Source organism: Cervus canadensis, chromosome 29 (genome assembly GCF_019320065.1).
Source record: "Cervus canadensis isolate Bull #8, Minnesota chromosome 29, ASM1932006v1, whole genome shotgun sequence".
Taxonomy (NCBI): domain Eukaryota; kingdom Metazoa; phylum Chordata; class Mammalia; order Artiodactyla; family Cervidae; genus Cervus; species Cervus canadensis.
Genome location: NC_057414.1, coordinates 46210615 through 46279908, shown reverse-complemented (window position 1 = coordinate 46279908; position 69294 = coordinate 46210615). Strand labels below are relative to the sequence as shown.

The window sequence follows — 69294 nt, the reverse complement described above, 5'->3', positions numbered from 1 at the left end:
CCGGGGGCGTGGCACAGCCGTGCCCCCGGCCAGGGGCTCCGCAGCGGGGCCCTCCCGAGACCCTCTGGCCCCGGCGCTCTTGTGTGTGTTCGCTGAGCTCTTTTCAGCTCACACTTGCAAGGAGGCCGCCGACGCAGGTGGGCTGAGCTCCCCACATCAGGGTGCTGGGTGCAGTGTGGTGTTGGGGGGTGTCCCGGATGACCAGCGTGCTCTCGCCCCCCAGGGTCTGCCCACACACGACACGGAAGGCAAAGAGCTGAGCAAAGGGCAGGCCAAGAAGCTGAGGAAGCTCTTCGAGGCGCAGGAGAAGCTGCACTTGGAGTACCTGCAGCTGGCTCAGAACGGGGGCGCCCCGTGACCCCCGGGACCCCGCCCGCGCGCCCGCCTGTTTACAGCGGCCCTCGGCCCCGAGGGAAGCGCTCTGTCCGCAGAGGGCCGGGCCGCCCCCTGCTCTGAGTCAGTAATAAAGTCTTCCCAACCGGGCGCCGGGCTCTGTCTGCCGTCAGCCTGCACGGTCAGCGCGCCGGGCCGGCCGGGCTGCTGGGTCAGCAGGTCACGACTCGGGGGCTCGGACCGCTGAGTGGCTTCAGCCGAGGACCGTTCCCCCCCTCCCGCCCAGTACAGATGGCTATCAGCTAATCTCTGCTGTGTGGGCGCATTGGGAGGCATTTGAGCAGGAAAAAGACGGGCTCAAACTGGCAGGGCCTGCCGGCGCCGCACACAAAGCCTGCCCAGCCGGGCACTCAGGTCCTGCTAGCTCAGCTCGCAGCGCTGTCTCCACGGCGATCCTGCGGGCGGGCCGGCTCAGCACCACCGGGGTGAGAGGGGGGCTGCGGCGTCCCTGGTCCCCGCCCGGGAGCATGTCCTCCCCACCCCCGTTCACGCGTTTTCACTCCCAGAGGAGAATCCTCACTGAGCTCCAGGGCGTGTCTCCAGCCTTGGTCGAGGCGGGGCACCGGGGGGGCCAGGTGGGCTCTGCGAGGGCCTCGATGGGGTCCTCAGGGCCGGGCGGACAGGCTGAGGGTCGTCGTCCCGTTCTCTGTGGCAGTCAGGGTGCGGTGACCCGGCCCGCGGTTGGGGGGGTGTTGGCCATGCCCGGGGTGGGTGTGCTCACCCTGCACCTCTGTAGCCCGCCCACAGGAGCACTGCTCCCAGAGCAGGTGGGAGCACGCGCCGGCCGACACTGGCTGCACTTGGGGGCCCAGCCCCACAAGGAGCCCGAGAGGGACCCCACGGGTACAGGCTCTGGGTGTCGGCATCGCTGTGCGTACGAGGGCACTCCGCTTGTGTCCCACTGCGACCCCGTGGGCTGTAGCCCCCAACCGCCTCCGTCCGTGGGGTTCTCCAGGCAGGAACACCGGGGTGGGTTGCCATGCCCTCCACCCCAGGGACTGAAATGTTCAACTACAAAAAACATAAACCCCAGTAATAAAAACAGCCCCCAAACAGTGAAACAAGCCCAGGCCAGTTATCTGGTGCTGCCCAGCAAGCCGCCCCGCCCTCGGTGCTGACGTGGCGCTGACCTTATCGTTGAGTCTAGCCCCGCTGGTGGCTCTCGGTCAGGGCCCCCACCGGGTGCAGTCAGGGTGGGGTCTGCGCTCCGGAGCCGGGGTGCTGGGTGGGGGCCCCGTGGTCCACGGCCTCGGTGCTCCCCAGAGAGATAGGTACCACGTGCCCTTGGGTGTCTCAGGGACCCCCCATCACCCCCTGAGGGCGGGGGCACGGTGAGGGCGGGGAAGAGGGCGGCAGCCACGTAGGAACGCGCCCCTTTACCCGGTCGCAGCAGCTCCAGGGGTCGGGGGGGAACGCGCCCCTCTGCTGCACGGCGTCGGGGGTTGTCCGAGGCCAGAGCAGAGGAGTCACGTGGGACCCTGACACTGTGTCTCCACGCAGAGGGCTGCGTGCCTATCACCCCTGCTTCCCGGCCCTGCAGGCTGAGGGGCTGCCCTGGGAAGTGTGAGCACCGGGCCGGTTCCAGCTCTTGAGTGGCAGCCCCCTCCTGGGAGGAAGCGTTCCGGAAGGAAGGAAGGAAGTCACGGGGCAGACCAGAAATGGCACAGCGGTCGGGGGATCTCCAGGGCATTGGGCAGAGGGTCCCGCATGGCGAGATCAGGTGAGGTGACCTCCTCAAGAGCCCAGAGGTGCAGAGAGCGCATCTGGTGGGGCCGGGGGGTTGCTGACTAGAAAGGGCAGCAGGAGGGGTCATCACGGCGGCGCCCGCTCACCCATCGGCCACAGTGGTGGCTGCAGGAATCCACGTCCGGGGCCACGTGCCCCCAGGGCTGGTCTCCGGGTGCTGGTCTTGGGTGAGACGTAAGCATCAGGAAATCACGTGGAGGGCACAGGGTCTCTTCTGCTGCAGCTTCCTGGAACCTCTTACTATTTCAAAGTCAAAAGCCTCAGCAGCCTCCCCCGGCCCAGTGTGGGAAGACCTGGGCACTGAAAAAAAAGGGCTGTTGAAATCTGGCTTCCACACTTGCCTTGCCTTCAAGGCCAAAGAAGGCCAAGACGTAATACCTGTCACCGCTGGAGGGGACATCTGGTCCACAAGCTTGGTTTTCCTAAGTGGCAGGATTAGACGTCTCCGTTCCCTGTGGAAACTGCCCTTCAGGGCCCCCCATGGCCCCACTGAAAGGGGCAGCGGGCCGAGCTGATGGGACAGAGCGGATGGAACAGGGCAGTTGGACAGCCTCCGTTCCTGGGTCCCGGCCATCCGTTCCCGACTCAGGCCAGGGCCATTGGTGGGCTCTGAGCTGGAAGTTGGGAGCTGCCAGTTCTCACGGCGGTGAAGTGTCGTCTCACAGGTGGCTTGGAGGTGGCGGGGACCAGGAAGGGTGCACCTATCCAATGCCGAGCTCTGCCCATCACCACCACCCCCCCTGCCCCGTCTCTCAGGCTCCGCATCCCCCGAGAGGGACATGTGGGTCTGAGGGGTCCCCTGCGGGGGAGCCGGCCTCACCTGCACAGAGCGGTCTTTCCACTAAGAGCACAGAGCTAGTACCGAGTGAAGCTTCCAGACCCACGCCGCCCAGGCAGGCCTGGCTCGGACGCAGCTGAGGCTGCAGAGCGCGCCGCCTCCCGTTCCCGGGGTGAGGCCCCTGCCCCTGGTCGGGGTCCCTCCTGGAGGAGGCCATCCGCCTCAGGTCCTGCTCACAGGCTGCACTGGGGAGCCAGGCAGAGGCAGGCGGTGCCCACGGAGAGGCAGACGGACTCCTCCAGGAGGCGGGGCCCGAGAAACGCCACCACCTCCAGCGTGTGGACCTTGACGGTTCTGAACAAACCTGCCACAGAGATGTTCGGGGACATTCACGTGTGGGCCGGGCGTGGCATGACTAAGGAACTCTCAGTTCTGTTAGCGCGATTGTGCGGGCTGTGTCCTCGTGTCTTAGTTTAGGACAGCGCGGTGTGAGGTCTGTCACGGAGTCGAAACAGCGGATGAAGCCAATCAAGCACGTGCTTATGGTCACATCAGAGCGACCGGCGTCTGTCCCCTAGGTCATCCTCTCTACCTTCCTGTGTTCCAGACTTTTCATGATCCGATATTGTTTGTAACTTGCCGCCAGGGAACACTCTCATCTTTATTTTTATTTATTTATTTGCTTATTTTTTTTGGCTATGGCCACACAACATGCAGAGTCTTAGGTCCCTGACCAGGGACTGAACCCACGCCCCCTACGTTGGAAGCACAGTCTTCACCACTGGACCGCCAGGGAGGTCCTTCACCCTCTTGTCTTTAGTGGAGAACATGAGTCCTGCCCTGCAGCTGCGAAGGATCGGGTGGGGAGTGGGGGGCTGGCCCCGCCCAGGGTGCCTGCAGGGGGTGTGGGGGGCCCAGGAGGTTCGCCACCCCACCGCAGCCTGGTCAGCAGAGTCCTTGCTGTCCCCTTTGCATTTGGTCTTTGTACCCTCACAAGCCACTGCAGAACCTTCTGGAACAAGATGGGGTGAAAAACTTTTTTTTAACTTGGAAAATATCAATTCACCAGTAAAATTTTGTTTCCTTTGTGTGTGTGTATGAAGCCTCTTTCCAGCTTTAAGAGCCAGAATTGTCTTCCTGTGTGGGTGTGTGCTCAATTACTCAGTCATGTCTGACTGCGACCCGGTGGACCACAGCCCGCAGGCGCCTCTGTCCATAGGATGCTCCAGGCAAGAACACTGGAGTGGGTTGCCATGCCCTCCTCTAGGGGATCTTCCCAACCTAGGGATCCAACCCACGTGTCTTACATCTCTTGCATTGGCAGGTGGGTTCTTTACCACTAGCACCACCTGGGAAACCCAAAGTCTTCCTGCTTCTCCGCAAAGAGAAATTTTTCACGTTTTCATTATTAAAAAAAAAAAATTACAGAGTCACAGTTTAAAAATCAAATCTTGGGACTTCCCTGGTGGTTCAGGGGTTAAGAATCTGCCTTGCAATGCCAGGGGATGCGGGTTCGATCCCTGGCCGCGGAACCAGGAGCCCACATGCTGCAGGGCAGTTGAGACCAGGACAAAACTACAGACTGCACGCCACAACCGAGACCCGACACAGTCAGATGTTATTCTAAAAACTCAAATGATGCAGAAAACTACCAGAACAAAATAGCGACTGAGTGTCTTCTTAAGGCCATCTCTGAGTGAGCCTGTAACACTTTGGGGACAAGCTCCTGGCTCCTTCCCTCTAAGGGTGTATGTCTACAGATACACCCCATGTCGGGCACCCCTCTCTCTGCACAGAATAGACGGGGTGTTTTCTGATGTTAGTATACTGTGATTTTCCACTTCCTCTGTGTGTCCATGTGTCTGTGTCACGAGAGCATCGTGACCTGGGTGCCACCACCCTGGGGAGGCACGTGGGTGCTTCTGGGACCCAGGCTCCCTCTCTTCTACCAGCCCTGGGGGCTGTTCACTGAGCAGCGGCCCCCCTCAAGAGGCGAGGGCCAGGGTCCGCTCCAGGGCCAGGTTGCTTAGTTTAAATCCATCTGTGGCTGTAATGTGGGGAGCGGGGCAGAAAATGCAGAGTGCAGGCAGGTGAGGATGGCTGCCTGATCTCACAAGAGACGTGAAGAGACCTGGCGCAGTTTCCAAAGAGCCGCTGCAGACAAGGCCAGCTGTAGGGGGTTCCAGCTCCCGCTTCCGTTGGGGAATCTAAGACCCAGGGCCCGAGATCTGAGACATCAGACCCAGGCAGGGGGCTTGGGATGGCAAGGCTGGCATCACTCTGAGCCCGACATCTGCCTGTCACACCCACGGGCAGGCGGGGACACGGCGTGCCGCCTGGCCCAGCGAGCACCCCAGGGCACCGGCCTGGGCTCACCACCCAGTGGGACTTCCAGACGCTATCTTTAGTTGCCATGAGCCACCCTGAGCTATTTGCAGGTCCTGGAATGCGGCTGGGGTCATCAGAACAGACACTTGAGCAAAATGTTTTTACATACTAATACATTGCCTGCATTAAACTGTATTCCCTAGCATCACAGGATGGTAGCACTAAAAGGTTGTCTGAAAGCTCACTCACCTCTTTAGCAGATGAGGAAACTACTGTCCAAGAAGGTGAAAGTCTTTCTCAAGATCATAAATCCAGGACAGGGTGACTCTCTGGATGGTTCATGATTTACAAGGAACAGTGGTCCCAATGTCAGCAGGTAGGACAAAAGTTTGGGGCTTCCCTGGTGGTTCAAGAGGTAAAGAATCTGCCTGCGATGCAGGAGAACTGGGTTTCATCCCTGAGTTGGGAAGATCCCCTGGAGAAGGGAATGGCTACCCACTCTAGTATTCTTGCCTGGAGAATTCTATGGACAGAGGAGCCTCGCGGGCTGCAGTTCATAGGGTCACACAGAGTCAGACAAAACTGAGCGACTTAACACTTTCAGGGCAAAAGTTAACACTGGACAAGACTTGACATCACTCCTAACATGCAATATGGACACACAGCATCCCCACGAGTCCGACAGAACATTTTCATCTAAGAAGGAAACGCTGCTTTTTCTTCCATTAAATCCCAGATAGAGGTGTTGGCTTGGTTTTAAGGGGCGAAGTTGCACTGGGGAATGGGGAGACAGAATAAGAAACACCTTTGACTGAAGGGACTTACACACACACACACACACACCGCCCCCACCCCCCGGGTTGTGGGGCAGTAGCACTGTTACTGTCTTCGGCTGAACAAAGTGACTTGGATAGCCCACCTTTCTTTTAAACTTGTCTCTTAGTTGTGTGCTTTTTTTTTTTCATTTATTTTTATTAGTTGGAGGCTAATTACTTTACAATATTGTAGTGGTTTTTGCCATACATTGACATGAATCAGCCATGGATTTACATATGTTCCCCATCCCGATCCCCCCTCCCACCTCCCTCTCCACCCGAATCTTCTGGGTCTTCCCAGTGCTGTGTGCTTTTTTTTTAAAGGTTCTTTTTATGTGGACCATTTTTTTTTAATACTGAATTTTTATAATACTGCTTCTGTTTTATGTTTTGGTTTTTTGGCTGTGAGGCAGGTGGGAGCTTAGCTCCCCGACCAGGGATTGAACCTGCCCCCTCTGTGGTAGAAGACGAAGTTGTAATCACTGGACCACTGGAGAGGTCCTGTGATTTCCACTTTAATGTATTAATATCTCATACAAGTTGCATAGTCCTTGTTGGGCTTGATGATTTCTCTTATTGTCCCTGCTGTAGTTGATTCTGCTGATCATGTTATTAAGTCAACCTTAACTAAAAACAGCCACAGCAAAACCAGGATCAACAGAAACGCCACACCCTAGGCTGTATGTCTCGGGACTGTGCAAGAGTAATTGCAAAGAAGGAACTACTCATCAGACCTAAAATTTGGATAGCCATTTACACTTAACTGTATTCAGAGAGTATTGTATTTGTTCCAAGGTAGCTCAGAAACCTTCAAAAGTGCCCTTGAGGAAGTGGGAAAAACAATCTCATTGTAACAAGAGCATACACAGGGACTTCTCTGGTGGTGCAATGGATGAGTCCGCCTGCCAAGGCAGGGCACACGGTTCCAACTACTGAGGGAGTGTGCCCCAACGACTGAGCCGGAGCTCTAGGGCCCAGGAGCTGCAGCCGCTGAGCCTGCCCTAGAGCCTGTGCTCCATGGGAGGAGCCACCGCAGTGAGAATCCTTCACCCTGCAACGAAGAGTAGCCGCTGCTCACTGCAGCTACAGCAAGCCCACACACGGCAACAGAGACCCAGCACTACCACAAATAAATAACGTTTTACAAATTATATTAAAACAGGAATACATATACAGATGTGAAACAGGGAGGTAGGGGGTCTGGAGAACTGTGATGGTCCTTGCCGCTGGTAGTTGAAAATACAGAACTATCTGCAAGAATAAGGGCAAGAAAAGTCAGCACAGAGAACCCTTTAAATTCAGAGTCATGATTTACTTTCCAAATGGAATAGACTCAACTCCTAGCAGTTTTGCTTCTTAACTGACATGGCCTTGAGAAAGCCACTTCACCTCCTTCTATGGGTTTATCCGTTAACTCCTACAGACGCTGTGCCATGTTAATACATCTCTTTGCTTCAGTGGTGACGACAGCAAGTTAGGTGTCCATCCTAGCACCTAAAACTCTTTGGACTAAAGAGTCTCATTAAAAAAAAGTTTCATGTAAAATTATCCAGGGGCCCTAATGCAGAAGTAGTATTTGACTCCTTTAGACACAAATGCAGCAAAATGTGTATTAAGTTGCATCCTTTGTAATTCTTTTAATTTTTTGTTTTTCTATTTCAAAATAAAGTCCTTTGCTTAGCTTGTGAGCATAGTAATTAGATAATGTTTCAGATATCATTTTTGGAGCACAGGACTAAATAACAACTAACTGTATTAATAAAGGACTAATACGAGGGTAATGTTTTCCTAATACATTGCTTCCCAGGTGGCTCTGGTAAAGAATCCACCCGTCAATGTGGGAGACTTGGAGATCAGGGTTCCATCCCTGGGTTGAGAAGATCCCCTGGAGGAGGAAATGGCAACCCACTCCAGTACTCTTGCCTGAGAAATTTCATGGACAGAGGAGCCTGGTGGGCTACGGTCCGTGGGGTCACAAAGAGTCAGAGGCGACTGAGCACACACGCACGAATTGTGTTTCTGAACTTGAGTAGGGATATTTTTAACTGTTTGGTCATATGTCAAATAAAACTTTTTGTGCTTTTAAAAAGATTCCTGATAATACTCAATTCTTTCTCGTGAGCCCTACATATAATTTTGACTTTCTCAAAACGATCTTCATCTTCTTTTACTGGAAAATGTCAGTTCATCATTCCGTTAGGAATTAAACCCCTGCTTTGGGTTGATTTTATTTTTTAAAGACGATCTATGGAGACAGAGAAGGCCATGAGATGCAGCCACAGCCCGGAGCCTCCAGAAGCTGAAAGAGGCAGGAAGGATCCTCCCCGGGAGTCCCCTGGAGGGAACTGAGCCCTGTGACACCTGACCTGTGCAGCCCCCCACCCCCGACTCTGGCACACCCCTCTCCCCTCCCCAGTCTTGCCTTCCGGCCTCCAGAACAAGGTGGTTGTGTTCTGTAAGCCCCACCGTTTGTGTTCCTCTGTTGTGGCAGCCACAGGAAGTTGGGACAGCATTCTCAGTCCTGCTACCAACAGAAAGGCTTTGGACAAGGTCGTCCACCTTCCCACCAATTCACTAAAGTGACCTGGGGAAGGACAGGCTGCCTCACTGCAGCCAGTGGAGCAAGGACCAGGTCCAGTGGTCAGCCCACAGCCTGCTCAGCCAACTAGTGCTGATGGGGGGGTGGGGGGGGCACTCCATCAGCTCCCTGACACCTGCACCGACCCCCAACATCTGGGCAGGGCCAGACTCAGTGGCCTCGTGAATATGAGTCTTTATTAAACAGGAGGAGGAAGACCCCTAAACCTGAAAATTCTGGGGTTCTTTTCTGTTGCAGTTTATGCCTCCTCCCCCAGCTCTGCCCCATCCTTACCAAAAGCAAAGCAAGGTCACTGCAGAAAAGTCAGAAAAGCCAAGTCAGTCTTGGGATCCCATACCTGCTCCCAATACAGATGCAGGTCCCCGCGTTGGGGGTCACACCTGGGCACCCGCTAGCCACCCTGTGGTTACTGACTGTATGTCCTTAATAGTCCCTCCAACAGGAACCTCTAGATGGTTTCCAACTTTCCCCCCATAAAACTTGCTCAAAGTTAGAACCGTTTCAGGAGGAGCCTCATTCAAAAAAAGTAGTTTCAGAAGAAAGGGACAAAAAACGATCCCTCAACTGAAGAGAGCGCCCAGAAACACTCAGAAGCCGGGGCCTGTGGGATGTCGGTTTCCACCGAACTGTCATCTCATCTCACTCCAGCGCTTAAGTTCTCCTGGAAGTGTGTCGTGGGGAGGCCGGGGTCGGTACCCCAGCCCCAGCGGCGCAGCCCTTCCTCTGGTCGGGGGCGGGGCGGGGGGCGGTCAGCCAGGCCAGAACCAGTCTGAGACGCTGGGCACGCGGGCCTGGGCGTTGTCCTGGGAGAGCCCGTGAGTGTGCGGGGTAGGGTGGGGAAGGAAGAGGGGACTCCACGCTCCAAGTCCTCCAGGCAGGACGAACCTGGGGACCTGAGGGGGTAGGCCTGGGCTAGGGGATCGCGGATGTAGGCGGGGTCAGCGCGCGTTCCTGCGAGTTGAGCTCAACCCGGGGTACCAGGGGGCGAGGGAGGAATCCTATCCACTGCCCAGGGCCCCGGGGTGCTGGGGAGGGGAGAGGGGTGCGCCCGAGTCGGGGGTGGGGGCTGCACAGGTCAGGGATTGGGCGATTGGGGTGGAGAATGGACTGCGCAAGCGGGGGGGGGGCGGGGGCGAAAGGGATGGTGCCCGGGTTGCACAGACGACTGCGCAGCAGCGAGCGTTCTCCACGTGGGCCTCGCGCGCCCCTGCCCCTTAAAGAGGCGGAAGGAACGCGGGCGCGCGCCCCGGTGACGTCACACGCCCTTATTTGCATGAGCGCATGGGTCTAGGCGCCGCGTCCCCGGGACGGCCTCCGATTGGCCGTAGCTGGCGGCGCCGAATCCTAGCGGATTTGCTCCGCTCTGGTCCAATAGTAGCCCGCTTTGCTCGAGGAGGGCGGTAACAGCGAACTCGGCCAATGGGCGGCGGCGTTGTTAGCGGACACGGCGGCGCAGTCCCGGAGCGAGCGAAGCCCAGACGGCTGCCGCTACTGCCGCAGGAGGCGTGAGGTGCGGCGGCGAGGGCTCGGCCGGGTAACGCGTCTGTGGGGGCCGGCGGGGCCGGGGCCGGGGCCGGGACCGGGCTGGCGGCGGCCGCGCAGGGGGCCGTCTTGGGGAGCCGCGGCGCCAGGGGCGGGGCCGGGCCCAGAGCGTCCGGAGCGGGGAGCGGGCGGGCCGGAGCGGAGCCCGTGGGGAGGCGGGCGGGGCCCGGCAGGCGGCCGGGAGGCGCCGGCAGGTGTCCGCGCGGCCCGAGGGTCAGGAGCGCTTTGTTCCCGCGCGGCCCCCGCTAGCCCCCCCGCCCGCTGGCCCTGCGACGTCCGGGGGGAGGTTGAGGCCGCGGGCCGGGCCGCGAGTGCCCGGGGGGACGCGGAGCCGCCCGGGGCCTTTGTTTTCGGCCCCGGAGCCCTTCCCCGGGGCGCAGCGACCGCGATTCGCGGCAGCCGCGGATTCCGGGCCCGGGTTTGCTGGCGCGGCGGCACTTTGAGTGACCCTGGCGGTCGTCGGGGCCGGGCGGCGCCACGAACCGGACGGGCCGGCGCGGCCGCGTCATCCTGCAGGCGGAGAAGCGCGGCCGGCCGACGAGCCCGGCGCGTCCGGAGATGGTGAAGGCAGTCACAGCGGGGTGCCTGTTGGAACCTGACTGCCTGGCCACGTTTCCCTCCCTCCCCAGTCCGGTTTCCCGAATGCTTTCTGTGGGTCCCAGCAGAGGGCTGCCCAGTCGCGATCAGACTTCCCACCGTCCTCAGTGACTCCGAGTCTGGGTTCAGCATGAAGCCTTTTGGGCCCGAAGAAGGCGGGGGTCGTGTTCCTGGCCGGTCGTGCCGGTACCCTCCCTTGTCTGCGGGCCTATGGTTCATGTGGGACCCCCCCCCCCGCCCCTTACCTGTCCCTGTGGTTCAGTGATGAAGAACCCACCTGTCCGTGCAGCAGGCCCCGGCTCCATCCCCGGTCCGGAAGATCCCCTGGAGAAGGAAACGGGAACCTCCCTCCAGTATTCTCATCTGGGAAATCCCACGGTCAGGGGAGCCTGGTGGGCCACAGTCCACGGGGTCGCAAAGAGTCGAGCACAACCAGGGCCCTGAACAACGACAGCAACGCTGCGAAGTATTAGAATAGGCTCTTGAAAGTTCTCAGAATGAGTCGTTGAACGTAAAAGTTGTCTTTAAAATTGCTGTCTTGTTTTTAAAATAACTGTTCCTCTTAAGTGATAAATAGTTGTCCTACACACTAGGTCTCTTGGCCTATGTTGACTCATTTCAGAAGTCTAGTGACTTTTGAGATAAGCACTCTTCTTTTCCCCTGTAACCACTCAGGAAGCTTGAGGCCCTGAGAGGGTTAAGTAAAGTGGTGTGTGCAGGGTGACAGAACTTGGGTTAAAATGCAAGCAGTTTTTTTTTGTTTAAAAAAAAAAAAAAAATTTTTTTTTTTTAAATTTATTTAGGCCTACCATGCCTTCATTGCTGCACAAGGGCTTTCTCTAGTGAGGGGGGTGGGCGGGCTTCTCACTGCGCTGGCTTCTCTTGCTGTGGAGCTGGGGCTCTGGGCACACGCGCTTCGTTGTCGTGCTCCCCAGGCTCCAGAGCACAGGCTCAGTAGTTGTGGCACACTGGCTTAGTTGCTGCACGACATGTGGGATCTCCCCAGACCAGGGATTGAACCCGTGTCTCCTGCATTGGCAGGTGAATTCTTTACCAGTGAGCCACCTGGGAGCTTTGCCTAACATTACAGCTTCTCTGTAGAGAGGATGAACAGTTGTAATAAGTTGTTTTTATTATTGCCCTGAGCCTAACTGAAGTCTAGCTTTTGAGGATTTAAGCTGGTTGATTATTTCCAGCTCCAGATTTTGTGATTTCACAGAAGGCTAAGTGCTTTCCTTAGTAGAATCTGGAAATGATTACAGACAGTGATTAATGATAGCTAGGGGGATAAATAATATGCTAACATAAAAAAGACTTTCCAAGAAAGAAAGGTGGTGTTAGAGTAGGAATATATTTAAAAGATTGAGTGAGTGCTGAAGCAGAGGAAGGTGGCTTAAGCATTAGTGTTATCTGTTAGTGGTTAGCTTGTTGAGGCAGAGCTGCCGGAAGAAAGAAATGCTAGAAAATGAAATTTCTCAATTTATTAGCTGCTTTTTTTTAACTTGTTTTGTAACGGAAATTTTTTTCTTTCATCTTTTGAAGGTAAAGTATCCTATTCTGAGATTTGGAAGGATTGATTGAAGACTTGATCAATAAAAATACCATTGCAAGACTTAATTTCCTATAGAATTATAGTGACAAAGGGAGATCGTTTTATAGGTAAAATGTGACTGTTAGTAAGTTTATTTAGGAAAGCTTTCACTGGAAGTTTGAGGTCTCTTCTCATGGAATGATGAGAATAATTATTCTCAAAATAGTTATTTATAATTATATAAAATAATTTCAACACTGTAGTGCTGTCTTACACCTGTTACTACTTTGCAGTCTTTTTTTGACCCATGTTACTAATTCAGAATGTCTACTGTTATTTGTGCCTTTGTATTTCAAATTAACATCCAAATACTTTTGTGACTTTTGCATTATTTTTGAAAATACTGTATAGAATAGTGATTGGAGAAATTGAATTCTTTGCAATAGTTGATTTTATCACTTTTGGTTTGATAGGTTTAGTAAACTGAATTCTGGAAAGGATACTTAGGTTTTAGGATTGTTGCCCTCTAAAAGTGTACAGATACTGTAGTTTTGTGAATTGACCATTTAGATTATCAGACCCTTCTGTGATATTTTCTGTTGAGAAATTTTAATCTGAGATCATGATTTTATAGAAATTGAGGGCTTAGAGTTGGTATGTGTTCATCAGTGCATTACAGCCTGTGAATTCTTGCTTGACTCTTACTATTTCCATTAACCTGTCAGGGTTTTTACTAGCTTCTTAATATTGAAAGCCTTAATAATTCCATGTCTGCAACTTCTGGCCAACTAGGGTTGAAATTGAAATCCTTTCCTTTTTTTTTTTTTTTTGAGCAAGTAAATAGTCTCCTAGCTTCAGGAGGTGTGACTTCAAATGTAAATCCATACATGGGCTAATAGAATTCAAAATTACTTACATTCAGTTACTTTTCTTCCTTTTTGTTTATTGTCCACAGTTTTAAAATGGTTTAAGATTGTTTTGATTGTGTTGTAGTTTTTGAAAGTTTTGCCAGAGAACCAAGGGTGGGGTTTTTTTTTGTTTTTTTTATATGGATAGTGTCTGTGGGCCAGTGGGTGGTTTAAATTCCCAAAGCCCTAAAGGGCCATCAGCTATATGAAACAGGGAAGAACCGGTGCTCTGAGTGATGGCGTGTTTGAATAATAAGGCGGTGTTGAGGAGCTTGTTGGAGATTGGTCTGGTTCTGCTGTTTGGAGAGTGCTTACTTTTCTGTTTTTTTAAAGGAAGAGGCGTTTAGGCGGCCGGAGTGTTAGATGGTGCGGACGTAGTTACGGTTTAATATTAGGTTGGTGCAAAAGTAATTATGGTTTTCATTGTTGACTTTGCTGTTTGATATTGGAATATATTCTAAAATAAATGTGGAATGTTATACATCATTTTAATGTGCATTTCTTGCTTTTTGTTTTTTGCTAATGACTTGTGGTTTGTATTTAGGCTGTAGAAATATTAGATAAAAAGCAAATTCGAGAGTTTTTTTTTTAATTTGACTTCAAATGGGCTGTAAAGCAGCAGAGACAACTTGCAGCATCAACAACTAGGAAGTGCTAACGAGTACAGTGCATTGGTGGTTCAAGAAGTTTTGCAAAGGACACCAGAGCCTTGAAGATGAGGAGCGTAGTGGCCGGCCATTGAAAGTTGACGACTACAGTTGAGAGCATCGTCGAAGCTGTTCCTCCTGCAACTACATGAGAAGTTGCTGAAGAGCCCAGCGTTGAGCATACTGTAGTCGTTCGGCATTTGAAGCAAACTGGGAAGGTGAAAAAGCTTGTTAAATGGGTGCCTTGTGAGCTGATTGTAAATCAGAAAAATCGCAATTTTGATGTTTCGTCTTCTCATAGTGTAACAACAACACACATTTCTTGATCAGATTGTGATGTGGGATGAAAAGTGGATTTTATACAACTACTGGCGATGACCAGCTCAGTTGGTGAACTGAGAAGACGCTCCAGAGCACTTCCCGAAGCCGGACTTGTACAGAAAAAGGGCCTGGTCACTGGTCTGCTGATCCGCTACAGCTTTCTGAATCCAGAAAAAACCATTACATCTGAGCGGTATGCTCAGCAAATTGACGAGATGCACCAAAAACTGCAGTGCCTGCAGCTGGCGTTGGTCAACAGAATGGGCCCAATTCTTCTCCACAGCAGCTTCTCACTTCATGTGACACAGCCAACACTTAAGAAGTTGAACGACATGGGCTACGAAGTTTTGCCTCATCCACCGTATTCACCTGACCTCTCCAACTGACTTACACTTCTTCAAACATCTGGACAGCTTTTGGCAGGGAAAGCACTTGCACAGCCAGCAGGAGGCAGAAAATGCTTTCCAAGAGTTGATTAAATCCTGAACACAGATTTTTTTACTCTAGAGAAATAAACCAACTTATTTCTCATTGGCAAAAATGAGTTGGTTGTAATGGTTTTTATTTTGATTAATAAAGATGTGTTTGAGCCTAGTTATAATGATTTAAAATTCAGGATCCAAAACATCAATTACTTTTGTACCAACCTAATAAAAGGCTGATATGACTTATTTAGACTGCTCTACCACTGGGGTGATTTCAGAAGTAGAAAGTAGCTGGTGCAGGGTTACTGCAGGAAATCGCTCTCCTCCAGCATTGCTTAATTTGCACACTGTCTCCTGGTTCAGTGAACACTTGCCTTCCTAAACTGCACTTGTGATATATTTTTTCTTGAGCACTACCCTTACTAATGGGTAGTGAAGAATTTTGTGTTAGACTGTTAATGGAGTTTTCAAGAAGTAGTTTATGATGCCGTGTATTTGTTTTTGTTTGACAGCCTTTGGTTTTCTGCCCTCTTCTCTTCAGAGAAAGCAGGGCCACTTTACGTTGTTTGCCATTGAATTTTAAATTTCATGAGTATTTAGTAATAGGAGAGGCAGTGTATTTCTATAGGGGCAAAACTACAAAAGATCACTTCATGAACTCTGCCGTTTGATCTTGGCAGTTCACTGTGTAGCCTTAATTTTCCTCTTAAAATATACTCTGTCAGCTGTTACGAAAGGTGCTTCCATTCTGGATCTGTGGGACTTTTTTTTTTTTTTTTAATGAACGGTAAAGAATCTGCCTGCGATGTAGACCAGGGTTTGATCCCTGGATTGGGAAGTTCCTCTGGGGAAGGGAATGGCAGTCCACTCCAGTAATCTTGCCTGGAGAATTCCACGGGCAGAGAAGTCTGGTGTCCCTGGGGTCGCAAAGAGTCAGACATGACTGAGCGCGCGCACGCACACACGCACACGCACACACACACACACACACACACTGCATTTTATTCCCAAAAGCCTGTTCGAAAACAAGCTAAGATGATTTCTGTGTAATAGTTGTGTGGTGTGGTAGAAAGAGCGACTGTACAATTTAAACACGTGCACAGGTTTAAGAATGAAGTTGGGGATGTTCTAATCTAAAACGTTAGTAGTTGTTTATCCAGCTTCCCAGGTGGCTCAGTGGTAAAGAATCTGCCTGCCAATGCAAGAGATGTGGGTTTGATTCCTGGGTCAGGAAGATGCCCTGGAGAAGGAAATGGCAACACAACCCTCTCCAGTATCCTTGCTTGGGAAGTCTCATGGACAGAGGAACCTGGCAGGCCACAGTCCATGGCGTCGCAGGAGAGTTGGACCCCGACTTAGGCAGCAAACAGCAACAAGAAGCGGCGCTGTTTACCCAGTTACCGTGAAGTAGCTTTCCGTGCCTTGCATCTGTTCATCCGTGAATGCCATCTCTCTGCTGGGTAGTTCTAGGGTTCCAGGGCTGGGGTATTTTATTGCACTGAACAAAACCGATGAAAGACCTTGCCCTCACGTGTTTCCACAGTCGGAGACAGTTAAGTTAGATAGTGGTCAGTGCGTTTGAAAACAGGAGTAGAAAGAAGGAATAGGGACTTGGGTGTTTGCAGTTTGAAATAGAGGAGACAGTGTTACTGACAAGGTGACAAGACCTCGGATTAAGAAAACTTTTAAATGTTTGACTCATTCAGTTATATACAAAGAATTGCAGAGAAGAGAGAGGAGGAGGAAATTGGAGCTATAGCAATGAAGAACCACTGTGCCTCCAGTAAAAATAGACTGTTTTGGTTAAGGAAAGGAAACTTTCTTACTTTCTTTGTGAAAACTGAGGGCTTGATCTCCAGCAAACTTCTGAAGAGACAGTCTCCCCTTGTCTCGTGGACAGAGGTAACTTCCTGTGTGTCTTCAGAACCTGCCTAGGAGAGGCTTCGAGTGTGAAGGGTCGCTGATGTCGGGCTGCACATAGGCAGCTCGTGGGCAGGCCGTCCCTCGGCAGCGGGGAGTAATGCCCGGTCCTTGTCTTCTGCCTCGTCCTGTGCTGGACCCAGGGATGGCTGCGTTGAGCAGGTAGTTAGACCTCTGCCTTCGTGGAACTTAGTCTTCAGTGGGAAGGCAGACATGGGTCATTTGTCAGTTGCTGAGTCGTGTCCGGCTGTTTGCATCCCCATAGACTGCAGCTCGCCAGGCTCCCCTGTCCTTCACCATCTCCTGGAGTTTGCTCAAGTTCATGTCCCTTGAGTCAGTGATGCCATCTAACCATCTCATCCTCTGTCATCCTCTTCTCCTGCCCTCAATCTTTCCCAGCATCAGGGTCTCCCAGTGAGTTGGCTCTTTGCATCCGGTGACCAGAGAATTGGAGCTTCAGCGACATTGAATCATTTATCCATTCTTTTTCTAAAAAACATGCTAATAAAAAGCTTCAGATATATACAGAAGTTGTGGTTCCCCTATATATAACTAATATTTGGTGACATAAATTAACTACTTGCTAGTCTTGGTTCATCTGTAAACATGTACTATATATATGATTTTTTTTATATATATGATTTTTTAAATAATTTTTTGATCATGACAAAAGAAAAAGTGCATGTAAGATGGTCAGTCATTACACATGTTTGAAATCAGTTTGAACATAATTTTAAGACTACTTGTATGAGTTTAGGACCTGGACAATTTTTTTTTAAATGCTAAGAGATTACAAGTATATTGAAGAGTTTGTTGATTTACAAAGACATTTTCTATTGTTTCAGCTATTTACATAAGTGATCTGATTGTTTACTCGGGATGTGTTTTCACTTACCGGCTGGCATAGTGAATCCAACACAGTTAACTCCCGGAGCTCAGGAGTGCAGTGACAGAGACGCCCCTGATGAGGCTCGGTACCGGGCCGGGGTCTGTGGGTGGAGGCGTTGGGATGTCCTGGGGGTAGACCCTGATTCCTTCTTGGAATAGAATGGCTTCTCTGCCCTGGGCCAGAATGTGGCCTAGGAGTCCTGGAGGACTGCTCGGGCTCCACCTTAGGTGGATAGAGCGGGATCACCAGCCCTCAGACTTTCATGTGGGCCAAGTGATTGTGCTGTGGGGTTCATTTGACGGCCACCCTCATTTAATAAGAATTACAGACTCTGTTGAAATTCTAAAGTCTTACTGAAATATATGGATTACATTTAAGTTCATTTTAATCATTCAGTTATTTTATGGGAAGATATTGAAGACCTTTGACTTAAGATAGGTCATACATGTATAAACAGGTTTGGTTATGTGAAGGGCGACCATATTCCCCAGTTCACACCTTGTCTCTTGACAGTGGCCCAGTTTGAAATTACGGAATTACTCTCTATGGGCTAAATGTTTTCAGTTAAAAATTAAGAATTTAAAGTTATATTGAATAATTTGCAACCAAAATGTTTTCCCTTATGAAAAGTTTGTGGTAAAAAAATAAGTTTAATCCATAAATAGAATTGTGAGGTGTCTATAAATATAAATAGCAGAATATTCATTTGTGTAATCATGGAAATTTGCATGCCAATCCAGATTTAGAGTTAGAGGCTCAAGGTTTTTGTTTGACCCTGGAAGGGAAACTGAACTGCTATGTTTTTTTTTGAAATTTTAGAATATTCTATTGCCTGGTATTCCTTTCATATTTCAACTTAATTGCCTTTTAAAAGTAAGAGATCCTTTTGATGAGGTTTGGATCTGTGTTTTCATAAAATTAATATTAAACTAAGTATGCTAACATTTAATACAAATGGATGGTTATAGTTCTTAAACCTGCAAATTTGGTAATTCCTTATAACTTTCTATTTTGAGAAAGTTTTATTTAAACAGTGGTGCTGAAGCTTGACTGACTGAACTCCCGCATGTTTGTAATGTGTCCCTATACTAGGTTATTGTTTCTCAGATAAGGGTGGTCATGTTTACAAAGTACCCTGATTTGTAGGTTTTGTGGCAAGCGGTAAGTAGGGTCTAACAACATTTTGTAGTTGTAACAGTCGAGAGAGGCCTGGAGTAGATCACGTCCTGGGCCCTTCTGTGTTTCATCCCCTCTTCACTGCTCCCTCTCAGGTAGGCCCTGCTTATGGATGTTGAAACCAAGGTTACACAGCTAGGAAATGATAGGAATGGTTCTCAAACCCAGATCAAAACCAGATTACTGTGTGTGTGCTTTGTATTCAGTGTTGAGTTCTGGGTTTGTGTTGTTTTGACCTTGAAGTATTTTCCATTTTTTAAACTCCTTGTTTGTTTTTCTTTCCTTGATTTAGCACCTTCTGGGGGCATGGGGAATGTTCTGTTGTGTTCAACTGCTTTGTCATCGCGTCACCCAGAATAGGATGTCTGTATCCGTGTGGTGTCATGTTGGAGTGGTGGCGTCCTGTGGGAGGTGAACCTCGTTGACCTCTGTCCTGCAGGAGGGCGTTTGTCCATTGCCAGATGTTTATTGTCGGCTGCCGTTTCAGTCCTTGAGACTGCCGCGTGGTGAGCAGGACGGGGGCGTGGTGAGCAGGACAGGGGCGTGGTGAGCACTCTGTCTGTGGACGGGGGTGTCTTGGGGTGCTGCTGCAGTGCTGGCCCCGACCCTGACTGGGCGGGGGATTGTCCCCTGTTCCAACAGTGCAGCAGCCGTGTTGAATTGAGCGCTGGGAGTGGCAGCAGGAAGTGAAGTGGGCGGTGGGGGTGGTGGGGAAGGGTCACCAGGCTCTGAGTTTGAAATCTGCAAGGATGTTCATCTGAAATGGAATCAAAGGATACGAATGGGAAACTCGTGCTTGCACCCTCAGGAAGATGACGGTTAAAGACTATGAGACTGACTTCCCGAAATTGCCAATTCGCAGAAGTTTGAGCCTTATGCTCTAACCAGCCGGCATCTGCCAGCATGCTCTGTCCATCTTCAGGTCAGTGAACTTGCCGCACGGCTCCTCGCTGGATTTTCTCCTTTTGCACTCTGTGCCCACAGATGCAGCCTGCCCTCAACCTGCAGACTCGCCTGTCGCTCACTTGAGTTTGCGTGTTCCACATGCAGTTCTGCTCTTGCAAATAAACTCGGTTTCTGGTAACTTGAGCTGGCCTCAGTTTGCCTCCTTTCTTGTAGGTTGTCATTGCATGGTGTGAGATGTGGGCTCCAGAGGAGACACCCTCCAAGGAATGACCCCTTCCAGTGAGCAGGGGACCCCAGCGAGCCCTAGGTGCCCTTCCTCCCGCAGGCCGCCGTGACTTCATTTGGGAAGTGTCCCCTCGGATCCCAAGCCCTGCTTTGTGGATCAGCTCTCTGACTGTATTTGGGGTCTGGGTAGGGACAGGTTGTCTGGTGAGCGCTGTTTCATTCTGAATCCACAGCGGGATCCCAGTCATCCGAAGGTTCTAAAGGTGGCCCCTTCAGGGACTCGGATGTGTTTAAGGGTCTTTCCACTAACAAATACGTGGATTTTTAACTAAATGGATCAGTCTTACTAAGGATAACTGAATTCCAAGGAACCTTTGCTTGCCCCAAACTTGTTTTTCTCCAAGTTAGAAAACTGCAGCTACCAGATTGAACCATCCACATGGAGTCATTACTGTAATTGTTCTCTGGAGCCTTCTAAATGTGTTCAGGATCATACAATTGCCTCCTTACCAAACGCTGTTTCCAAATGGAACCTGGTAAACAATGGGAGGTGGGTCTGTAAAATGTCGGAGGCCTCTTCCTTGGTGTCAGCTGAGGTCCTTCCTACCCCTGCTCCTCCATCTCCTCTATCTCTCTGCTTAGTCACTCAGTCGTGTCCGACTGTTTGCGACCCCACAGACTGTAGCCCACCAACCTCTCTCTGGGATTTTCCAGGCAAGAATACTGGAGTGGGTTGCCATTTCCTTCTCCAGTATCTCTCTTTGCTGCCTCCTTATCCTCCCTGCCCCTTACCCGAACTTCCTTTCTTTCTTCTCACTGAAACCTCACCAGCCAAGCCCATTAAAACTTTCCCTTTCAAAATCAGACCTGAGGATCCTACTAAATCATAGCAGGTTTCCTACACCCCATGGGCAAAGGTCAAGCTTAGGGCTGCATGGACTTTCCCAAGGTAATAGCATCCTCTTAGCCCTGGGGAGGAGTTTAGTCCTGTGACCCCGATTTGCCAGCTCTGTCCCTCCGGCCTGTGTCAGTCAGTCCGTGTGCTTGTCTCAGATAAGTTAGGCCTAACGCTGGACCAGGGCAACCAGCTGAGAAAACCCTGAACGATCCCTGAAGCTTAAACGAAACCAACTACTGGCCCTTGGATGTGACCAAGCTGCGGTACAGCTGAAAACCTGCATGGAGCCTGGAGCCAGCCCCCAGTCCCTGGGCCGGAGTGCGAGGCCGGCGTGCACCCAGAGGCCTGCCGTGTCCGTCCGCGGCTATGACAGCAGGCTCTGCGTTGTCCTCAGGGCCCAGTCAGGCTTCTCTACCGATGCTGAGTCCACAGAGGTGGCTTCTGATTGCGTGTTTGTAAGAGACCTAACCAGAGACTTATCCTGTTGGAACAACCTGTATAGAATTGGAGACAGTGTCTACCTTGGTCTTGTCAGTCTGGCCAGTCAGTTGGCCTGGATCCCTGAAGATGACACCGAAAGAAAGACAGCTCCAGAAGATGGAGACGCATGGTGGATCTGGCCTCGGAGAACGGGTTGCTGAAATCGGAAATTCAAACAGTGGTAACCCTCTGAGAACCCGCAGCCTCAGCGGACGCGCGGGCTGCCCCGTCCTGCCGGTGAGGAGGCGGGGGAGACGGCCTCCCCTGTTGGTTGGCGCAGGGCCGCGCTCGGTGCTCAGGACCCAGTTCTGTCCCAGACTGGGCCGCGCTGGGCCGCGCGCTCGTCCCTGTTGAGCCCGTTGACCTGTCAGAAAGCTGACCACCCGGGCGGGGTGTGTCCAGGGCCTTGGGCGGCAAGCAGCGTTGTGATTCCTTGCTGCCCCGCCGTCCCTAACCCCCACGTGCTACTATTGGTGTTCATCTCTGCTGGAAGCAACTTTTTCACTGTGGGCAACTTATGTAGTGTTTGGTGGTTTTTTTTTATTCCTGTTAATAAATGTAACTTCCAGCCTTTGCTTGGGAAGGACAACAATGTACCTGGACAGTCATGCGTCGGGGGCTTTGCTGAGGTTCCCTTTTTCACAGTTTGTTTTTTAAGGCATTTTTAAAAGTTGTTTTTGGCCTGTGCTGGGTCTTTGTTGGCGCTTGTGGGCTGCTTCTGCTTGCAGCGAGTGGGGGCTCCTGCCCCGTGGTGCGTGGGCTTCTCGTTGTGGTAGCATCTCCTGTGGCGCTCGGGCTCTGGGGTCAGGGGCTCTGGGGGCGCAGGCTCAGTGGTGGCAGCTCGAGGGCACCGGAGCGTGGGCTCAGCCGTGGCGCAGGCTCAGTTGCCCTGTGGAAGCTTCCCAGTCCAAGGATGGAACTCATGTCTCCTGCGTTGGCAGCTGGATTCTTAACCTTTGGACCACCACGGAAGCCCTTCTCACAGGTTTTAAAGGCTTGCTTAAATGACATATAGAGTTCTCTGGAGGTACCACCTCACTGCAATGTATAGATGGTTTGCTGCTTTGCTCGCCCTCCCAGAATTTCCACAAAAAGACATTGTTCACCTGTTAAAAATCTTAGCCATTAAGGGATGTAAGGGATGTAAGGAAAAACTGCAGTTTGTCCAAACACATGTTTGATATCTAGGACATTTAATCTCGGAGCAGAGAATACACCCAGATCCTGATAGACCTCAAGGCATTTTAAACTCTCCAGACTCTTCAAGTGTCAGTTACGGGGTTTCCTTTGGCTAGTGGTTTATTATTGCAGTTGGATTCCAAACTTCTCTTTAATGACTGTGCCCTTATATGCCTTTTTGGGCAGGGGACGGGAAAGGGGCTTCACCATGCAATTCACAGGATCTTAGTCCTCTGACCAGGGATCAAACCCACACCTCCAGCAGTGGAAGTGCAGAGTCTTAACCACTGGACCACCAGGGAAGTCCTGTATGCCTTTCTAAAGAGCAATAAATCTGACCTTGTTTGGGATGACGAGGATAGTTTTGTTGTTGTTGTTCAGTTGCTCATGTCTGACTTTTCGACTCCATGGACTGCAGCACGCCAGACTTCCTTGTCCTTCACCACCTCCCAGAGCTTGCTTAGACTATTGTCCATTGAGTTGGTGGTGCCATCCAACCATCTCATCCTCTGTTGTCCTCTTCTCCTGCCCTCAGTCTTTCCCAGCATCAGGTCTTTTCTAATGAGTCGGCTCTTCGCATCAGGTGGCCACAAGTATTGGACCTTCAGCTTCATCATCAGTCCTTCCAATGAATATTCAGGGTTGATGTCCTTTAGGATTAAGTGGTTTGATCTCCTTGCCGTCAAAGGGACTCGAAGAGTCTTCTCCAACACGATAGTTAGCCTTTGAAGGAAAGTTTAATAAATCCACCGAACCTTGGATACACAGATTATCAGCTACCCCTTTTCCTTATTGTGTGTGAGAAAGAAGGGAATGCCCTCAGGATATTTATCCAAAACTGACCCCTGGGTTACTGCCGCCCACAGCTAGATCCTGCCCTGAGGATATCACATGTCTTAGAGCGGTGCCTGCTGCTGCCCTCTTAGCAAAGGCTGGGTCTTTGCCTCTGAGACTACTGAGGCTGTATGGAGTTCCCCCTCCACGCCACACCTTTCAGCAGGCCATGTTACCCTCTGAAGTCTTCTTGGTCTCTGTGTGCCTCACTCTCACTCACTGTGACAGTCTCAGCCTGCTCCCCATCTCCCCTCCTCCTCTGGTGAAGTTCCTGTGACTTGACTTTGGTGGTGTCATAGTGGCACCTCATTGTAAGTGGCACTACTTACAAGAAATCTCCTAAATGAGTCTTGCTCTTGCATAGTTTGCTAACTAACGGTTCCTAACTGAAGCATGAAGGCGGTAAATTCTGTGCTGGGTGTGTGAGATTCTTGAGACTGCATCCTTACCTTTGGATGCTTCAGCTCAACGAGCTGAATCACACTGGTGTACCTCGTGTGTTGGGCTTCATAGAGACTGTGTTGTTTATAAGTTGAAGATTTGTGACAACTCTATGTCAGCACGACAGTCGATGGCATTTTCCTGACAGCATTGGCTCATGTCATGTATCTGTGACATTTTGTAATTCTCACAGTATTATTTTATTTGTTATGGTGATCTGTGATCAGAGATCTTTGATGTTACAACTTGCTGAATACTGAGGTGATGGTTACCATATTTTTAGCAATTAAGTATTTTTAAATTAAGGTATGTGTTATGCCAAAGAATGTTCAAAATTGGCAAAAACCACTACAATATTGTAAAGTAATTAGCCTCCAATTAAAATAAATAAAAAGAAAAGAATGTTCAAATTACTGTTCACTTGCACTCATTTCATATGCCAGCAAGATTATGCTCAAAATCCTTCTAGCCAGGCTTCAGCAGTACATAATTGAGAACTTCTGGGTGTACAAGCTGGAAGGGCAGAGAACCAGAGATCAAGTTGCCAACATCGGCTGGACCATAGAAAAAGCAATGGAATTCCAAACAACATCTGCCTCTGCTTCATTAACTATGCTAACGCCTTTGTGTGGATCATTACAAACTGTGGAATATTCTTAATGAGATGGGAATACCAGACCACCTTACCTGCCTCCTGAGAAATCTGTATGCAGGTCAAGAAGCAGCAGTTAAAACCAGACACAGAACCACAGACTGGGAAAGGAGTGTGTCAAGGCTATATGTTGTCACCCTACTTGTTTAACTTATATGCAGAGTACATCATGTGAAATGCCGGGCTGGGTGAAGCACAAGCTGGAATCAAGATTGCTGGGAGAAATAATAACCTCAGATATGCAGATGACACTGTCCTTGTGGCAGAAAGCGAAGAGGAACTAAAGAGCCTCCTGATGAAGGTGCAAGAGGAGAGTGAAAAGGCTGGCTTAAAACTCAGCATTCAAAAACAAGATCGTGGCATCCAGTCCCATCATTTGATGGCAAACAGATGGGGAATATATGGAAACAGTGTCAGATTTCATTTTCTTGGGCTCCAAAATTAATGCAGACGGTGACTGCAGCCATGAAATTAAAAGACGCTTGCTCCTTGGAAGAATAGCTATGGCAAACCTACACAGTGTATTAAAAAGCAGAGACATCACTTGGCTGACAAAGGTCTGTATAGTCAAAGCTGTGGTTTTTCCTGTGGTCATGTGTGGATGTGAGAGTTGGACTATAAAGAAGGCTGAGCACCGAAGAATTGATGCTTTGAACTGTGGTGTTGGAGAGTCCCTTGAATTGCAAGGAGATCCAACCAGTCCATCCTAAAGGAGATCAGTCCTGAATATTCATTGGAAGGACTGATGCTGAAGCTGCAGTCCTTTGGCCACCTGATGCAAGGAGCTAACTCATGGGAAAAGACCCTGATGCTGGGAAAGATTGAAGACAGGAGGAGAAGGGGGCGACAGGATGAGATGGGATGACAGAGAGGATGGGATCTACCGAGGGCTTGTTCCCATGGGGCGGAGCAGCTGAACTTGGAAAGGTAATTAGGATTCTTCTGATTCACACCTTTTACTTTTAATGCTTGTGTCAGAGCTTTTCAATATCGACAGACCCATGTAGACAGCCTAACAGAAGTTGTCTTTGAAAACTACCCAGCCCCAAACCTCCACACTGCATAGCGTGGGGGATCCTGTGGCTGGCTAGAGGAAGAAGGCTCTATTTATGTTAACAAATGAGGGAAAGGAATACAGGAACTAAAAGTGATGAAAGATAATAACAGACTGCTATCTGAAACGGGCCGGGCCTCTGGGACCTGGGTCGTTTTTGACCTCTTAAGTATAGGCAGCAGGAGAAACAGGTTGAGAAGTTTATTTCAGTTAGTAGCCTTAAGTGCAGTTTGGCCATGGGTGTAATCCATATAGGTAAATTTCTGTTTTGTAGCAGCAGTCTTTCTCCTAGGTGTATGTACAAAATAAAGTTATTTTTTCCCATCTGTAGCTACAAAGTAAAGGCATATCCTGGAGCCCAACTGACCACGGAAACTGAAGTGACAATATCAGAGGAACATAAGCATTCTCAGTTGTTCCGTTGTTTAAATGAGGCCACGTATCTGCTTTCATGGGGTGAAATCTCTGGAGTCCTCCTCAGCTCAGAGGGACACAGTGTCCACTTGTGGCCAGCAGTGCCTCTGACTTGACCGAGCGAGATGCCCACATGGTCAGGCTGACCTTCACTTCGCTCTCTCTGAAAGTCTGATCCAAAGGAGGAGTGTGAGAAGAGTTTACTTTCAAATGGAGCCAAAAGTTGTGAGATGGAGAATCTCATGGGCCTGCTCCTCAGAAAATGAAGTCAGGATGGTGGGGCTAGTTTCAGCGAGCGTTTATCATCCAGCCCATCAGGGCAGCCCACCCAAGTCTGGAGCACGCTCCCCTGGAGCTCCCTTGAGCACGTGCGTCCCGAGCTGCAGTTCCCCTGCTCTTCCCGGAACAGACTGTTTCTGGTGACTCAAGCCTGCCTCAGTTTATCTTCTTCTAGACTGACAGAAACACACCGTGCTAGCCATGTGACCTCGGGTCAGGTACCTCACCTTTCCCTTCCTCAGCATCCTCCTCTGTGCCCTGGGGTATGCCTCCCTGCTAGAGTCCATGTGGGGGGGTGCCTTACGCAGGCCCTCGCCAGCCAGAAGGGCTTGGCATCAGGGGTGTGGCCTGATGGGGTGGTGAAAGTGGGACCCTGTCTGTCAAGCTGGCAGTTAGGCTGCTGCAGCAGAGAGCAGGTGCTGTGTGTGGTCAGCACAGAAGGTGCCGGTGCGTGTGTGTGTCAGGCAGTGGAGGGTTGACTTCCGTAACCAAGTCATCATTGGTTTCAGTCAGTAACCAACTTGGCAGCAGGTGTCAGAATCCATCCCTAGTCTCTGGCCCAGGAATCCTGCAGGCACACTCTCCTGTTGCTCTGTGAAGAGTAACCTGGGAAGGGGGAAGCCCTGTAAACTGAGATGTCTTCATGTGGACACTGCCAGAGGTGCATCCTGGGGGAAGAGGCTTTGGTATTTAACAGCTGGTACAAGCAGAGTGTGTTAGCTTTTACAGTGCTGTCATCAGATGTCGTGTTGAAGACTGCCTGTCTCATGTTTTGCATTTACAGTATGTGAAACGGCAGAATATAAGCCTGGGAATCGCCCAGGTGTAGCTGCATGTATGCGGCTGACTTTAGGGGAGCTGAGCTGGGAAGCATGGGGATTCGGGCTTCTGTGTTAGGCGACTTTGGACTCAGCAGGTGATGGGGACCCTTGGAGGGTGTTTTCCCACTGCTGGTTTTCATTTGCTTAAATCATTTAGCTTTTTGAAAAAGATAATGTAACATTTATGTAATATTTTCAATTCTTAAAATAGTTCGTAGTAGTTTAGTTGCTCAGTCATGTCCGACTTTTGCCACCCTGTGGACCCGCCAGGCTCATCTGTCCCTAGGAGTTTCCAGGCAAGAATACTGGAGTGGGTTGCCATTTCTTCTTCCAGGTGATATTCCTGACCCAGGGATCGAACCCAGGTCTCCTGCCTTGCAGGCAGATTCTTTGCTGACTGAGCTACCAATAGTTAGCATGTTTTATTTTGAAACAAGATGCAGTTAAAATAGTTGTAGCTCATAATTTCCAACTGGAGCTGTTTTTCCTACCTAGGAAGGGTTATTGTTTTCTTTGACCCCAGGGCACTGATTAAGGGGTTTCTGCTTTGTTCAGATGCCCAGGAAGGAGGCATCTACCAGCTGTCAGCCTGAAAACGCCCCTGGCGGGGCGGGGGTGGGGGGTGGGGGCTACACCTAGGATTAAGGAAGCTTGATCACCAAGCCTGACTCTTTTCACCTGTGCATTTGGATAGGGTTAATATCAAGGTCTCTAAGGAGTAAATGTCTTGGAACCCACCTTTTATGGGTAGACAGTCCCCTGATCTGGAGATAGTCTTTGTTTTATGTCTCTTGTAAGAGTGGATCATACTGAGTGTGTTACACACCGCATCTTCAGTGTAGAAGTCATAGATTCAGTCCCAGGTATTTTCAGTTTTGTGACTCTGAGGAAGTTCCTCAACCTTTTTATGCCTATAGTGGTAGTACCTATTTTAAAGAGTGGTTCTGAGTATTAAAAGACCATCTGAAATAAATGTGCCTTGCTAGAAGAAAAAAAAAAAGACCATACGGAATAAACAAAATTTTAAATTCATCATGTGAGTTACAGTTTTAAAAACAATATGAACACCAGTAAATGTTTGGAATTGCTCTAAAACAATTGACCTACCATAAATAAGTTTTTCTGTTTCTATTTTTTTTTTGTTATTTTTATTTTATGTGTTTCTGTTTCTGAAACTTGCTATAAACACAAGCTAAAATTGATTAATTGTCATTATTCCGAAATCTGGTCATTTTAGTGCCAATAAGAGAAATGTTTTATGAGCGAAATATGCTTGCGCTGAAAGGCATGTAGTTTGTATAATTGGATGAGTTTTGACAAGTGTATGTGTCCAGGTAACCAGTACCCCATTCAAGGTCTGGAACATTCCCAGCGCCCCAGAGCATTCCCTCCTGCCCCTCCTTGGGAAGTCCTCATGCTCATCTCAGAAAATCACTGCTAGAAGAATGCATTTGAAATGTTTTTGTTTGTGAATATTTAGTAATGTTCATTTTTTTTAATTTGTAGGAGATAAAGACATTCAGATGGCAGATAACAGGTAAGGCAGAATGGACTCTGCTTACTAGAGTGTACATTTTAGTTAGCCGAAGCCAAGTGTCATTAGATGCTCCAACTGACAATGGCTCTTGTTAGATAAGAAAAATGGCCCGTGTTGTCTGTCTTGAAACTTTGTGGAGACTAATACTTTGAAATATATGATCTTAGTTTTTCAGATGGGGCTCCTTCAGATTCCTTGGAAGCTGCTAAAAACGCGAGTAACACAGGTTAGTGCTGCATGCGGGAGGGTGAACCGCAGGGGAGCTCGCATGCAGCGCAGGGCCTCCTGCTCTTGAACCTTTTAGTGAAATGGAACCAGGAATGCAAGTTCTGGGTTGCTGTGCTTCAGAAGCTTTAGCAGAGTTAGAATGATTCAAATGAAGGCCAGCGCTTCATTCAGGCCCTGCAGAAGTCAGGCGCCCAGCAGGTCCCTCAGGCTGCTGTCACCGAGCAGGGCACTCTGCGACCTGGGCCGTTTCTGCTGCCCACCCCGCCCCCCCACCCGATTATTCAGAAGCAAGTCCCAGATACCAGGAATTCTTAATGTGTTACTTTTTCTCCGTTTTTTGGCCTGTATATCTCTACTTGTTTCCTCCTCAGAACCAGTTGAAAGTATATTGTGGATATTCTGGCTCTTTTCTTAAAACAAGTTAGTGTCAATTTCCTAAAAACTATTAACAGGATAAATTCTCGTAACCACAATGCCATTACTGCAAGCAAGAAAGTCAGTGTTGATCCAGGGCCGTTAGTTAACGTACAGTCCTGTTCCTGTCTCCTGGCTTTCTCAGCAGTTCTTACCCCACCGTCCCCCATGCCCACATCCGGGCTGTCATAGGACTGCATGTCGAGTTGAATTCTGCCCCTCGTGTTCTAGAATTATCCCCACCTGTGCACCCTTCTGGCAGGTACGCACACCGGCCGTGGGCCCAGCTGCCGTGCGGAATGCCCACACTCTGGGCAGGTCTGGTGGTTCTCTCTCCGTTAGATTCAGAGTAAATGTTGGCAAGAGGACTGCACAGGCGGCCTAGTGGGGTGGGAGTGCAGCTTGGCAGGGGTGCTGACTGAGGGAGCCAGCGTCTGGCAGTCTTTCCCCTGACGGGCCTTGTAGTCGGCAAGCTGTCGGACACCACGTTCTGTGGGCCTCTTGTGTTCCCTGAGACGCTTGCGTGGGGATTTGGACACCACTGATGGTCCTAGCTGGATCGGGGATGACCTTGGTGGTCAGCAGAGGGTGTTTCCTGTTTGTGTCAATCTGACTGACAGATAACATCCGTTAAAGAAGTACTTCCCGCTGTCCCTTTCTAGCATTACTATAGACTCCTGGGTCTGCTTTTTATTCAGTGTTTTATTATTTGCCACCTTCGTTCTTCTTGGTGTGCAGATCGTCCCGCGTGGCCCGTGGAGGCCCTTTAAAGCTGGCGTCTGGGTCCCTGTGCTTCGCCTCATCCGTTTTGGGTTCCCTCTACCTTTGTGGCATGGGGATGTTCCGTTGTCTCTTGAGCTTTCCTTGCCCCAGACCTGAAGTCTACATTTACGCAAGGAGCCCTATGACTTTAGTGGGGAGAGAGATTTAGAAACCAGAATGTCCGTGCTCTCGTTGTTCATAGGCCTTTCGGTGGCTGGAGCTAGAGCTGTGGTCTGTGTGTGTAGCGTTTACATGCTGTGCATGTATGCAGTTCTGCATAGACACAATCGCATACGTTTTGTATGCATACACAGTGCTTCATGTTAGCTGTTGTACTTGTGGCTAAATGTCAGAACTGAGTGCCTACTGCTGTATTCCGCTTGCCCTCGTCACTGTCTTACCAAAGGGCGGGCAGCGCTGCAGGCCTGTGCTTGCTTTTGACTCAGGTGGGGACGCGGACTTTGGGTTTCTGTCCAGCGTCTCGGAGGGCTAGTCGGTTCAGCGCAGAGCGTGCTCCGTGAGCCAGGCTGTGCCAGTTCCCGGGAGGGCTGATGGCCCTCAGGATCCTCTGTTCATCGGGGGTCAGCACAGGTGTGTGTGACTGTGGTGACCGTGTCCTCGCTGGGAGGTGGGGGCTTCCCCTGCTCCGGTGAGGGGCAGGACCCTCAGGTGCCCTGTGTAGATCCGTAGCCATCCACTTGGGTGACTAACGTCGACTGTGCCTTTAAGAATAACTTGCTCTGACAGTTTTCACCTTCCTTTTTCACAGTTCTGTATTCTGTAGTATTTTGTTGTTCAGTCACTCAGTTGTGTCTGACTTTCTGCAACCCCATGGACTGTAACCTTCCAGGCTCTTCTGTCCATGGGATTTCCCAGGCAAGAATACTGGAGTAGGTAGCCATTTCCTTTTCCAGAAAAATAAGTATTTTTGAAAAAAATGTTTTTAAATGTTGGCTGTTGTGTGGTGGGTGTATGTTATGTTTTTTTGGCTTTGTCTTTTTTTTTTAACTCTTAACAGAAAAGCTCACAGATCAGGTAATGCAGAATCCTCAAGTTTTGGCAGCTTTGCAGGAACGACTTGACAATGTCTCCCACACTCCTTCAAGCTACATCGAGACGTAAGTATGCCCCGAACGAGACTTGGTGCAATTTTAAGAAGCAAAGAAAGAAAACTCCCTGGGTTGTTTAGATTAGTAGTAAGTGTGTTTTCATCCAGCAGACCTTGCCTGCTGTGAGCAGGCTCTGAGGCCCCAGAGAGGAGTGCAGGGTTGAAGCCTAGCAGAGGACACAGGCCTGCCCCGAGGGTGGTATGGCGGGTCGGCTCCCTGGGCCGTCCTGGGGCCTCGAGAGGGCTTCACGGGTTGCCTGTGCGGGGAGGGCCGGAGGGGGCCCAGGGAGCCAGTCCTGCCTGCTTGGCTCCGCCAGCCTGTGGCACCGGGCGTGGCTTACTCGGGCAGGCTCTGTCCTGGGCATGTGGGGCACCCGCTCGGGGAGCCTCTGGACGCCCTTCTCAGGGCCTGGCTGTCTTCCTGGGCTTCTCTCCTGCGGCCAGGGCAGGGCTGGGCCTCTGTCCACCCTCTCCACGGGCGCTCTGCACAGGACGGGGTGATGTCACAGGGAGGGCACGCTGGGGGTCTGCTCTGCCCAGAGAGAGGGTGTTCCAGGAGATGAGCTTGAGGGAGGGGCTCTGTGAGGGCCTGTAGACTGGACCGGTTGTGTGTGTGTCTGTGTCTAAGTCTATGTCTGTGTGTGTTGGGGGTGCCCTGGGTGGGGGTGTGTGTGTGTCTGTGTCTGTGTCTATGTGTGTGTGTGTGTGTGTGTGTTGGGGGTGCCCTGGGTGTGTGTGTGTGTGTTGGGGGTGCCCTGGGGGTGTGTGTGTGTGTGTGTGTGTTGGGGGTGCCCTGGGTGGGGGGGTGTGTGTGTGTGTGTCTGTCTGTGTCTGTGTGTGTGTGTGTGTGTGTGTTGGGGGTGCCCTGGGGGTGTGTGTGTGTGTGTGTGTTGGGGGTGCCCTGGGTGTGTGTGTGTGTGTTGGGGGTGCCCTGGGTGGGTGTGTGGGTGTGTGTGCGTGCGTGCGTGCCCTGGGGCTGAGCCGGGGAAACAGGCGAAAAGGTCGGGTTCTCCTTTCCCGCTGCAGACCCTGGGCGCGCCGGGGGCGTTGGCTGAGGGGATGGGAGCAGTCGGAGGCTCTGTGCGGTAGAACTAGCCCCATGTTGCACGCTGCACGTGTGTGGTGTGCCTGTCGTGGGGAGGAGAGGGCTGTGCGGTTGCTGCTGCTGTTGGGAGGTGAGCTGGGAAGGGTGTCGAGTCCAGTTGGCTTACAGTCCTGTGTTATTTTTACTCCATTTAGTAGATTTGAAAGTTGCGAAGTAACTTTTTAAGTTGTATAATTGATGTAGAAGAGAAGCGCAGATGTGAATGTGTTTAGTGTCATTAAATTCCTGCTCTGCTTTCTCCCGTCGTCTTGCTCGCAGCCATTCTGGGCGTTTCCTGTCGTTGGGAGCCTTGGGTGCAGCACCTCCGTCCCCACTGCACTTGCCTGGATATGGTTGTCTCAAGACGGGGCTCTCTGTGATCGAGGCTGTCCCAGGACACTTGGCCCTCTGTATCTGCAGATTTAGCCAATGGAAGATCAAACATATTGGGGGACAGACTTTTTCCAGGAAGTTGCAGAAAGCAGAACTGTTTACACAACATTCACATTGTATTTACAGTATATGGAAGAACGTGCTTAGGTTATATGCGCACACACTGCTCTTTGATATATGAGGGACTTGAGTGGATTTTGATATCCACTGATTGGCCCCCTCCACGGCTGCACTTTCTGAACAGTGCCGTGTGGAGAGGTGCCTGGACTGTGTGCTCTTAGACTAATGCCTGCCCTGCCCTTGGAGGAGGATGCGGGGCAGGACCCAGGGCCACCAGAGGGGGCTGTGCACGTCTTTGAGGGGCCCAGGAGTCTTGGTTTTTTTCCAGTTGTGACTAAGGGCTTTGGGTTAAACACATAATTTTGATGGATTTAAAATGGTTTTGTTTTTCTCTTACGATTTATGAAAGCAAGGCATACGAATGAAAGTGCTTCTTAGAAGGTGAAAGGTATCACAGGGCCAGTGAGCCCGCGCTCTGACTCTGGGGCCGCCTGCACGCCGTGCCCCTCTTGTCTCTGGGTTCTCTCTGCTGCGTTGGTCGGGGCACTGATTCTCTAGAGGGGGTTGTACACCGGCCCTGTTTTAATCCTGTTCATCTTATCCCTGTTCCCAGTCTTTAACTTTTACATCAGTGGTCATCCAGGCCATAAATATTTGTTTTCTTAGACTAAATTCTGAGAAGTTGAGGCAAAGGGTATTTTCAGGGTTCTTATTTGCCCTTAAGAAAGATGTGTCAGTATGAGGGCCTCTGCCCTCAGCTTCATCAAACCTGGGATTTTTTTTTTTTAATTGCCAATTTGATAAAGAAAAGATAGCGGTTTTGTTCTGTTTTGATTTCCATTTTGTTGTTGATTTATCTTCAGCTGTGTGCAGGCTTTCTCTTGTTACGGGAACAGGGCTTCTCTTGCTGAGGACTGCAGGCATGGTAGCCGTGGCCCTGGACTGGGTTGCCAGCGGCGGGTGGGACCTTCCCAGACTAGGGATTGGACCCGCGACCCCAGTACTGGAAGGCAGGGTCTTAACCACGGACCACCAGGGAAGTCCACGATGGCAATTCTTTTAAATTTAAATTCTTTTGGATAGTTTGTGAGATTGGACCTTTCTTGCGTGTTTGATTGTGGTAGGTTGACAAAAAGTTCGGTTTCTTCCGTAAGATAGTGATTGTTGTTGTTCAGCTGCCCGGTCGTGTCTGGCTCTTTTCAGCCCCACGGACCGCAGCACTCCGGGTTTCTGTGTCCTTCCCCATCTTCTGGAGCTTGCTCAAACTCATCTCCTTCTGTCCTCAGTCTTTCCCAGCATCAGGGTTTTTTCTATATTCAGGGTTGATTTCCTTTAGGATTGACTAGTTTGATCTCCTTGCTGTGCAAGGGACTCTCAAGAGTCTTGTCCAACACCATAGTTCAAAAGCATCAATTCTTTGGTGCTCAGCCTTCTTTATGGTCCAGCTCTCTCACCCATACATGACTGTTGGAAAAACAATAACTTTGACTAGATGGACCTTTGTAGGCAAAGTAATGTCTCTGCTTTTTAGTACTCTGTCTAGGTTTGTTAGAGGTTTCCTTCCAAGGAGCAAGCATCTTTTAATTTCACAGCTACATCACCGTCCACAATGATTCTGGAGCCGAAGAAGAAAAAGTCTGTCACTGTTTCCATTGTTTCTCCATCTATTTGCTATGAAGTGATGGGACCAGATGCTGTGATCTTAGTTTTTAAATATTGAGTTTTAAGGCAGCTTTTTCGCTCTCCTCTTTCACCTTCATCAGGAGGCTCTTTAGTTCCTCTTCGATTTCTGCCATAAGGGTGGTGTTATCTGTATATCTGAGGTTACTGCTATTTCTCCTGGCAATCTTGATTCCAGCTTGATTCATCCAGCCCGGAATTTCGCATAATGTACTCTGCATATAAGTTAAATAAGCGGGGTGACAATATATGGCCTTGACATACTCCTTTCCCAATTTGGAACCAGACCATTGTGCTATGTCTGGTTCTAACTGTTGCTTTTTGACCTGCATACAGATTTCTCAGGAGGCAGGTAAGGTGGACTGGTATTACCATCTCTTGAAGAATATTCCACAGTTCGTTGTGATCCACACAGTCAAAGGCTTTGGCGTAGTCAATTAAGCAGAAGTAGATGTTTTTCTGGAATTCTCTTGCCTTTTCAATGATCTAGCGGATGTTGGCAGTTTGATCTCTGGTTCTTCTGCCTTTTCTAAATCCGTCTTGAACATCTGGAAGTTCTCGGTTCATGTACTGTTGAAGCCTGGCTTGGAGAATTGTGAGCATCACTTTTCTGGCGTGTGAGATGAGTGCATTTGTGCGGTAGTTTGAACGTTCTTTGTCATAAACACACAAAAAAGATTTGTGCAGAATGTGAGAGGGTGCTGTGACTGACGAAACGTATCGGAAGTGGTTTCCTGCTGAGGTTTCTTCTGGATGAGACTCTGAGGTCGGATAGACCAGTTGAAGTCGGTGGTGATCAAATTGAGACAGTAACTAATAGCAGTCAGCATTATACTATACGGAGATAGCCTGTATCAAAATATCCAAATCAAGCATTGATAGTCGTTTGTACAAGTTTGGTTATGTTAATCACTTTGATATTTAGATTCCATGTAAGTTAAATGAAAAAAACCTTGACCATGTTTTTGCATGTGATTCTCTACCTAAACTACCTAAACTAAATGGGCTTCCCTTGTAGCTCAGTCAATAAAGAATCTGCCTGCAGTGCAGGAGACCTGGGTTCGATCCCTGGGGTGGGAAGATCCCCTGGAGAAGGAAATGGCAACCCACTCCAGTATCGTTGCCCGGAAAATCTCATGGACAGAGGAGCCTGGTGGGTTGCAGTCCATGGGGTCGCAGAGAGTTGGGCACAACTGAGTGACTCACACTTCCTTACTTTACTCTACTTAAACATAATGAGAATGTTTTGTTTTTAAAATAAATTGTGATGGCTGATGAAAAGTGGGTACTGTACAAGAGTGTGGAATGGAAGAGATGGGGCAAGGGAAATGAGCCCTCACCAGCCACACCACAGACCAGTCTTCACCCAGAGAAGATGATGTAGTGTATATGGGAGATTGGAAAGGAGTCCTCTGTTAAGAGCTCCTTCTGGAAAACCAAGCAATGAATTCCAACAAGTACTGCTCCCAGTTAGAGCAACTGAAGCAGCACTTGGCTGACAGTATCCGGGGTCGGTCAGGAGCAAACAGGTCACCCTTCGTCAGGGTAATGTAAGACCTTATGTTTCTCTGATGACCAGGCAAAATCTCAGCTAGGACGTTCTGGTTCATCCACCATGTTCACCAGACCTTGCACATTCCGATTTCCACTTATTTTGGTCTTTACAAAATTCTTTGAATGGAACAATTTCACTCTCCTGGAAGACTGTAAAAGGCACTTGGAACAGTTCTTTTGGCTCAAAAAGATAAAAAGCAGCTTCCCTGATGGCACAGTCCTAAAGAATCTGCCTGCCAATGCAGGAGATAGGGGTTTGATCCCTGATCCGGGAAGATCCCACACGCCTCAGAGCAGCGAAGCCCACGCGGCACAACTCTCGAGTCTGTGCTCCAGAGCCCAGGAGGCGCGACTGCTGAGTGCTCACGCTGCAGCTGCTGAAGCCTGTGCTTGGCCACAGGAGGCGCCCTGAGCGGAGAACAGCGCCTGCTCGCCACAGCCAGGGAAGGTTCCGGGCAGCAGAGCCAGGGGCAGATAGATGCACCCGTGAAGCTGCCTGAGGATGGCAGAAGGCAGCAGAGCAAACCACGGAATACATTGTTCAGTGAGATTTTTGATGAGAATGAAAAATGGCTTTTATATTTACTTAAAGGACAAAAGAACTTTTTGGTCAATCCAGTATTTTTTGTGGATTATCTTTTCAGCTTCCTTCCCCACCACCCTGCTCTTTGGGGGTGGGTGTTTGTTTCTAATGATTTTTAGGAGCTCTTTTTCATTGTGCGGATGTTAATTCTATGTGAATGTTGTTTTAATAAAAAAAATAAGTACTTCGCAGTCATCTGGATTTTTCTTACCCCCTCTCTAGTTTACCTAAAGCAGTAAAAAGAAGAATCAACGCGTTGAAGCAGCTCCAGGTGAAATGTGCACATATAGAAGCCAAGTTCTATGAAGAAGTCCATGACCTGGAGAGAAAGTATGCAGCCTTATACCAGCCTCTCTTTGACAAGGTCAGGATGCTGTTAGTGAGTTTTAGTAGTGTGTTTCAAGTCTTTCTCCAGGAAAGACATCCAGAAATACCTGGGGATCACTGAATGTCTTTCCTTAAGCCTCAAAACAGCATCTTAAAACAAGTTATACAAGCATCCAGTGTTCAGTCTTTTCATTCACATTATTTACAGGTTCATTGTCTTAACTCTCAAGTTTCTAAATAACTTTAAGATCTTGTTTTTTTACTCTTAGAGAAGGGAATTCATCACTGGTGATGTTGAGCCGACAGACGCAGAATCGGAATGGCACAGTGAGAATGAAGAGGAGGACAAATTGGCCGTGAGTTTTGGCTTCACGCGTGCCGCTGGTGGTGTTTCAGTGCTGCCACAAGTGCGACGGCCTCGGGTGGTGACCTAGTGGTTAGGACTTGGCGCTTTCCCCGCCACGGCCCGGTTCCAGTCCTGGTCTGGGGGCCCGAGACCCCAAGCTGTGCAGTGCTGTGGGGGATGGGTAAGAAAAGAAAGAAGATGGTTTTCTTCTGCGTGGAGGAGAACTCCTAACAGTAGGCGTGGCTTCCCCCTCAGGTTGAGCGTTTAGATTTCTTCAGGAGGATGAAACAGGGTGGCTTGCGAGTCGGGCGTCTGACTGGCTCTATCAGTTGCTATGGCGAGCCAGACACAGTCCCCCTTGTCGGCCATCTGGGGCAGCCTGCACGTGGTGCAGACCGTCTGGGGAGGTGAAGGAGGCAGAGATGCACATGGGGAGAGCAGCCCTGTGCCCAGAAGGGCAGGTGCTGGAGGCAGGGCTGCAGTGGGCAGAGCATACAGGAACTCAGAGCTGGCGAAGTGGCCCTGGGGCCTCTCGCCACTGGGCGCTGGAAGGTGCTCCTCAGGTGATGTGCTCTGACCGCCACCTGCTGGCCGCCTTCTCCTGGGGCTGGTGACGGGTACCAGTCCAGGGCTCTGGGAGTCCCAGCACGACACGGTGAGCTCTGTCACCTGATACTACACTATCCCATAGTGTAAACGTTGAGGGAGGTTTTTTGAAATGTGTGTTATTTTTGATCGTTTACAAACATGTCTAGTCTGGTGTAGCTGAAGCCGTGCCTGTGGATAGCTGTGCATCAGGTCTTCACCGTGGGAGGAGAATCTGCCTCTGCTACCTTGAAGGCCCCTGTCATCATTTCCCCTGAGAAGCACGCATCAGGGCTGTGACGTAGCCGACTCCCTTCCTCCCGGGCACATCACCTTCCTCGCCACCACCCTGCTGTTTGCACGCTGCCTCTGTCCCAACACCCCTGCAGCCTTGGACGTGCAGCAGGGCGGGTGTTTCTGTCGCGGAGGTCCCGGGGTGTCCTCTGTTGGTGATTGGGTGGATGGCGAGCCAGTGCTGGGCAGCCTCTCCCCGTCAGGGGCCTGCGCCAGTCCCCAGCTCTGCTCCCCGTGGTCTGGAATTATATTGAGGAATTACATCCAGATCTGGATGCCTGAAAGGCTTTGTTCCTCCGAGACACTTGAGAGTGATGGCACAGTGCTCCTGGAGATTCAGATTCAAAGACAGGGGTTTTTGACAGAGGTTTTAATGGGATTCTGAAACTATTAGTCTGTATTAAATAAGCCACTGCAAAATCTGTAAACTTGTAGCTTCATAATGAGTATTCTATTTTGTTTCTTTGTATTTGTAGGGAGACATGAAAAATAAAGCAGTCATAGCAGAAAAAGAAGCAGCAGCAGCAGAAGAGCCAAACCCCAAAGGCATTCCAGAGTTCTGGTTTACCATTTTCAGAAATGTGGACATGTTGAGCGAGCTGGTACAGGTAGGCACACGGCCCACTCCCACTTACAGACAGGCGAGCTGCTTGTGAATTCTGAGCAGGCGTTGACGGCGGTGGAAAAGCCTCTTCTGTGGCCATAGCTTGGAGGAGGAATCAGGCAGGGCCCCCGGCACCCTTTTGCTATGGTCCCCTGGGAAGGCCTGCCTCGCGGAACCTCTGCCAAGCTCGAGGTAGCTTTGCTGTTTGTTGCAGCCTCGCCCCAGGAAGAGAATGAATAGATTCCAGAGCCTTCCCCGCCTCACATGATGTGGGCACGAGAGAAGTGTGGGGACGAGGGGCCCGGGTGGAAGTGCTGGCACCGAGGGGTCCCGTGTGTGCACGCGTGTGCACGCGTGTATCTGCACAGAGACCCACAGGCGTGCGCTTCCTTAGTCTTCTCTCTAGATTGAGTTTTGGAGTTTGAAATGGGCCTGTCATGCAGTCTTGCTAATTGTACAAATATTTAAGAAGTTGCTATTCTTCTTCTGATAATTTTCCTTGAAAAAGTCTTTTTTTTTTAAATGGCAATGGCCGAGCTGTCTTTGACTTGTTTTATGGAGCTTTCTATAGTGAAGTGGTGAACCACTTAAAAGGTAACAAATGTGACGTTCCCTGAGGTGAGTTTCCAGAATTCAGAAACTGGTACTGCTCAGAAGTCCGCAGGGAGGGTGGTCTCTGCATTTGGTTGAGGCGGCTCGGCACAGCGCTTTCACACCGCAGAGCGTGGCCGTGGTGGGCGTGCAGACGGCTGTCGCTGCTGCAGCTCCTGTGCAATTCCAGGGCGCTGGTCGTGATGCTCCAGAAACGTGCTGCGTCCCCGCCTCTGCCCGCCTGGTCTGATGCGTGTCTGGGCGCCAGAGCCCGAGAAGGCGTGGCAGGAGTGTGCTCCTGCTCTCCGTCCAGACTGGGGCATGTTTCAGATACGTGTATTAGAGTAGCCCTGTGTTCTTCTTTTTTTCTTAATATATATATTTTGTAGAAGTGTAGTTGACTTACAGTGTTTCAGGTGTATAACCTGGTGATTCAGTGATACCTGTGCATATTTTCCATTACAGATTATTACAAGGTAATGACTGTAGTTCCCTGTGGTATACAGTGAAGCTTTGTTGCTTGTTTGCATATCTATTTTTTTAGAATTAGAAATCTAGCATTCTATTCAGACTAAGTCAAATAAGTGGAAGCAAAATGTCATACATTTTTCTGTCAGGCAAAAATTTGTTAAGTTTTCTAAAATATATATATTATACATGCTGTTATATATACGTATACAAAAGCTTTTTTACTATGCTTGATAAAAACTTGAGAAAGAACATTAAAAAAAAAAGATGGAGAAATTGGAAAACATAAACGAAATGGGAGCACTGAATATGAAATAGAAAAAGTGAAAACAAATTAGATAAAAGATCATATAGTCCAGTTGTTTTTAAATATGACTGCTCATTAGAAAGATAGCTGGAGCTTTGAAGAATAAAAGTAATACCTGGGCATTTGTATTTTTCAAATAGTCCAAGATTATTCTGATATACATCTAGTTTACAGGTTTTTACAGGTGATTGCAGGCTTTTCTATTAAATGGTAGTTTTGGTGATATAGGATTCTATTTTTTTTCTTTTGACCAATCATGATACAGTGATATTAAATGAGTAATAGTTACAAAATCACAATAGCGAAAGATGTTTATCAGTTTTCACAATCAATAGCCAGATGAAAAATTAAAACTAATTACGATTGCTTGCCATAATGGGAACATGATTAACCTAACAATGTAAGATAATAACTTACAATTTGGGGGGTCAAGCAGAGTGATGTGGTCATAACTTACAATTTGGGGGGTCAAGCAGAGTGATGTGGTCATTGGAGGTGCGTACATGAAAAACTTTGCAGACAAGCAAAAGTTAAGAAAATTCAGCACCCCCAAACCAGCTTTAGAACAAATGCTGAAAGAACTTCTCTAGGCAGGAAGCACTAGCCTGTGTGTTCTTCTCCGAGCTTCGCTTCCACAGGGAAAGGTGTGGTTTTGAAAAAGTAGACCACTCGGGGTTCCTGCTGGCCCAGGGGTCAGGACTCTCTGCTCTACCTGCTGGGCCCAGGTTTGATCCCTGGTTGGTAACAGATCCTGTAAGCCAAGTGGTGTGCTCCAAAAAGAGAAAAGGAAGAAAGAATACTGGATTGTGCTTTTAAAAGAATGCCATGAGCTAGAAATTTATTGAGAAAATTGAGTAGTACATGCTAGAACCAGATTCTCACTCTGACTGTGTTAGAGTCTCCCTGGCAGCTTTTAAAACGAAGCAGCAGCGTCAGTGCCTCCCCACCCCCCAGTCAGTGAGAGTCTGAGGCGCTTGTAGAGGCTCAGGAGATTCTGATGTGTCTTGATGACTTTGAAACTTGTGGGGAGCAGCTTTAAATCAGCCCTTGAGTAGCTTCCACTGCAGGCCCTTAGTTTTGGAACTGCTCGTTTAGGCCATCGAACGTTCTCGGCTCTCTGGTGTTAACGCGTGGCTGGTTGAGGAAGTGAAGACCATCATGGCTGTTTCACAGATGTCGGACAGTACTGTGGGTACTGCTGGTCTGCCTGAGCAGGAGGGAGATCCCCGTGCGTTACTGTGGAGCCTTGGTTTCTGCTTCTGGAATTTGGAGTTGACATGTCATACGGATGTGGCCTTTAAGAACTGTTTTGAGCTTACTTTTTGTCCAGAGACTTGCAAGGTGCCTTTGTTATTGCTGGTTTTGTTGTTGTTCTATGCAGGCAGGCCTCGGAGACATTGTGCATTTGGTCCCAGCACCCTGCAGTAACATAAACGTAGCATTAAAGTGAGTCATGTGAATTTTTTGGTTTCCCAGTGAATAATAAAAATGAGGTTTATGCTATATTATAATCTATTAAGTGTGCAATAGCGTTATGTCTAAAAAATGTACATTTTTGTTGTTGTTGAGTCACTCAGTTGTGTCCAACTCTTTGTGACCCCAGGGACTGCAGCACACCAGGCTTCCCTGTCCATCACCATGTCCCAGAACTTGCTCAAAATCATGTCCATTGACAAAAATGTACATATCTTAATTTAAAAATACTTTATTGCTAAAAAAGGCTAATCATTATCTGACAACCCGCAGTTAACAGAAACCTTCAATTTGCAAGACAAAATCCAAAATATCTGTGAAGTGTGTTAGATGAGGTCTGCCTGTGATGTAGAAAGAACTTAAAATTGTGAAATTGGTAGTTTTCAGGCTTAATGAGCCTCAGGAAAACCTTTAGACTTCTGGGGTAAAGAAGTGACTGTTTTACAAATAAAGCGCCTTTCCTTAGTATGTGGTCTCTGGGTTTCAGGTCTTGTGATTTTTTTTCCCCTAAGTTTTCCTCAGATAACAGGCGTGGTAGACTCGAGCGTTTGCACAGTGGTGCCTTGTAAAGGCCTGGAGCCGTCCTTAGACGCTCTTCTGTAGTCCTGTCATTTAGGTCTCAGATGCGCTTTGTGAGTGGTCTTGCCCGTGAGTGACCGGATCCTTACTGCCTTGGGCCCTGAGGGGGAAGTGGCTGCCCAGGTCAGTAGCTTGTCCGGCATTTCTTCTGGCCCTGCCTCTTTGGGGGTGTGAGGACCATCCGTCTGCGCTGACGGCAGCAGGTGGTGTGAGAGCCGGCACGGCTCCTGCCCCACGGCGGACTCCCGCGGCCCCCCGAGGCTGGGGGTGAGTGAGCGTTTGGGTGGCTCCCTGGGTGACAAGGACAGAATTTCTGCAGGGCTGATGATCCAGAGTCTAGGTGGAGATGAAGCAGTGACTCAGCGGGAACAGGTGTGTTGTCTTCTGCCGCTCACCAGAACCTTCTTTTTTTCTCTCTGTGATTAGGAATACGATGAGCCAATCTTGAAACACCTGCAGGACATAAAAGTGAAATTTTCCGACCCTGGACAGCCTATGGTAAGTACTGCCTGGTGTCAGTCAGGGCCCCGAGGGTGACGAGCCTGGAGCGGGTGAGACAGCCGCCCACATCTGGGTGACCCGCGTGACACGCTCACTCTCCGTCTCCCGCCTTGCTCAGCCGTGTGCAGGCCCGACTGGTGACCCTCCCAGAGGTGACTCCGGCCGCCCGCTGCTCGGCGGCCGGTGCAGCAGTCAGGGCCAGGGTGGGCCTCCCGGCTGGGCTGCGCACTACGCCGGGCTCTGGTTCTGAGCCGGTTTCTCTCTGTCCTGTGGGCTGGGTCATGCTTCTCTCAGGCGTGTCCCAGGTTTCTGAGGATAGGCTGTGCAGAGCCGGTCACAGAGGGTGGCGGGTGCATCCTCAGTACAGGCAGCACAGTAGCAGAGATCCTCGGGGCTGCGGGGGGCCGGCGCCCTTGGTTTTAAGAGTGACTTAGGTGGGTACAGTGCAGAGGCGCTCCTCTGCTCCTTGAGATGTGCTTCCCAGAATCCTTGCTTCTGCGGGCTCTGCGCCAGCGAGTGAGTCTGCCAGCCCCGTCCTCTGCAGCCGCCTCGGCACAAGGCCGCCTGCGAGCTCTGCTCCAACCTGCGGTCCTTCTGCGCCTGGCGGGGCCCATCCCAGCACCAAAGCAGCTGCAGCGCCACCGCCTGCCCGTGGCTCTGCGTTTCAGGTCTTGGAGACAGGTGCCTGCGGACCGGGCTGCAGGGCTTGTCCCTTTTCCTGTCCAGTGGGCGAGCCCACAGGGCCGCACACCTGTGTCTGTCCCTTCCCTGATGGCTCCACCCTGGGAGGATGTTCCAACACCCCTCTGCAGGTGGGGTGGGGGCGACAGCTGGAGTGATCTGCGCACGGTTTGGGGGCCCTTCTGGTAGCGAGGGAACCGCCTCTTCCCCGCCACACCCCACTCATCGCAGGGCCTTCCCCTGAGGCTCTCTTGACCAGGGTGGGGCTCGGCCCCGCACCCCTAGAGGTGTCCTGTGGCAGTGAGCGCGCTGTGATGGGTGTGAATGCTAGTCCCCTGGGGTGGTGGGGGTGTGCGTGCGTGCGTATGTATGTGATCTGATGATTCCTGCCTTCCTCAGCCCATCTGTCTTAGCTTCCCGGTGGACATGGGAGTGGATTGCCATTTGTTCCTTCGGGGGACCTTCCTGACTTCGGGGATCAAGCTCGGGTCCCTTGTGTCTGCTGCACTGGCAGGTGGATCCTTTACCACTGTGCCCCTGGGAGGCTTGTCATTACACACATACCCCTCCTTCTTTAGTCTCCCTCCCACCCACACCCGCAGCTTGTTCTCAGCTAGACAGAGGCCTAGGGAAAGAAGGAAAAGTAGGAAAATGTGAAGAAAGGAAGTAACACCCTGGGCTTGGAGAGATGACAGGGGAAAGAGATGGGGGAAAAGTGGGAAGTGAGTAATTGTGTCCATTCAACAGTAGGGGGTGATGAAGGACAGTGGAACAGAGCTGTTGGTTAGTCCAGCCCAGTCCCCAGGGTGGAGCGGATGCTGACGGAGCCCAGTGTGGAGATGGGTTTCCAGGGGACAGGTCAGGAGAGGCCTGGGGAGGGATCCCACTGACAGTCTGACTGCCCGTAGCTGCCTTCCTGTCTGTTGTGCCAAAAGTTTGACTTCAGTTTTAGATTCAAAGGATTCAACAACAAAACAAACCTCTTGTTACAATTTCAATTTCTTATAGAAGGTTATTTGACTTAATATACAGTCATTAAAAGAAAAGAATAGAAACAATAGAGAGAAGTCACAGTGCGTGTATCACCAGATTGGGTCAACAACCTACATCCAGACTCCAGCAGGCTGGGAAGTCCGTGTTAATAGCAGTCTGGGGTCCCGATTGGGAAAGGGTCCCGGGCGGTGTGTCTGCCCCATGGGAGATCCTTCAAATTGGAGTTCTTGGGTTTCCTGTTTACAACCTCAGGCCCCAAACCGATATCATGATCAGTTTGTGCACAGAAATGTAGCTCTGGTTTCACTTTAACTTTGACAGTGCTATTTGTTTCATCTCTAAGATCTATTAGACCATGAGGGGCTTGCCAGGTCTCCAGGGCTTTAAGAGATTCTAGGACCCATTCCCTTCCTTATCTCAAGTGCCACTTGACTTGCTTGTGCTTGCAGGAGATGCAGGTTTGATCCCTGGGTCAGGAAGATCCCCTGGAGGAGAGCATTGCAACCCACTCTGGTATTCTTGCCTGGAGAATCTCATGGACAAGAGGAGCCTGGCGGGCTCCAGTCCATAGGGTCACAGAGAGTCGGACGTGACTGAGCGTGCATGGTTTTTACTTAACCATCTGTTTGTTTGACCTTGTGCGTCATAAGACTCCGTAGACCCTGAGGGGCTGGCCAGGCCTCTAGGGGCTTAAGAGATTGCAGGACCCATTCCTTTTCTTATCTAGAGTGCCACCTGACTCACTGTGCTCGCAGGCAGGGCTGGAATCCTGGCAGGTCAAGAGCAGGTGAGAGCCCTGCTCCCCCGCTTCTGAAGCCTGAACAGGACGTTTCTCCGTGTGTTTCCCCAATACTGTCCTGACTGCACTTTGGTTTCCCAGACCTGTGGCTTGTGCTCGTCGGCCTCCCTGCCCTGCCGCCAGTCTCTGGCCACCTGTGTCTGCCTCCCAAGCCTTCGTGGCCCTTCTCTTCCTCCTCCCCTTAGTTTGCCTAAATTACTTTCCCAGCTGATTGTTGTACCCTTGGAATAAAAACGGGAAGAGCTAACATTTCACTGGTAATGCCTGTGACCCCGGCTGCTGTCTGACCGCTTCTGCAGAGTAGTCCTCTCATGGAGAGAGGGGCTTGTGATGCCCTGTTACAGGCGAGGGAGCAGAAGCACAGGGAAGTTGGGTGACCTCCCAGAATCTCACAGCGCTGACGGGCAGAGCCCATCCAGGCCTGGAGTGGGTCCTTTGGGCTATCTGTGGTCCCCTGAGCCCTGGGAAGCAGGGCTGAGGGGAAGGTCTGCACACGCTTCTGCTCCTGGCCAGGTGTCCTCCTCAGATGGAACACGGTCCTCAAAACAGGGTGATGGGAGTCCCAGAGCGTTTCTTTTTGTTAACTTCAGATGTTGCCAAATCGCCCTTTGCAGTACACGAGTGCCCTTGTTTCCCAAGATACTTGCCAGTGCTGCCTTCTTGGGACTTTTTACCCAGAGAAGGGGGTATCTCATTTTCTGTTCGTTTTGTTCTGTGGGCACACATGTCTTCTTTGTTGCCATTTGATTTGTTCCCACTGCTTTGTACCCACTCTGTCTGTTGAGCGCTTTGTGAGTGAAGGGTGAGTGCGTCCATGGTGGGTCCGAGAAGGCTTCTCTGCCCATGTGGAGTCTTGCGCTTTCACTGTGGGGCCGGGAAGGAACTGCTCTGCCCGAGAAGCCCGGAGATGGGGCTGGGCTGCAGCTGGCCTCCCCCTCCAGACCCCTACCTGCTGTGACTCTGCGGGCGGGGTCCTGGGCAGCGGGCCCACGTGCCCACGTGCACACTCAGGGTGGCGGGGGTTTCCCCAGCTGGCCTGGGCTCTAACTTTGGGCTGGTGGTTTCGCAGTAAAGACATTCTCTTTATGTGGCCGCACCTCCCGAGCTCTTCAGTGCTTTGCCTTAGGTGGGAGCTGGGTTCCAGCAGGTACTGTGTTATGTGGCCACACCTCCCGAGCTCTTCAGTGCTCTGCCTTAGGTGGAGCTGGGTTCCAGCAGGTACTGTGTGGTTCATAAAATCTGTCGCCAGTTATCTGTAGATTTTAAGTGGTATTGACCCTGAGTTGTTTTTTTCCAGTCTTTTGTATTAGAGTTCCACTTTGAACCCAACGACTACTTTACCAATTCAGTCCTGACAAAAACGTACAAGATGAAGTCAGAGCCAGACAAGGCTGATCCATTTTCCTTTGAAGGCCCTGAAATTGTTGACTGTGACGGGTAAGAAAATGCCATTAAGCTTCTTTTTCTGAAACAAAACCAGGAGATGGTTTTAAAACGTCACAAGTAAGGTAGAAGTTAAGAATAAAGCAAGAAGCCTTCTATCTGTTTAAAAGCCCAGCAGACAGAGATGGAAATCAATGAAACAATCTCTCCATTTGGGGATATGACAGCTGGCACTGGGAAGCATGTCCTGGGGTTCCCTGGGCCACCATGTAGGGTGATGGCCAGGTTTCCCCAACTTAATGTGGGCCTTGGGATCCTCAGTCTCCCAGAGTGGCGCAGTGATCGTGAGACTAGTCAGCTCCTCTTGGCAGGGCCCTGGTGAGTGAGCGGCTGGGTCAGTGCAGGGCCACGTGAGCACAAGTGGTCTTGGGACCCAGTGCCTCTGAGCCACAGTCTGTGCACCGACCGCCACAGAGAGCAGCTTAGAACGCGTCGTCTCGGTTGGTTTGAGACATTTTGGGAAATCATCTTATTCTTGATTGAAGCATTTGTTTACTGAACCAAGGACTTAGCCTCATGAATTTCCCTGTGTGCGTGAGTATACAGAGCTTGATTAAAATTCTGCTGGACGTGGATGGCCAGAATGCTTTTGATAGATTGTTGCCCAGGCCATCGAGTGAGGAGCCTTCCTCTCTGCACACTCTCTGTCGGCCAGGGTGACGCAGAGGTCAGCCCTGCCGGGCCCGCCCAGCGCCCCTGGAAGCCACGTGTCCTTCACCAGCTGGTGGTGTCCGCGGTGGCCGCTGTGTGTTCCCCGTCTAGTCCCCCTCGCTTGTGACCTTGAGACCTTGAGCCTAAGTGGGGTGCTTCCTGCGTGCTGTGGGGTCTGTAATGGGGCAGCCGTGACAAGCTGCTGACCAGGCGTGGTCACGGCGGGACCTGGCAGGACGCTGCGCGGCCCTCCTGCGCCCGGGGCCTCCGCCTCCTCGCGGGTGGCCTAGTGCCTGCTCGCAGGTGCTCACATCACGTTTCCCGTGAAGCACCGAGCTGTGACCTGCTTGCCGGGCACACGGTGATCACGGTCTTATCCCTGTAGGTGCACCATTGACTGGAAGAAAGGGAAGAACGTGACCGTCAAAACCATCAAGAAAAAGCAGAAGCATAAGGGCCGAGGCACCGTGAGAACAATCACCAAGCAGGTCCCCAACGACTCCTTCTTCAACTTCTTCAGCCCGCTGAGAGGTGAGCCGGGACGCGGGCGGAATGGCGGTGTCTGGTCGTGGTCCTCTGGCGAGCTCAGCGCTGGGGGCTGCCCTGCCGGCTGGGGGTCTGTGGGCGCCTGTCCCGGCAGGAAGCCCCGGGGAGGGGCCGGTGCGGCTGCTCTCACACGCGCACAGCCTGCAGGCCGCCCACCCACCCCTCTCAGCCTGGGGTGCGGTTTTCTCTGCCCACCTCGGCGTGGAGCAGGCGGCGGTTGGGCGTTAGGTGTTGTGACAGACGTGGACTTAGGGCAGAGTGGGGGCTGGGCAGCGGCCTCTGTCCTCCCCTCCCCCAACTCCAAACCTGAATGGGACTCTGAGGGCTGAGAGCACAGTTCGGTGGCCCTCTTCACGTGACCTCCTGCTCCCGAGAAGGCAGCAGCCAGAGCTGCTGGCGGTGCTAGAATGCGGATGCGAGGGGGGAACACTGTTCTCCGTGAACGGAAGCCAGCCCCGCTCCAGATGATGGTGGCCTTCGCATTGCTGTGGAGGCCGCCGGTGGCGTCTCTGGGCTCTGACCCCAGGCTGCGTGTCAGGCTGCCCGGCCCCACTCAGTCGCTTGTTTTTCACTGTTGTGGCTGTTGTCTTGGTTTGTTCTTGAGCCTGAAAGGCCCCAGGGTCTGTCAGTATAGGGGATAAGATCAGCTGTAAACATGACTCTCAGATTTCCTTGTTTGGAAAGATCCCTTTCAGAGCCTCGCCTGGGAATGTTGGAGGTTTCCTGTGTGAATTCACCATGAAGAAGAGGGGCTTTGAATCCTAAATTCACTGAGTTTGTTGGACTTCCAGATAATTAATAGCAATTAAGATGGAATTAAGTGGACTTGAGGATTTGGGGAAGTTTAGCGGGGTTCAGAAACTGTTGTGGTGGTTGTTCAGTTGCTCAGTCGTGTCCAACTCTTTTCAACCCCGTGGACCGCACCACGCCAGGCTTCCCTGTCCTTCACCCTCTCCCGGAGCTCGCTCAGACTCATGTCCGTCGAGTCGGTGATGCCTCCAACCGTCTCACCCTCTGGTCCCTTCCCCTCCTGCTTTGTATTGTGGTTGCATAAGTCTGAAATGTATCAGAAGTCACTAAGTTGTATACTTGAAGTAGGTGAGTTTGAGGGAGTGTCCCTGTTTTAAAACAATCAAACCATATCAAGTGATATGTTCTATGAAAATGAACAAAGGTTCTCAGTGGGGGAAGGATGATGGAGTGGTCAAGGAAAAAAAATCAATAAAATGATTTTTCAGATGTAGGAAACTTAGCCTGCTAGTCCAACGCCCCCTTTAGTTTTAGTCCTACAAAACTGGCCCAGAGGTCGGCGAGCAAGCCCTTGTGATTGCTGCCCCCAAGGCCAGAGTCCCAGAACCTGCATCTCGCTTGTACGTGAGGCGGGGGGGCCACCCAGGGGGTGGGGCTTACACTCCACCGGGGCCCAGACGGCAAGTGCCCCTCGCTGGGCTGGCTCCACAGGGACAGACCTCAGCGGTGGGGCGCTGGGAAGACGGGGGACAGTGTGTGCCCAGCAAAGGAGACTCACTCACCACGTGAACATGACTGGGCCCTGCTGAGCACGGGTTCGGGCCCGCCTCTGTCACGTTTGGCTCTGTGCTGGGCTCTCCTGGCGTTTGGCACTGGGCCTTGTCAGTGCTGGCAGCCCGCCCTCCTGGGATGGTCAGCACTGTCCCCTCCCTTCTCCTTTGCAAACAAACAGAAGTAGAGTCCCAGCCCAGCTGAGGTGCTTCGCCTCAGTGCCGTAAGGACTTAAGGGGCTTAGAGTTTCCTGTTTTCTATTGAATCATCGCACGGAGTTACACGAGGTAAAATGCCACTTAAAGCACAGACGCGCCAAGAGACCGCAGTCTGGCCGCCGGTGCACTGTTCCACCTGTTGACCGTTAACTCTCTGCAAGTTCTCTTCTGAAAGGGGCCTTCTCCGGAGGGACCAGGAGGGGCCGGGAGGCCCTGCGCGGCTTTAGTCTGTGGTGGCAGGAGGAGGTGGGGGGCATCCCACTTTGGCGATTTCTGGAGCACCATGCTGCTTATCTGTCAGCCGAGTGTCCTGCGTGGGCTTTAGAAAGGTTTGGTTATCTGTGTAATCAGATGTTTTCTTTTTTTCTAGCATCAGGGGATGGAGAATCACTGGTAAGATTTGCGTTGTTATTTAGAGTCTATTCTGCTGTTAAGGGCCATTTCCCGAGTAGTTTGCTGCTTCCTTTTTAACCTGTTCCTGCTCCCTAGAAACCAGGGGGATCCTGTGTCTGTTGCCCCGTGGTGTGGGACAGAGGCGTGCTCTGCGGGTGGGCTTCAGGGGCAGCCGTGTCCTTCCGCCTGCGCCCAGCACTTACCTGTCTCTCCTGCCGTGTGGCAGCACGGCTGCCGGGCACCTTTAAGCCAGGTCCCAGGCAGTGGGGTGGGGTCTGGTGAGAGACTGTGACATTTACCCCATGGAAACAGGTAAGCACTGAGCTTCCCCTCCCAGGATGAAGACTCCGAGTTCACGTTGGCCTCCGACTTTGAGATCGGACACTTCTTCCGTGAGCGGATTGTGCCGCGCGCCGTGCTCTACTTCACGGGGGAGGCCATCGAGGACGACGACAACGTAGGTGCCTGGGGGCGGGGGTGGCCGTGGGGCCCGTGCCGCAGGGCAGTGTGCTCTGGAGCCTGGGGAGGAGGCATGGCCGTGGCGTCTTGGAGCGGAGCACCCAGGGCCTGAGTCAGCCTGTGCGGTGACGCCTTTCAGGGTGTCCTCTAGACGCACGGGCTCACTGCTGCATGCGAGGTGTGTGGCTGGGGTGATCTCCAGACGTGGGGACTGTCACGCAGCGCCACGTGGTGACTCTCAGAGCTGAGTCGTGCTGCCGTGTGGCATACTGACTCCAGAGAGAGAACCACACGCTCCACAGGAAGACGGGCCCCTGGGCCAGCTCCTTCCCTTCGCCCTGGAGGGGCTGGCCTCTCTCAGTCAGAGCTTGAGAGCGGGGCCCTGAGCCCGCCTGGCCACCTGTCCCCGAGCCGTCACCCGAGACCGTTCTCCGTCATGAGCCAGCCCGGGGTGCCGCCAGCCTCCTTGCTGTGTGGAGAGGAAGTTTTGCCCTGTGGTGTTACTGAAAGCGGTTTAGTTGACATTTACTCCCTCGTGTTGAACACTCTGAGGTTTCCTTTCTGGTGAGGTCTGTGGGGGCTTCCGGCCGAGCAGCAGAAGCCAGGCGGGTCTCCACTGCTTAGCACCCTCCTTTGTGCTGCAGGCCCTGGAGCGCCGAGCGTGGGCCAGCCCGGGTGTGGGCAGCACCGTCTGAGACGAGTGGGCTTCTCGGGCAGGCTGCCCACCCCCAGGAATCCAGGAACGCGGACACACACGGCATGGCGTATCCGGGGGTCATGAAAGCACCCGGGTCGCTGCTCAAACTTCAGTTTAGGAAATGCTGATTGTACAGATTCTGGACCGACGCCCTCCAGTAGCACCTTCTCCAGTGAGTGCACCGTCCCACACTCTGTCCACTGCGGCAGGGCTGGCGCTGCAGGACGCTGGACGATGTGAGATTCAGCCCTTGGCAGCTAAGGAGCCAAAGGATCGGATTTATCTAGTCTGGCCAAGAAGGATCTAGTGGCCGCACTTTGGAAACTGCCTCTAGACCTGTGATGATCACACACCCACCATTGTGAACGCTGCATCTGCAGTGTGGGTGTGTGTTTACTCACAGCACACGCAGGGCGGCCACTCCTGGTGACACCTGTGCCTGTAATCACTCCTGATGCCTTTGGGCACACGCCACAGGCTCACGGCGTGGTCCAGGGGCTCACGCAGCCTCCAGGCCTGGAGCCCACTTCTGCAGGTTCCCATGAATACGCTGGGGCGGATGGAACCACTGCAGCTACTGTTCGGCTCCTGACCGAGGAAGCGCAGCGGTGTGGGGACAGGCTGCTCGGAGCCGTGCAGGGGCTGGCGTCGTATCTGCGTGGAGTGCACACAGGCGTTCGGGCTTTGTCTTCCACACTCGTGTCGGTCACCTTGCTCGGAGGCTTGGCTCTGCCAGAATTTGAGGTGCCCGCACAGAGCTCTCAGAGGACGGTCCAGGGTGAAACGGTGCCCGTGGAGCCTCGGGAAACCAGCCTATGTGAGCCTGTGCAAGGCTGGTTTCCATGGGACCTCGATGCCGCAGCGGAGTCTCGCGGGCCGCCTAGCACTGTCAGCGGCTGCTCAGGACACGGGTTAGGAAGGAGCGCTCGACATCCCCGCCCCGCTGCTGCTCGGGCCGAGGGGGCATGCAGACCAGGCCCGGCACTGCGCTCTGCTGAGTGCCTTTGAGCTGTTGCTAAAGACTGTGGGAGGGGGCTTCCAGGAAGAAAGATCATGAGAGAAAGCCTGCTCCATCTGCAGGTGCCTTGTTGATGTGATTGAGGTTCATGTAGTTTTGTTTGCTTCTGGGAGCAGCCTCATATCTGAGACTTTGGCTGGGAGCCTGACCAGCAGTGTCTTTGGACACGCAAGAGGTTGGATCCAGACGTTCGTTCAGCTACAGTGTTGGAGTTTCTCCTGGCATACTTTAAACACCAAGGTTTTATTACATTCCTAGACACAGATGAACGGTTTCCCCTTGTCTGAGATGTAAAATGACGCTGAGAGTCCTGTGTGTGATAAAACCATGCGGCTGGTCTGCTTAGATGGGGCTAAAGAGCCTGGTTGGACACGGCGCACCCCGAAGCTGACTGGCTCCTTCTGTGCCCCACCCAGAGTCTTTGTTGAGGGTGGTGTTCAGATACCTGGTGTCCCGTGAGCATGGCAGGACACAGCAGGAAGCTGGCTTCTGCTCAGAGGCGTGCCACTGCCCGCTCTGTTCAGGCCTGACCACTGTGAGCACGGGACAGGGGCTGTATCTGGATCAGGTTGCCACTGCGCTTTATAAAAACGTAAAAACCTCTTTCCTTCCCTTTCAGTTTGAAGAAGGTGAGGAAGGAGAAGAGGAGGTAAGACCTGGCTCACGTGCGACGTCATTCCCCGAGGTGGTCCTCGGCCCTGTCTGCTTAGTGGACTGAGGCTGTGGGGTCTAACTGGCCACGATGCACTCGTCTTGTGGGGACCTGCCCCGGAGGCCCTCAGCCCTAGCGAACACTCGCTAAGACGCAGCGGATAGGTGGCAGTGTCAAGTGGGACCCTGCAGTTGGCTTATGAAAGTGCATCCTAGAAAATAACCATTTATAAACAATCCGCTTGTTCGGCAGTATGTTTACTTCAGGGTCGTCTGTGGGAAAAGTGTCCAGAGGAGGGATTTGCTCGAGTGTGGGTGGTAGTGATTGTAGCCAATTTCCTTGTGAATCAGAGTAGCCCTGTCTGTTCAACTCATTCTCCCTCCTTTTGATGCAGGAGTTAGAAGGTGACGAGGAAGCAGAAGATGATGATGATGCCGAAATTAACCCCAAGGTGAGTTGTTGGGAATTCCCACACCTGTGTCTACTACACTGCTGAGCTTTTAAAACACGTTCCTAGCTTTGAGCCAGGCTGTTATGAGCTGTTATGAACATGTGCTTGTCATTCTCTAATTAGATAAGTTAAAATTGTACCAGAAATATACTCGGATGACGAGCTGTTTAGATACCTGATATACAATTTGAGTGTTAAATGGCTTTCCAGCTCTTTGTCAATCTGTGTCTTATTTATGTAAACTTACTTGGGAGAGCAGCTTTACGTTCCTTATTTTTATGATGTAGTTGGCAGCATGAATAAACCTTTGTGTTTTGTGTTTGTTTTTGGAAAAGGTATGGAGATGGGGTTTGGTTTGTCTTGATGACTAGAATAAAGGAGCAGCAGGCAGACTTTACAGTTGTAACTGGACTGAGACGAGTGAGGGGATACGTCTCAATAGCTTAGATAATTTGAAATAAATCAGGAAGCTTTGCAAAAACCAACAAAGAAATAACTGATGAGGGTGAGTGGCAGTCCCAGTAATTTTACACAGAAGTGAGATTTAACCTCCCGTCTCAGATGAGCCTACATCAAGGAACTTGCCACTTGACACGTATTTTAAATACAGAAGTGTTTTAATGCTGTTCTAAAGCTGTATTGAGAATTACTCTTGTGTGCTCACATGAAATTCATGGCTCACCTGCCTCTTAGGACTAAGGGTGTCACAGTCCGTCAGAAGACTCACTGTACTCGGTGCTGTGGACTCTATCTCTAAGTAGACGTTGTTTCCCCTGGTCAGGCCCTAGGCTGGCCGTGTGTAACTGGGTCTGAGCGCTCTGTGGCACCGGCCATGTCTACGAGTGCACGCTCACAGTGGTGCTTCCTTCTAGGGAAGGGTGTGAGTGCGTTTACCACCTCAGCGTACCGTGTAGGTACTGCTCGGGGCATGGGCTCGGACACATTCATCTCTTAAGCCAGCCTGTCCCCTTTACGGTGACGTGTACACGCCGGGGCCCCGAGTGCCTCGCCCTTCGCCGTCAGCTGAGGAGCCGTGCCCTGCCCGCCCCCAGGTGTATGAGCCTGGCTGTTCTGCGGCCCTCGGGGGCCTGAGGCACGTGTGCACGGCAGGGTTCCAGGCCAGAGGCAGGCGGCTCTGGCGTCCGCCTCTGACTGGAGGCCGTCTGCCACTCGTCTCCGCGGCACTGAGGCTGCTCCCTCCTCCTGTCGTGTCGTCCCTCCCGTTGTCGTCCCCTCTTCTCTCCGTGGCCAGGCCTCCTGTCTTTTCTCACGTCTGGGTTTTCTAGAAGAGCAGCCGCACCTAGTGATCACAGAACGGAGGGAACGGCCGGCACTCACCCTTCGTGAGGGCCTCGGTGTGTTTCTTTGGTCGGGAGCGGGCGAGAGGGACCAGAGGCTCGTGGGGTGCGGGTCTCAGCCACGCCGAGGGGTCTGGTCTGGTCCTCTGGGGCCGTGATGGGACACTCCTGCTCCTCTGGTGCGCCTCTTCAGAGGACTCTCAAGTCCGTCTGCCACGAGCAGGGGCGGTACGGGAGAGGGCTGTCTGGGTATTAGAGGTGCAGATCTGAGTGTCAGGTTTCCCATCTCAGGGTTGATATTTTGCAGCCCTTTTATACCATGAGAAATTGTGGCTCTTTCCTCCTGTTTAATTTTGTGCATTTCATTTTCTCTCATGCTGATGGTTCCTTTCAATTTTTTTCCCCGTTTAGGTGTAATTTTTGTCTGTTAATCATTCATACGTTTCTAGGTAAGGTGGAATTCCCTTCATTCATATCTTCCAAACTTGTGGTCTGTGTTCTGTAACAATGCCACGTTGTGACTGGTAGCGTGTCCAGGGACGCTCAGCACGTGCAGGGCTGGACAGGGCTTGCTGAGAGCAGGTGTCTGCCGTGTGCACTTTGAAAACCAACCGACAGAGACCACGTCGGGCTCCTGTTGGCCGATGTCACTGGTGTGGCATCTTTGTTGGCATTGGAACTGCCCCCCTGCCCCGAGTAAGAGGACAAAATAAGGGTCTGGGACCAGAGTGCCCAGGCCCCCCAGCAGGGCCAGCCTGCTGCCCACTGTGGTTTTTTTTCCCTTGAACGTGTGTCTGTTGCTCGTTCCTACTTGTTAAGTTCAGGTGTTGTGCAGACCAGCAGGGAGTGAAGGGTGGACTTTCATGTGCCAGAATGTTCTGTCTCGGGAGCTGCTGGCTCCCGTGGGTGGTGGTGAGTGCAGCGGAGGTTGCCGAGGTGTGTGCGGCTCGAGGAAGAGAACCAGCTCCAGACCAAGGCTGTCCGCCCTGTCCCCTGCAGGGTCCCCTCCCCGCGGCTCTGCCCGTGTCACAAGTCCCCCCACGGACGCCGCTGTTAGCTCCTGTGGGGAAGGGGGGGAGGTGCGAACAGGAGACCTGTGTGAAGCTGGGGTGGCAGTGTTGGCATCTAGGCGGGAGCAGGGCTCCCCAGACTGCGCTGGTGTGGAGGGTGTCTGTCTGCATCCCCTCCCTTCACTCAGGCGGGCTGGCTTTCTTAGAAAACCAAGGCAGGCAGGCAGGGGGGTGCTACAGAAGACTTTTCTTTTTTGACTACAACAGGTCTTCATTGTAGATGCAGGTTCTTTAGTTGTGGCGTGCAACTTCTTGGTTGCAGCATGTGGAGTCTAGTTCCCTGACCAGGGATCGAACTCTAGCCTCCTGCATTGAGAGCATGGAGTCTTAGCCACTGGACGACCAGGGAAGTCCCTACAGAAGACTTTGGATAGGTGACATGCACAGCCACCCTGGGTCCCATCTGAGGGCTTCGAGCAGTCATGTCAGGGTGTGTCTCCTTGCTCCTGGCCCCCACTGCCCGGGGTGTCACTGGGCTCATTCAGCCCGAAGCCCCTCTGCTCCCCACCCTCTGCCGGCGGTGCGGGCCGTCCGTGAGCAGCCCAGCGTGTCCTCTGGGCAGAACCAGTCACGCTGTCGAGCGTCTGTCTCCCGGCCCGGAGCCCCTGTGGGGGAGGCCGCTCCCAGGACTAAGCCAGCAGCACTGAGGCTGGGGCAGGTCGATGGGGGCCTTCTCCTGGGCCCCACCCTCTCGGGCAGTTGCTGTCTGTGAAGGCCTTTGTCTTAAATGCCCCCAGCTGGCAGGGGATTGGCTCTCTTGTCCCTTGATGACTGGGCTTCTGCCAGCTTCGTGACGTGAGGGCGGGGCTTCCTGCAGGTCGTCTGGGCCCCTCCCAGGCTGGAACCATGGTGTCTTGTTGACAGAGTTCACTTGCGTGACTGCAGGGCTCTGTCAGGGCTCCAGCCTGGAAGTTGCGTCCGTGTGGACGCTGGCCCGGGGCGGGGCTGCGCTTGGCCTTTGGGAGGCAGCATGCCACGGGTGGCCCTGCTCCCCCTGACTGATGAACTCCACTCCGCCTCCCCCACCCCCGCTGCCCGTCCTGGCCTTGGGACAACCAGTTCCCACCAGCGTCTGCAGCCCCCAAGGTGAACAGCTGGTGATGCATGCTGGTGGTAGAGAAGGTGTGGCCCGGAGACGGCACGCTGACTGCGTGCTGCTCCACGTGACATGGCGTCCTGTCTGACCACTGTGTCCATTTACCTGGAGGGAGGTGGGGCCACATCCCTGGCCTGAGCCTCCTGCCTGGGCCCACCTACCCAGCCCACCACCCGCCACACGGTCCCAGCCCCTTGGCCTCAGCTCTCCAGCCTGCTTTCTTCCTGCAACTCCAGCTGTGGAAACACGCGTCTCCCCTTGTCCACAGACGGCTGCGTGCCGCTGCCCTAGCCCGGAGCACCTCTGTACACCCAGTGAGTCTGGAACCAGCCTCTGAGCCCCGCGGCCATGTGTCCAGGCTGCCTCCAGGACCCCTTTGAGATGACAGTTAGGTCTCTTTTAAGTAGAATTTCTCGTCTGGGTGCTTGCTCTGGGCCCCGGTGGTGTTCCTGGGGAGTGTGTGATCAGGTGCTGTTAGCCCGGTGCTGGGCGGCCACGGGGCCAGGCCTGGAGCTAGCGTCCCACTCGGCTCTGTGCTTGTGCACCTGTGTGTGAGGGCCTCAGCCCGGGGCCTGCGGTCAGGGTTCTGTCTCTGTCCATCCTTTACACGTGGTCTTTTCATCCCGCAAGTGTGGGTTCCCACAGGATGGTGCCCGGCTTGTTGATCCTCAGCATCAGTTGTGTTATACCAGATGTTTCTTTTAAACTGTGACGCCGGTTTTTCTTAGACTCTGTGGACATGCCACATTATATTCAGGGTAATTTGTCATCTTCCCAGCCAGAAATCATGAGTTCCTGTTGAGTAAATCATTGGCTCAGAAGTATTAGTAAAATTGATGTCTGTCTGTGAGGCTCTTGTGGTCTCTGCACAAAATTCATGGGGTTGCTAAACAGGTTGAAATGCTGTGAGCTGTCCTCCGTTGGATTATAGTCAAGTGAGTCTGCTCTGGGGAGTGGTCTCCCCCTCCCCCTCTTCTGGAAGGCTAGCGTGCCAGCTGTGGGGCTCCTCCCTGCAAGGGTTGGGCTTTGCCTGTGGAGCGCTTAGTGGCCCCTCATCCGCTGTCATGGCCTTGTCCCCGTCAGTGAGCGGAGCTCTGAGGCCTGGTCCTGGGGGCAGGTGTGCTCCAGGCGGGGCCCTGAAGCCTGGTCCGTCTGTGCTGCCCCAGAGCTGGGCCTTCCAGCGTGGGGACGGGGCGCTGCTCTGTTTAGTTACTCTCTGCCACCTAAGGACCTCCCCTCACCCTGAGATCCTCCCGCTGGCAGTTAAGATGTCTTTAAACAAGAAAAGGCAGCTCCACTGTGCCCTTGTTTCTGGGATGTTAGCTTATTTTTTTTGTTACTTTTTCAAAATGTATGTTAGCAACCAGTTTTTTAGTAAGAACAAGTGAAGTATTGAGTCTTTGTTTTTGTGGTTGGATGGAGATGCCTGCTGACGGGCTGCCCGTTTCTCTACAGTCTTCTTTTCTCTCGTTGACAGAAGGAGCCCAGCCAGCCCTCGGAGTGCAAGCAGCAGTGAGGCGCCCGTGTGGACAGTGCTCACGCCTAACTCGTTTTCAAGTGCATGATTTTCACTTTAACTTCTCCTTTTACTTTATGATTTTGCTTAACCTGTACAGTGGCAGCTCAGATGCATTTCAGAGATAGGAGGTTAATTCCAGCACCCTCTACGGCTTTGGGCACAGCCCAGTGGACTCACCCAGCCCTGCCTTGGCGAGGGCCCTGCAGATCGCATTGGGGGATCACTGGACGCCAAGGGCACGTGTCCAGGGGTGTGGTTCCGGGGCATCTAGAACTCCTTCACCCCTCCCGCCATCGGACAGGATTTGTTTTGTTTGAAGACGCCCACGCACTGTCTCCAGTCCCGGCAGAACCAGCCGGGGTAGGCGCCCTTCTCACACTGCTCTTTCTTTAGTTTAATTTTCCTCAGGACTGACCCTGAGGCTCCAGCTTTTGTGGTTCATCTCGTATTTATTTTATCTTTCACGCTGGTGACGGCTTGGGGGCGTGCACTGTCGCTTGTCGTTCAAGTTTCTGAGACCCTGTGGGGACCAGACACCCGGTGCCCTGAGCCGGAGGTGCTGGTCAGGCTGCAGACCCCGCGGAAGCTGCTGCTCCCTCAGGACACGCGGACCACGCTTGGCCTTGGGGACGGGGGTGGGGCTGTGGGCAGAACCAGGGTTTGCCAGGCTTCGCGGGGAGGGGCTCCGGCCGGGAAGCACGGCTTTCCTCGTAGTGCGACACGTCTTGCTTTCTCGTAGCTCCCATTTCTTGGCCCCACACTCATTTTGTCTTAAAAGCCCTGGGTTCCGAGCGACCTGTCCTTGGTGGCGTGTGGGTTTTGAGTGTGTGACCTCTGGCCCTGGGAGTTCAGGCTGTGGCCAGGCTGTAGAGTGCTCAGCCTTACTTAACGATACATTTGTAACTGAATACAGTGTTTTCAATTTGTACAGAATAGTTAGGATATTCTATTAAAGTTGTGAACCATGGACCCAGTGTGTGTGTCTTCCTTGGGGGGCCGCAGCGGGTGGGGCGGGAGCGACGGGAGGGCGGCCAGTGTCGGGGCGCTGGGTGTGGGCAGATCCAGGACTTCCGGGCTCCTGGTTTGTGTTTCTGAGGCGCACTTCCCTGTCGATGGGTTGGGGTCCCCGTCCCCGCCCCAGCAAAGAGTCGTTTCTCAGCATTTGCAGGTTTGCGCCCTCTAGGTTCCTTAGTGAGGGCCGTGCGCCGTCGGTCTACTCGCCGCTGCTTTTCCAGGGTTTCCTCCCGCCCCCTTCTCAGGAACGGGAGCTCTTCCCAGAAAAGACGCTTCCGACCTGAGGGCCGCGTCTTGTCAGGCTTTTCCGGTTTCCGGTGTTTGCTCCGCCCCCTTCCCAGAAGCACCCGCTGCCCAGGCCCCTTGCTCCAGCTCCACAGTTGGGACTCTGCCCCTGGCGATGTCGGGGCGCCCAGAGAGGGAGGAGACGCAGGGGCAGGCAGGCAGGTGGCTGGCTGCCCCCGCCTCCGCACAGGAGTCCAGCCCACCCGACGCCCGCCTGCCTGTGGGGCTGGCGTCTCATGAGAGCGGCCAGAAAGCGGAGGGTGCTGGCCGGCATGAGGGAGGGTGGGAAGCTCGGAGCATGGCTGAGGGGTGAACGTGCGTTCAGGGACGACCGTGGAGCTGGAAGGTCTTGACTGAAGTGTCTGGGCCGCCGAGCTTCAGACCCTCCAGCAGTGGACGGTGGGGAACCCTTGCCCGTGCCCACCCCAGAGGCCATCAAGGAGAGGCTGCCTTGTTCCCACCCACACGCAGCCAGTACCCCATCCTCGGAGGGTGCACGAGGCCCCCACACCCCTGCCCTGTCCCCTCAGGGGCCCCCACTCCAGGCTGGCTGCTGTCACCACTGAGCAGGGACACTCCGTGACCGTGTTGATGACAGAAGAGCGGACAGGGTGGTGGTGCAGGGCGCTGTGCCCGGGGGACCTGTGGGAGGCGAGCACACGGCGTCGCGCTGGGGGCACCTTATCTCGCCGCCGCTGGTCCCTCTCCCACTGTCCTCACCAGCGGGCGATGGACCTGAGTTCACACCCGAAGCAGCGGCTCCACCCTGAGCACAGAAGGATGTTGGGCGAGTCAGGCGAGCAGCTGCTCTTCCGTCCGTTGGTGAGCAGCGGTGAGCGTTCACCGGTTGGTGTGAGGCGAGCCAGAGGAGACGGTAAGGTTCTCTGCCCGGCACCCTGTAGGCTTCGGGAGAGGAGGTGCGTGTCACCTGGGTGCGAGTCTGGACATCGTTCCCGGTTTGAGATGGCCACAGACTGGGGCGGCCCCTCACTCACCCCCAGGAGACAGGAGGGGTCCCGTCCCCTCCCATGGCGAACTCTTGGCCACAAAGGACCAGGGCACCTCCTTGCCCGTGGGGAACATCTGGGGTGTGTTGGGAGGAACAGAACATATGTCATGAACACACTTATGTGTGAGTGCACACCGGCACATGGGAATGCCTGTGTGGGAGTGCACACCGGCACATGGCGACACCTGTGTGGGAGTGCAACAGGTGCATGGGAGCACCTGTGCAGGAGTGCACACCGGTGCATGGGAACACCTGTGTGGGAGTGCAACAGGTGCATGGGAACACCTGTGTGTGAGTGCACACCAGTACATGGGAACGCCTGTGCGGGAGTGCACACCGGTGCATGGAAACACCTGTGTGTGAGTGCACACCGGTGCATGGGAACACCTGTGCGGGAGTGCACACTGGTGCATGCAAACACCTGTGTGTGAGTGCAACAGGTGCATGGGAACACCTGTGTGTGAGTGCAACAGGTACATGGGAACACCTGTGTGTGAGTGCACACCAGTACATGGGAACGCCTGTGTGGGAGTGCACACCGGTGCATGCAAACACCTGTGTGTGAGTGCAACAGGTGCATGGGAACACCTGTGTGGGAGTGCACACCAGTACATGGGAATGCCTGTGCAGGAGTGCACACCAGTGCATGGGAACGCCTGTGCGGGAGTGCACACCGGTGCATGGGAACACCTGTGTGTGAGTGCAACAGGTGCATGGGAACACCTGTGTGTGAGTGCACACCAGTACATGGGAACGCCTGTGCGGGAGTGCACACCGGTGCATGGAAACACCTGTGTGTGAGTGCACACCGGTGCATGGGAACACCTGTGCGGGAGTGCACACTGGTGCATGCAAACACCTGTGTGTGAGTGCAACAGGTGCATGGGAACACCTGTGTGTGAGTGCAACAGGTACATGGGAACACCTGTGTGTGAGTGCACACCAGTACATGGGAACGCCTGTGTGGGAGTGCACACCGGTGCATGCAAACACCTGTGTGTGAGTGCAACAGGTGCATGGGAACACCTGTGTGGGAGTGCACACCAGTACATGGGAATGCCTGTGTGGGAGTGCACACTGGTGCATGGAAACACCTGTGTGTGAGTGCAACAGGTGCATGGGAACACCTGTGTGTGAGTGCACACCAGTACATGGGAACGCCTGTGCGGGAGTGCACACCGGTGCATGCAAACACCTGTGTGTGAGTGCAACAGGTGCATGGGAACACCTGTGCAGGAGTGCACACCAGTGCATGGGAACGCCTGTGCGGGAGTGCACACCGGTGCATGCAAACACCTGTGTGTGAGTGCAACAGGTGCATGGGAACACCTGTGTGTGAGTGCACACCAGTACATGGGAACGCCTGTGCGGGAGTGCACACCGGTGCATGGAAACACCTGTGTGTGAGTGCACACCGGTGCATGGGAACACCTGTGCGGGAGTGCACACCGGTGCATGCAAACACCTGTGTGTGAGTGCAACAGGTGCATGGGAACACCTGTGTGGGAGTGCAACAGGTACATGGGAACACCTGTGTGTGAGTGCACACCAGTACATGGGAACGCCTGTGTGGGAGTGCACACCGGTGCATGCAAACAACTGTGTGTGAGTGCAACAGGTGCATGGGAACACCTGTGTGGGAGTGCACCCAGTACATGGGAATGCCTGTGCGGGAGTGACACCGGTGCATGGACACTGTGTGTGAGGCAACAGGTGCAGGAAACAGCCTGTGTGTGAGTGCACACCAAGTATTTGAAAGCCCTTGGAGTGCACACCGGTGCATGCAACCCTGTGTGTGATGCAACAGGTGCGGAACACCTGTGTGGGAGTGCACACCAGTACTGGGAGCCTTGTGGATGACCCGTCATGGGAACACTGTGTGTGAGTGCAACAGGTCATGGAACTGTGGAGTGCACACACCAGCTGCATGGAACGCCTTGCGGGAGTGCACACCGGTGCATGGAACCTGTGGTGTGAGTGCACACTCATGCAAACACCTGTGCGGTGCACCCGTGCAGCAAACAGCTTGTGTGAGTGCAACACCGGTGCTGGACTGTGGTGGAGTCCACCGGTGCATCAAACACCTGTGTTGTGAGTGCAACATGCATGGAAACTGTGTGAGTGCAACAGGTTCAGTGGAACACCTGGTGTGAGTGCAACAACATGGAACGCCTGTGCGGGAGTGCACACCGGTAGCATGGGAAAGCCTGTGTGGAAGTGCAACAGGTGCATGGGAATGTGTGGGAGTGACACCAGTACATGGGAATCCTTGTGTGGGAGTGCACACCGGTCATGGGAAACACCTGTGTGTGAGTGCAACAGGTGCAGTGGGAACACCTGTGCGGGTGCACACCAGTGCCATGGACGCCCTGTGCGGGAGTGCACACCGGTGCATGGGAACACCTGTGCAGGAGTGCACACCAGTACATGGGAATGCCTGTGCGGGAGTGCACACCGGTGCATGGAAACACCTGTGTGTGAGTGCAACAGGTGCATGGGAACACCTGTGTGTGAGTGCAACAGGTGCATGGAAACACCTGTGTGTGAGTGCACACCGGTGCATGCAAACACCTGTGTGTGAGTGCAACAGGTGCATGGGAACACCTGTGTGTGAGTGCAACAGGTGCATGGGAACACCTGTGTGTGAGTGCACACCAGTACATGGGAACGCCTGTGCGGGAGTGCACACCGGTGCATGGGAACACCTGTGTGTGAGTGCAACAGGTGCATGGGAACACCTGTGTGGGAGTGCACACCAGTACATGGGAATGCCTGTGTGGGAGTGCACACCGGTGCATGGGAACACCTGTGTGTGAGTGCAACAGGTGCATGGGAACACCTGTGCAGGAGTGCACACCAGTGCATGGAAACACCTGTGTGTGAGTGCAACAGGTGCATGGGAACACCTGTGCAGGAGTGCACACCAGTACATGGGAATGCCTGTGCGGGAGTGCACACCGGTGCATGGAAACACCTGTGTGTGAGTGCAACAGGTGCATGGGAACACCTGTGTGTGAGTGCAACAGGTGCATGGAAACACCTGTGTGTGAGTGCACACCGGTGCATGCAAACACCTGTGTGTGAGTGCAACAGGTGCATGGGAACACCTGTGTGTGAGTGCAACAGGTGCATGGGAACACCTGTGTGTGAGTGCACACCAGTACATGGGAACGCCTGTGCGGGAGTGCACACCGGTGCATGGAAACACCTGTGTGTGAGTGCACACCGGTGCATGGGAACACCTGTGTGGGAGTGCACACCGGTGCATGCAAACACCTGTGTGTGAGTGCAACAGGTGCATGGGAACACCTGTGTGGGAGTGCAACAGGTACATGGGAACACCTGTGTGTGAGTGCACACCAGTACATGGGAACGCCTGTGCGGGAGTGCACACCGGTGCATGCAAACACCTGTGTGTGAGTGCAACAGGTGCATGGGAACACCTGTGTGGGAGTGCACACCAGTACATGGGAACGCCTGTGCGGGAGTGCGCACCAGTGCATGGAAACGCCTGTGTGTGAGTGTAACAGGTGCATGGGAACGCCTGTGCGGGAGTGCACACCCATGCATGGGAACGCCTGTGTGTGAGTGCAACAGGTGCATGGGAACATTTGAGTGCACACCAGTGCATGGGAACACCTGCGTGGGATTGCACACCCATGCATGGGAACACCGCGGGATTGCACACCCGTGCATGGGAGCACCTGTGTGGGAGTGCACACCGGTACATGGGAACGCCTATGAGGGAGTGCACACTGGTGCATGGGAACGCCTATGAGGGAGTGCAACAGGTGCATGGGAACATTTGAGTGCACACCAGTGCATGGGAACACCTGCGCGGGAGTGCACACCCGTGCATGGGAACACCTGTGTGGGATTGCACACCCGTGCATGGGAACACCTGTGTGGGAGTGCACACCGGTACATGGGAACGCCTATGAGGGAGTGCACACTGGTGCCTGGAAACACAGCTGTGTGTGAGTGCACACCTGTGTGCCGGTGCCCAGTCATGCCATGTGGAGGCTCCCAGCTCCACAGGAAGCTGGACGGGAGGCCCTGCAGACTGCTGGAGAAGCACTGGGATGGCCGCTTTCTGCGTCCCCCCTGGGGAACCATGTGATGGCGTGGGCAGACAAACTGGGTTTACCTCAGGGCAGTCAGGGTAGAGGGCGGCATGTTGAGGCTACTCAGAATGCGGCACTGGGTTTTGTTCCCCTTGTGGGGTAGGAAGGGTGGGCGAGGCTGCCCGGTGCTGGGGCCTCCGGCTGCCGCTCGGCTCCCCCAGGTACACTTGGCAAGGCTGCTGCGCAGAGCGCTGCAGCTGTGCCCTCCCCACCGAGCACTGGGGCTCTGACCCCACGGCCCCTCACCGGCCCCCGGGTTCGGTCAGGCCTTGCCATTGGTGCTGGAAGGTCACAGAGCATCCAGGAGGTTTGCCCAGAGCCATCAGCCCGGAGGCAGCAGGGCAGTGGCACTCTGGTGGCCTGACCAGTGTGCCCGGCTCTGCCTGGAGCTGCAGCTGCCTGGGCCCAGCACTGCCCATGCGGTCAGGCCCCTGCCTCTGTCCCCTGACTGCCTCAGGCCGGGTAGAGCTTTGATGGCCAGGGCGCCCCGCCCGGCCTTCACGATGCTCCTCAGGGGTTCCCTCCCTCCTGTGGTCTCTGCCGTGAGGCTCCCCAGGTCCCCGTTGCTCTGTCGCCGGCCACAGGGCCTGGTTCCCTGCCTCCCTCAGGGCCTGTGCCTCATCTGTCACCATGTCCTCAAAACCGACGGGTGGACTCCAGGTCCAGCGGCCACTCTGACCCCCTCCTCCACCAGCCTCAACACCCCAGCTTCTGGGAGACGCGCAGCCCAGCACCCAGCCCTTGGGGGGCAGGAGCCCATGGCTAAAGGCAGCAGTGACCGTGTACCCCACATGGGGCGACCCTTGACATCAGGAGCCCATCGACACGGGGATCTCAGAAGTGGCACCTGAGTGGGGCCTGGGACACGTGTGCACACTTGTCAGAGTCCCTCGCGTGGGGGGGTGTGGTTGGACACTGCACTGTAGCTGAGTTTTCACAAGCCCCACAGATGAGGGTGGTTCCGGTTTTGCTTTTACGGGTTGGGGGTTTTGGCCCCAGGGCCTGGCGTGGGCACCAGACCTCCCGGCCCCTGCCTCACCCTGGTGGCTGGCGTGCTGTGTCAGTTCATGGCCTCCACTCTGGGGCAGGGGCCCCCCAGAGGCCTGACTAACTTCTTCCAGGGCCCAGCCATCCCCCCAGGCCCACGGGTTCCCCCTTCAGTCTGTGAAGGGGCCAAGCTGACTCCACCCAGTGATTCCTGCTCCCTGAACTCCTTCCTGCCAGTGGGGCAGGGGTGGGTGGGCTCGCCCCGGAGGTGGGCAACTAGGCTGGGGAGGGGGAGGGTGGAGACTCGGCTCCCTGACCTCTGGTGTCCGCTCAGTCTCTCCTCCCTACTTCCCCTTTCTGCCTCCAAGCCCCCAGTGGGCCGGACAACGCTGGGTGGGCTGCAGAGACCTGGTGGGACAGGGACCACCTCCAGTTGTGCCACCAGCCAGGCCCCTGGTAGAAGCAGGCACTGTGCCGAGCATGGGTGACCCTTGGCTCCTGGCTGCCGCACCGGACCCGGTCCTGGCCTCCAAGCCCTCATGAGCAGCTTCCTTCCTGTGGGGGCAGACGTCCTCCCGGCCCCAGGCTCAGAGGGCAGGGCCACGTGGGCAGCGGGAGGCCACAACCCCCGACCCAGCCATCCCCCCACTCCCCCCAGAGTCGCTGGCAGGCAGTCCCCCACAGCAGGAGCTCTGGGACCCTCCTGGCCTGGGCAGGCCTCTGAACTCGCCCTGATGCTTTGGACACCTCGTCCTCCTCCAACCCTCTTCACAGCCCTGGAGCCTGTCCGTGGATTCCCACCAGGCGCTGGCCCTGGAGACCCCCATGAGCCCTGCCTCCTCGGACCACCGGGAAGGTGAGGCCCGGCTAACACTCCAAGGCCAAGGCACCGTGGTGCGCCTAGGTGCGGCCCCCGCCCGCCCCAAGGTGTCACTGCCGGCCCAGTCACCGGGCCCGTCTGGCCACGCCGACAGCTCGGGGAGGTGGCCAGATGTGGCTTTCCACGACAAGCCGACAGCCTCGGCCCGGCGGGGATCCACGCTCGTGGGGCCTGTGGACCTCGCACACGCCATGAACAGCCTCTGTGGCTCCTTCCCCAGGGGCTCCCCGGGGACCCTCCTGCAGTTGGGCGTGCCCACCTGGCCGCGGCCTGCCCAGGTCTTGGTTCTGCATCTGGGGCCTGAGGGGACCCATTGTTTCCTGCCTTGGGGACTCAAGGGGGGACGCCGGGGTGCGAGGCCAGAACCGCCTCCTTCCCAGACCCTGGGTACAGGGCTGGCTGCCCACACCACCTCCCCAGAGCCTGCAGGCTTAGAGCCCTGGGCCTCTGTTGGGCTGCGGCGTCCTCCTGGGGACAGGGTACCGGGGGCGTGTTTCTGGGCTCTCCTTCCTCATGAGGTACCAGGGTGGGGGCAGGGCAGATGGCTGCAGAAAAGGGTAGGGTGGGAAGGAGGCAGGGGAGTGAGTGCCAGGACCCTGGTCCTCCAAGTGGGAGGCACGAGGGGACACCTAAGAGCATGAGGTGCCTGGGCTGGTCTGAGGGGCCTGGGGACCCAGGGCTAGGGTGCCCGGCCCCTTAGCAGCTCATCGGTGGGGGCCGAGACAGGGCTGGCAGCTGGCAGGGGCCTCGTGCAGAGACCTGCCCGAGACTGCCGTGCCCAGTGAGAGGCCAAGGGGCCAAAGAAAGCAGAGCTTCCACCCAGAGGAGGGGTTGAGGGGACCCCCTGGCCAGGTCCCTCCCCACTGCGGCTCCCCTATCAGCCGCCTCCTGGCTGCTGCTCCTGCCACCTCCTGGGGCAGCCCAGGCCCCTCGGAACATCCCAGGCCTGCTCTCCTCGCCTCTGGCTCTCCTCCTGGCCAGGAAGTGTTTACTTCCAGACCACGAGGAGCTCTGTCTCCTTGTCCACGACTGGGGAGAGCCAGGTGATGTGGAGAAGCCCTGCTCACCCTGAGGACCCAGCTCAGAGTCACAGGCGGTCTCAGTACCACTGGCCAGCTGATGACCCCATCCTTCTGTCTCACACGGGCTCTCATCTGCCAGCCAACTGGCTGCAGGGGAGGGTGAGAGTGGGTGGGCGGGGGTGGAGGCAGACTCAGTATCAGACCCCCTGGGGGCTGTGTCAGTGTCCTGGGGAGGCCATCACAAACGACCACAAAGTGGGTGTTGTACTTTTATGGCTCTGGAAGCCAGAAGTCCTGGATCAAGGTGTTGGTGGGACCACATCCCCTGCCAAGGCGCTACGGGAGGAGGGTCCTCCCACCTCCTCAGTACTTGAACTGAGAACTTCCAGATGTACAAGTTGGGTTTCAAAGAGGCAGAGGAACCAGAGGTCAAATTGCCAACATCTGTTGGATCATTGAAAAAGCAAGAGAGTTCCAGGAAAACATCTACTGCTTTATTGACTATGCCAAAGCCTTTGTGTGGATCAAAACAAACTGGAAAATTCTTAACAAGATGGGAATACAGACCATCGTATCTGTCTCCTGAGAAACCTGTATGTGGGTCAAGAAGCAACAATTTGAACTGGACATGGTACAACGGACTGGTTCAAAATTGGGAAAGGACTGTGACAAGGCTGAATATTGTCACCCTGCTTATTTAACTTATATGCAGAGTGAAGTTAAGTGTTAGTTGCTTAGTCATATCCAACTCTTTGCAACCCCATGGACTGTAGCCCATCTGGCTCCTCTGTCTGTGGAATTCTCCAGGCAAAAATACTCGAGTGGATAGCCATTCCCTTCTCCAGGGGATCTTCCCAACCCAGGGATTGAACCCAGGTCTCCTGCATTGCAGCTAGATTCTTTACCATCTGAGCCACCAGGGAATCTCTTATATGCATAGCGCATCAAGCAAAATGCCAGGCTGGATGAATCACAAGCTGGAATCAAGATTGTCTGGAGAAACATAAAAAACCTCAGATATGCAGGTGATACCACTCTAATGGCAGAACGTGAGGAGGAACTAAAAAGCCTCTTGATGAAGGTGAAAGGTTTTTTCCCACAAAGCTGGCTTGAAACTCAACATTCAAAAAACTAAGATCATGGCATCTGGTTCTATCAGTTCATTTCAGTTGCTCTGTCATGTCCAGCTCTTTGTGACCCCATGGACTGCAGCACACCAGGCCTCCCTGTCCATCACCAACTTCCAGAGTTTACTCAAGCTCATGTCCATCAAGTCGGTGATGCCATCCAACCATCTCATCCTCTGTCATCCCCTTCTCCTCCTGCCTTCAATCTTTTTCAGCATCAGGGCCTTTTCCAGTGAGTCAGTTCTTCACATCAGGTGGTCAAAGGATTGGAGCTTCAGCTTCAGCATCAGTCCTTCCAATGAATATTCAGGACTGATTTCCTTTAAGAGTGACTGGTTTGATCTCCCTGCAGTCCAAGGAACTCTCAAGAGTCTTCTCCAACACCACAGTTCAAAAGCATCAATTCTTCAGTGCTCAGCATTTTTTTATGGTCCAACTCTCATATCCATACATGACTGTTGGAAAAACCATTGCTGTGACTAGCTGGATCTTTGTCAGCAAAGTAATGTCTCTGCTTTTTAATATGCTGTCTAGGTTGGTCCTAGGTTTTCTTCCACGGAGTAAGTGTATTTTAATTTCACGGCTGCAGTCACCATCTGCAGTGATTTTGGAGCCTAAGAAAATAAAATCTCTCACTGTTTCCATTGTTTCTCCATCTATTTACCATCAAGTGATGGGACCGGATGTCATGATCTTCATTTTTTGAATGTTGAGTTTTAAGCCAGGCTTTTCACTCTCCTCTTTCACCTTCATCAAGAGCTCTTCAGTTTCTCTTCGCTTTCTGCCACAAGGGTGGTGTCATCTGCATGTCTGAGGTTATTGATATTTCTCCCAGCAATCTTGATTCCAGCTACAGAGTACATCATGTTAAATGCCAGGCTGGATGAAGCACAAGCTAGAATCTGGTCCCATCACTTCATGGCAAATAGAAGGGGGAAAAGTGGAAGCAGTGATAGATTTTATTTTCTTGGGCTCCAAAATCAGTGAGAGTTGGACCATAATGAAGCCTGAGCACCGAAGAATTGATGTTTTTGAATTGTTGTCCTGGAGAAGACTCTTGAGAGT

The 69294-nt window shown here is 52.8% G+C and overlaps 2 protein-coding genes and 1 long non-coding RNA gene across 8 annotated transcripts in view; all 3 read left to right on the top strand.

Moving 5' to 3' along the window:
* CARS1 (cysteinyl-tRNA synthetase 1) overlaps nt 1-483 on the top strand; it is a 40823-nt gene extending 40340 nt beyond the window's left edge. For all 4 annotated transcript variants that reach the window (XM_043452111.1, XM_043452109.1, XM_043452112.1 and 1 more), the window contains one exon: nt 224-483. In XM_043452111.1, the coding sequence (XP_043308046.1) occupies nt 224-358 (135 nt within the window). In that variant the 3' untranslated portion in view covers nt 359-483. The remainder of the gene's footprint in view (nt 1-223) is intronic.
* Nucleotides 484-10048: 9565 nt separating this feature from the next.
* NAP1L4 (nucleosome assembly protein 1 like 4) lies at nt 10049-58748 on the top strand. 3 transcript variants are annotated; one of them, XM_043452126.1, is made up of 15 exons: nt 10049-10169; nt 28305-28335; nt 28503-28561; nt 30758-30857; nt 36424-36565; nt 36798-36884; nt 38230-38361; nt 42202-42273; nt 46047-46186; nt 47229-47374; nt 49499-49521; nt 49859-49978; nt 52315-52344; nt 52742-52798; nt 57740-58748. In XM_043452126.1, the coding sequence occupies exons 2-15, from the start codon at nt 28322-28324 to the stop codon at nt 57776-57778; spliced, it is 1161 nt and encodes a 386-aa protein (XP_043308061.1). In that variant the 5' UTR covers nt 10049-10169; nt 28305-28321; the 3' UTR covers nt 57779-58748. The 3 variants fall into 3 exon arrangements, with proteins under 3 accessions (XP_043308061.1, XP_043308062.1, XP_043308059.1); XM_043452127.1 differs by having other exon boundaries at nt 10139-10193; XM_043452124.1 differs by lacking the exon at nt 10049-10169 and adding an exon at nt 54508-54545.
* Nucleotides 42283-46036, top strand: LOC122431069. The gene is made up of 2 exons (XR_006266430.1): nt 42283-45875; nt 45948-46036. It is a non-coding gene; the product is annotated as an uncharacterized LOC122431069 (long non-coding RNA).
* Nucleotides 58749-69294: the final 10546 nt, after the last annotated feature.

Bases quoted from the DNA above. Each gene is read 5' to 3' on its own strand.
- NAP1L4 (XM_043452126.1), top strand. The intron at 28,562-30,757 runs GTTAGTGCTGCA...AACTCTTAACAG, and splicing joins TAAAAACGCGAGTAACACAG to AAAAGCTCACAGATCAGGTA. The intron at 47,375-49,498 runs GTGAGCCGGGAC...CTTTTTTTCTAG, and splicing joins CTTCTTCAGCCCGCTGAGAG to CATCAGGGGATGGAGAATCA.